Raw genomic sequence first — 72089 nt, 5'->3', positions numbered from 1 at the left:
AAGAGAGTACGCCGGCGAAGTGGGGAGAATCCCATGGAAACAGGTGTCAGAATCCTCTAGCATTTTCATGGTGATCCCCATACTTTTGATTGTGTCGACGAATATCAGGTTTAGTCCGCTTCCACCGTCCATGAAGACTTTACTCATCTTGAACCCCCCTATTTGCGCCTCGACTATTAAGGCAGCGTGTGCTGGTTTTGGTATGGTCATCGGGTGATCTGCTCGGCTGAACGTAATGTTCTGAGACGACCACTCGACATACTCAGGGATGTTTGCCATGATACTTTCTGCCAGATTGACTTCTCGGGTGAGCTTTGATGGCGTGTAACTCACACGTTCGTTGGGAACCCCAAGAGGAAGGTATGATGTGCATAGCAGCAAGTTTTCCCTCAGAAAGAAACCAAGGTTTATCGAACCAGGAGGAGCCAAGAAGCACGTTGAAGGTTGATGGCGGCGGGATGTAGTGCGGCGCAACACCAGAGATTCCGGCGCCAACGTGGAACCTGCACAACACAACCAAAGTACTTTGCCCCAACGAAACAGTGAGGTTGTCAATCTCACCGGCTTGCTGTAACAAAGGATTAACCGTATTGTGTGGAAGATGATTGTTTGCAGAAAACAGTAGAACAAGATTGCAGATGATTGTATTTCAGTAAAGAGAATTGGACCGGGGTCCACAGTTCACTAGAGGTGTCTCTCCCATAAGACAAACAGCATGTTGGGTGAACAAATTACAGTTGGGCAATTGACAAATAAAGAGAGCATGACCATGCACATACATATCATGATGAGTATAGTGAGATTTAATTGGGCATTACGACAAAGTACATAGACCGTCATCCAACTGCATCTATGCCTAAAAAGTCCACCTTCAGGTTATCATCCGAACCCCCTCCAGTATTAAGTTGCTAACAACAGACAATTGCATTAAGTATGGCGCGTAATGTAACTAGTGACTACATCCTTGAACATAGCACTAATGGTTTATCCCTAGTGGCAACAGCACAACACAACCTTAGAACTTTCTGTCACTGTCCCAGGTGTCAATGCAGGCATGAACCCACTATCGAGCATAAGTACTCCCTCTTGGAGTTACAAGCATCTATTGGCCAGAGCATCTACTAGTAACGGAAAGCATGCAAGATCATAAACAACACGTAGATATAACTTTGATAATCAACATAACAAGTATTCTCTATTCATCGGATCCCAACAAACGCAACATATAGAATTACAGATAGATGATCTTGATCATGTTAGGCAGCTCACAAGATCCGACAATGATAGCACAATGGGGAGAAGACAACCATCTAGCTACTGCTATGGACCCATAGTCCAGGGGTAGACTACTCACACATCACTCCGGAGGCGACCATGGCGGTGTAGAGTCCTCCGGGAGATGAATCCCCTCTCCGGCAGGGTGCCGGAGGCGATCTCCTGGATCCCCCGAGATGGGATCGGCGGCGGCGGCGTCTCAGTAAGGTTTTCCGTATCGTGGCTCTCGGTACTGGGGGTTTCGTCACGGGGGCTATTTGTAGGCGGAAGGGTAGGTCAAGAGGCGGCACGGGGGCCCCACACCACAGGGCCGCGCGGCCAAGGGGGGGGCCGCGCCGCCCTATGGTGTGGCCCCTCCGTGGCCCCTCTTCGTCTCTCCTTCGGACTTCTGGAAGCTTCGTGAGAAAATAGGCCCCTGGGCTTTGATTTCGTCCAATTCCGAGAATATTTCGTTACTAGGATTTTTGAAACCAAAAACAGCAGAAAACAGCAACTGGCACTTCGGCATCTTGTTAATAGGTTAGTTCCAGAAAATGCACGAATATGACATAAAGTGTGCATAAAACATGTAGATAACATCAATAATGTGGCATGGAACATAAGAAATTATTGATACGTTGGAGACGTATCAGCATCCCAAGCTTAGTTCTGCTCGTCCCGAGCAGGTAAAACGATAACACAGATAATTTCTGGAGTGACATGCCATCATAATCTTGATCATACTATTTGTAAAGCATATGTAGTGAATGCAGCGATCAAAACAATGTATATGACATGAGTAAACAGGTGAATCATATAGCAAAGACTTTTCATGAATAGCACTTCAAGACAAGCATCAATAAGTCTTGCATAAGAGTTAACTCATAAAAGCAATAGTTCAAAGTAAAGGTATTGAAGCAACGCAAAAGAAGATTAAGTTTCAGCGGTTGCTTTCAACTTGTAACATGTATATCTCATGGATATTGTCAACATAGAGTAATATAATAAGTGCAATAAGCAAGTATGTAGGAATCAATGCACAGTTCACACAAGTGTTTGCTTCTTAAGGTGGAGAGAAATAGGTGAACTGACTCAACATTGAAAGTAATAGAATGGTCCTCATAGAGGAAAAGCATCGATTGCTATATTTGTGCTAGAGCTTTGATTTTGAAAACATGAAACAATTTTGTCAACGGTAGTAATAAAGCATATGCCTCATGTAAATTATTTCTTATAAGTTGCAAGTCTCATGCATAGTATACTAATAGTGTCCGCACCTTGTCCTAATTAGCTTGGACTACCGGATCATCACAATGCATTGTTTTTACCAAGTGTCACAAAGGGGTACCTCTATGCTGCCTGTACAAAGGTCTAAGGAGAAAGCTCGCATTGGATTTCTCGCTATTGATTATTCTTCAACTTAGACATCCATACCGGGACAACATAGACAACAGATAATGGACTCCTCTTTTATGCATAAGCATGTAACAACAATTAATAATTTTCTCATTTGAGATTTGAGGATTGTTTGTCCAAAACTGAAACTTCCACCATGGATCATGGCTTTAGTTAGCGGCCCAATGTTCTTCTCTAACATATGCATGCTCCAACCATAAGGTGGTAGATCGCTCTTACTTCAAACAAGACGGACATGCATAGCAACTCACATGATATTCAACAATGAATAGTTGATGGCGTCCCCAGTAAACATGGTTATCGCACAACCAACAACTTAATAAGAGATAAAGTGCATAATTACATATTCAATACCACAATAGTTTTTAAGCTATTTGTCCCATGAGCTATATATTGCAAAGGTGAAGAATGGAATTTTAAAGGTAGCACTCAAGCAATTTACTTTGGAATGGCGGAAAATACCATGTAGTATAGGTAGGTATGGTGGACACAAATGGCATAGTGGTTGGCTCAAGTATTTTGGATGCATGAGAAGTATTCCCTATCGATACAAGGTTTAGGCTAGCAAGGCTTATTTGAAACAAACACAAGGATGAACCGGTGCAGCAAAACTCACATAAAAGACATATTGAAAACATTATAAGACTCTACACCGTCTTCCTTGTTGTTCAAACTCAATACTAGAAATTATCTAGACCTTAGAGAAACCAAATATGCAAACCAAATTTTAGCATGCTCTATGTATTTCTTCATTAATGGGTGCAAAGCATATGATGCAAGAGCTTAAACATGAGCACAACAATTGCCAAGTATCACATTACCCAAGACATTTATAGCAATTACTACATGTATCATTTTCCAATTCCAACCATATAACAATTTAACGAAGGAGAAACTTCGCCATGAATACTATGAGTAGAAACCAAGGACATACTTGTCCATATGCTACAGCGGAGCGTGTCTCTCTCCCATAAAGTGAATGCTAGGATCCATTTTATTCAAACAAAACAAAAACAAAAACAAACCGACGCTCCAAAAAAAAGCACATAAGATGTGATGGAATAAAAATATAGTTTCAGGGGAGGAACCTGATAATGTTGTCGATGAAGAAGGGGATGCCTTGGGCATCCCCAAGCTTAGACGCTTGAGTCTTCTTGATATATGCAGGGGTGAACCACCGGGGCATCCCCAAGCTTAGAGCTTTCACTCTCCTTGATCATGTTGCATCATACTCCTCTCTTGATCCTTGAAAACTTCCTCCACACCAAACTCGAAACAACTCATTAGAGGGTTAGTGCACAATATAAATTGACATATTCAGAGGTGACACAATCATTTTTAACACTTCTGGACATTGCATAATGCTACTGGACATTAATGGATCAAAGAAATTCATCCAACATAGCGAAAGAGGCAATGCGAAATAAAAGGCAGAATCTGTCAAAACAGAACAGTTCGTATTGACGAATTTTAAAATGGCACCAGACTTGCTCAAATGAAAATGCTCAAATTGAATGAAAGTTGCGTACATATCTGAGGATCACTCACGTAAATTGGCATAATTTTCTGAGTTACCTACAGAGGGATTTTGCCCAGATTCGTGACAGCAAAGAAATCTGGAACTGCGCAGTAATCCAAATCTAGTACTTACTTTTCTATCAACGGCTTAACTTGGCACAACAAAACACAAAACTAAGATAAGGAGAGGTTGCTACAGTAGTAAACAACTTCCAAGACACAAAATAAAAACAAAGTACTGTAGGTAAAAACATGGGTTGTCTCCCATAAGCGCTTTTCTTTAACGCCTTTCAGCTAGGCGCAGAAAGTGTGTATCAAGTATTATCGAGAGACGAAGTGTCAACATCATAATTTGTTCTCATAATAGAATCAAAAGGTAACTTCATTCTCTTTCTAGGGAAGTGTTCCATACCTTTCTTGAGAGGAAATTGATATTTTATATTACCTTCCTTCATATCAATAATAGCACCAACAGTTCGAAGAAAAGGTCTTCCCAATATAATGGGACAAGATGCATTGCATTCAATATCCAAGACAACAAAATCAACGGGAACAAGGTTATTGTTAACAGTAATACGAACATTATCAACTTTACCCAAAGGTTTCTTTGTAGAATGATCAGCAAGATTAACATCCAAATAACAATTTTTCAGTGGTGGCAAGTCAAGCATATTATAAATTTTCTTAGGCATAACAGAAATACTTGCACCAAGATCACATAAAGCATTACAATCAAAATCTTTAACCTTCATCTTAATGATGGGCTCCCAACCATCCTCTAGCTTTTTAGGAATAGAGGCTTCACGCTCTAGTTTCTCTTCTCTAGCTTTTATGAGAGCATTTGTAATATGATGCGTGAAAGCCAAATTTATAGCACTAGCATTAGGACTTTTAGCAAGTTTTTGCAAGAACTTTATAACTTCAGAGATGTGGCAATCATCAAAATTCAAACCGTTATAATCTAAAGCAATGGGATCATCATCCCCAATGTTGGAAAAAATTTCAGCAGCTTTATCACAAAAGTAGTTTCGGCTTTAGCAATTTCAGGCAGTTTTTCGCGCTTTGCATTAGAAGTGGAAACATTGCTAACACCAATTCTTTTATTAGTATGAGTAGGAGGTGCAGCAACATGTGTAGCATTAGCATTACTAGTGGTGGTAATAGTCCAAACTTTAGCTATATTCTTCTCTTTAGCTAGTTTTTCATTTTCTTCTCTATCCCACCTAGCACGCAGTTCAGCCATTAATCTTATATTCTCATTAATTCTAACTTGAATGGCATTTGCTGTAGTAACAATTTTATTATGATGATTCTCATTAGGCAAAACTTTTGATTTCAAAAGATCAACATCAGCAGCAAGACTATCGACTTTAGAAGCAAGTATATCAATTTTCCCAAGCTTTTCTTCAACAGATTTGTTAAAAGCAGTTTGTGTACTAATAAATTCTTTAAGCATGGCTTCAAGTCCAGGGGGTGAATTCCTATTATTTTTGTAAGAATTCCCATAAGAATTACTATAGCCGTTGCCACTATTATAAGGATATGGCCTATAGTTGTTACTAGAATTGTTCCGGTAAGTATTGTTGTTGAAATTATTATTTTTAATGAAGTTTACATCAACATGTTCTTCTTGTGCAACCAATGAAGCTAATGGAACATTATTAGGATCAATATTAGTCCTATCATTCACAAGCATAGACATAATAGCATCGATCTTATCACTCAAGGAAGAGGTTTCTTCGACAGAATTTACCTTCTTACCTTGTGGAGCTCTTTCCGTGTGCCATTCAGAGTAGTTGATCATCATATTATCGAGAAGCTTTGTTGCTTCACCAAGAGTGATGGACATAAAAGTACCTCCAGCAGCTGAATCCAATAAATTTCGTGAAGAAAAATTTAGTCCTGCATAGAAGGTTTGGATGATCATCCAAGTAGTCAGTCCATGGGTTGGGCAATTTTTAACAAGAGATTTCATTCTTTCCCAAGCTTGAGCAACATGTTCAGTATCTAATTGTTTAAAATTCATTATGCTACTCCTCAAAGATATAATTTTAGCAGGGGGATAATATCTACCAATAAAAGCATCCTTGCATTTAGTCCATGAATCAATACTATTTTTAGGCAGAGATAGCAACCAATCTTTAGCTCTTCCTCTTAATGAGAAAGGGAACAATTTTAGTTTAATAATATCACCATCTACTTCTTTATATTTTTGCATTTCACATAGTTCAACAAAATTATTAAGATGGGCAGCAGCATCATCAGAACTAACACCAGAAAATTGCTCTCGCATAACAAGATTCAGTAAAGCAGGTTTAATTTCAAAGAATTCTGCTGTAGTAGCAGGTGGAGCAATAGGTGTGCATAAGAAATCATTATTATTTGTGGTTGTGAAGTCACACAACTTAGTATTTTCAGCGTTGGTCATTTTAGCAACAGTAAATAAAGCAAACTAGATAAAATAAATGCAAGTAAACTAATTTTTTTTGTGTTTTTGATATAGTAAACAAGATGGCAAATAAAGTAAAACTAGCAACTAATTTTTTGTATTTTGATTTGGTGCAGCAAACAAAGTAGTAAATAAAACTAAGCAAGACAAAAACAAAGTAAAGAGATTGAGAAGTGGAGACTCCCCTTGCAGCGTGTCTTGATCTCCCCGGCAACGGCGCCAGAAAAAGTGCTTGATTGCGTGTAACTCACACGTTCGTTGGGAACCCCAAGAGGAAGGTATGATGTGCACAGCAGCAAGTTTTCCCTCAGAAAGAAACCAAGGTTTATCGAACCAGGAGGAGCCAAGAAGCACGTTGAAGGTTGATGGCGGCGGGATGTAGTGCGGCGCAACACCAGAGATTCCGGCGCCAACGTGGAACCTGCACAACACAACCAAAGTACTTTGCCCCAACGAAACAGTGAGGTTGTCAATCTCACCGGCTTGCTGTAACAAAGGATTAACCGTATTGTGTGGAAGATGATTGTTTGCAGAAAACAGTAGAACAGTATTGCAGTAGATTGTATTTCAGTAAAGAGAATTGGACCGGGGTCCACAGTTCACTAGAGGTGTCTCTCCCATAAGACAAACAGCATGTTGGGTGAACAAATTACAGTTGGGCAATTGACAAATAAAGAGAGCATGACCATGCACATACATATCATGATGAGTATAGTGAGATTTAATTGGGCATTACGACAAAGTACATAGACCGTCATCCAACTGCATCTATGCCTAAAAAGTCCACCTTCAGGTTATCATCCGAACCCCCTCCAGTATTAAGTTGCTAACAACAGACAATTGCATTAAGTATGGCGTGTAATGTAACTAGTGACTACATCCTTGAACATAGCACTAATGTTTTATCCCTAGTGGCAACAGCACAACACAACCTTAGAACTTTCTGTCACTGTCCCAGGTGTCAATGCAGGCATGAACCCACTATCGAGCATAAGTACTCCCTCTTGGAGTTACAAGCATCTACTTGGCCAGAGCATCTACTAGTAACGGAAAGCATGCAAGATCATAAACAACACGTAGATATAACTTTGATAATCAACATAACAAGTATTCTCTATTCATCGGATCCCAACAAACGCAACATATAGAATTACAGATAGATGATCTTGATCATGTTAGGCAGCTCACAAGATCCGACAATGATAGCACAATGGGGAGAAGACAACCATCTAGCTACTGCTATGGACCCATAGTCCAGGGGTAGACTACTCACACATCACTCCGGAGGCGACCATGGCGGTGTAGAGTCCTCCGGGAGATGAATCCCCTCTCCGGCAGGGTGCCGGAGGCGATCTCCTGGATCCCCCGAGATGGGATCGGCGGCGGCGGCGTCTCAGTAAGGTTTTCCGTATCGTGGCTCTCGGTACTGGGGGTTTCGTCACGGGGGCTATTTGTAGGCGGAAGGGTAGGTCAAGAGGCGGCACGGGGGCCCCACACCACAGGGCCGCGCGGCCAAGGGGGGGCCGCGCCGCCCTATGGTGTGGCCCCTCCGTGGCCCCTCTTCGTCTCTCCTTCGGACTTCTGGAAGCTTCGTGAGAAAATAGGCCCCTGGGCTTTGATTTCGTCCAATTCCGAGAATATTTCGTTACTAGGATTTCTGAAACCAAAAATAGCGTAAAAACAAAGAATCGGCACTTCGGCATCTTGTTAATAGGTTAGTTCCAGAAAATGCACGAATATGACATAAAGTGTGCATAAAACATGTAGATAACATCAATAATGTGGCATGGAACATAAGAAATTATCGATACGTTGGAGACGTATCAAGCTTCTTCATCTCTCTTCTTGAGACACCCGTTCTGTGGATCATGCTCATCTGCCCACGCGGTGGTGGAAACGCCTCATTGGGTTGATGAGGCTGCGCCTGCTGGACCTGGTGCTGTGGTGGGGGTGGTGGTGGTGGTGGCTGCGGCTGCTGCTGGATGAGTTCCTGCATTTCAATGATCTACCTGCAATCTCTAAGCAGGTGGCTTGACTTCGTTTTATTGTCCTTAGAGTCGATGTACGAGTGCAGGTAGCAAGGAGCGTTTATCTGTTAGGCAAAGGGTAGCTTGGGAGTCCTCTGTGGTCGTGGTTTGTAGTTACCGCGGTTTCCAGAGTTGTTCTGATTGCCGTCCCGCCGATCGTCTCGTTTGTCGTCATACCGATCGTCCTGCCGATCAGAGTATCCTGTGGCTACCAGGTTACTATCGTCGTAACTGCGGTTTTTCCTTTTCTTATGGCGGTCCCTTCGTCCACCCGAGTCGTGCTTTGGCTGGTCGTCGTCTTCGTCGTCACTGCGCTGTCGCGGCTTTCGTACGTTGTCCTCGCCATCAGCCCAGCTGTTGGCGATTTCCATTAACTTGGTTATGGTTTTTGGTTTTTTGCGCCCGAGTTCCTCTATGTAGCTTTCACGTCGGATGCCATCGCTGAAGGCATCGATTGCTCTGTCGATAGAAACATCTTCGGCAGCGTTTAAGAGCTTGGTGAATCTCCCGATGTATGCGCGCATCGATTCCTTCTGCTTTTGCTGGCAATGCCGTAATTCCTCAATCCCGACGGGCCTTTTGTATGTTGCTTGGAAATTGGCAACGAACGCGTCTACTAGGTCGTCCCATGATTTGATGGAACCCTTCGGCAGGCCTCTTAACCAAGCTCGTGCTGAATCCTTCAGGTAAAGCTGCAAGCATTGCATTGCTGCTATCTGATTTCCTTTGTGCAGAATCACAGTCTGCAAATAGTCGTCTATCCAGGACCTCGGCTCCTGCTGTCCATCGTATTTGGCGGCGTCAGTAGGGGTAGGTTTGAACTTTCTGGGTGGCATCGCCTCGCGGATTTTGTAGCTTAAACAATCGGGCCCCCTTAACTCGCCGTCATTTTCCTGGCTCTCATCCGAAGAATCACTGTCATATTCCTCCCTAGTGGCGCGTCGTCGCCTTGCTTTGTCGATTCTGCTCTAGGTGATTTCATCTCGAGCATCTCTCGCATGATGCTTTGAGCCGTTGGCCTGTAACGTGGTCTTTTCCTTCCGCGGGACCAGGTTGTCTCCCAATATTGCGAGGCTTTCTAGGGCACCTCGATGGGCTTGGGCCATAGAACCTTCAGGGCGCTGATTGATGAGGTATGCTGCGAGATTGGCGGTTGCTCCTGCGACGGTTTTTGGCCGTGGCATGCCTGCGGTGTCCGTGGTCATAAAAGACTTTGTCAGATTTGACGTTATTTCTCTAGCGTCATCCTCCGAGAGTCTGGATAACCTTGATCGGTGCTTGCCTACCCCTTGAGTGCTTCGAGAGGGGCTTCCTCGCGAGCCTCTCCGTCGCTCACTAGATTGGTCTGCAGCAGATAGGCGTCTCTCGAGCGTGGCTTGCTCTTTCGATAGGCGCTCCCGGTTTTTCTCCAATATAGAGCGATAAGCGTTGAGGGTTCCAACCGAGGTTCCTGCGGGGAGCGGTGTGTTGTTAAGCACGGCTGCCTTGGCTACTGCCCACTCCTCCTCTGCGATGGTGTAATCGTTGTTGTTGTTACTGGCGCTGTTTCCAAAGCTTGCTCGTCTGCTGGAGCGGGGGGTGTGATCTCCGTCTCCCCTGTTCCTTGTGTTTCCTGTGTTATTGGCGACATAAACCTGGTGGTGTGCCGTTCTTCGGGTGGAACCTTGGACGATGCTGTCGACACTGTCTTCTCCCGATGAGTACTGGGTATTGCAGATGAACGGTGTGTCGCTTGATCCTAGCCCGTGCCTAGTATCGCAGTTCAAGCAGTAGTACGAGGTCATCTCTGAAGATGTGGAATTGTCAGATCCAACCGACATGGGAGACATCGAACGAGGAGTCGATGACGCGGGCGAGTTCGTTGAGTCCGTTAGACCAGCCGAAAGGTCGATTGATGACGACGCGCTTGGACCTGTCGATCTGGAGGCGAGTGGTTCCAGCAGCCGAAGGACTCCTTCCAAGTTGACGTTGTAGTGGACGCTGCCGAGGGTCATCTCCATGTTTCCTTGTAGATCAGAAAAGGTCGAGCAAGACGAGTCGCTGTGTGGGGTGAATTCATAGGAGCCGAATCGAATCGGGCTTCCCAGACTTGGCGATGATGGTGTCGATGAAGCTGCCGATGACATGACTGGATCTGCCGATGACCGATCTTGTGCCGACAGGGTTCCCACAGACGGCGCCAATTGTCGAGGGTACTCCTCGGCAATGCCCTCCGATTGGGGCTTAGGGTTGATGGAATCTTGTAAGCTGACACGAGACATCGGTTCACAGACAAGCGGGGAGAGCGATTTACCCAGGTTCGGGGCCCTCGATGAGGTAAAACCCTTACGTCCTGCCTGTCTGATCTTGATTATGAAAATAATGGGTTACAATGGGGTGCCGAAGTTTTCGGCTGAGATCTTGTCGAGAGGCTAAGTGCTGCCGTGACCTAGCTCTAGGCTTCTGGTGGCTAAAGTTGCTAAGATTGATCGTGTCCCTCGGCAGCCCCTCTCCTGGTCTTTATATAGGTGGCCAGGTCTCAAGAGGTCTAACCGAGTACGACTAGGTTTACAATAGTCCTAGCTCTAAACTTTCCTTGTTCGGCTCCTTCCTTGTCTTCCCCGCCAAGGAATCTTCTACTGCGCCATCCAAGTGGCCCGCCTTGTCATCGAATACCTTCATGGGCCTCCAGTTAGATCGTATAGAGTAGGGCAATGTCGGTTACCCGAAGGGTAATGCCCACGTCATTGGGGCTATCAGGTAAGTCTACCAAAGTCCATACTTGGTTATCATACATGGATCCCATTTTGGATTTCATGGCCTCGTGCCATTTGTTGGAATCTGGGCTCATCATTGCTTCCTCATACGCCGCAGGGTCTTCATCACTGTTATCTACAATTATGACATTTAGACAAGGATCATACCAATCAGGAGTGGTACGAGCCCTTGTCAATCTGCGAGGTTCACTATCTTCTTCGTTCGAAGTTTCATGATCATCATCATTTTCTTCCTCTTTTATCGGTGCAGGCTGCACAGGAACATCTTCCAGCACTCCGCTACTCTGATCTACGAGAGAAGGTTCAATAACCTCGTCGAGTTGTACTTTCGTTCCAGTCACTTCTTTAGTGAGAAACTCCTTCTCAAGAAAGGATCCGCTCTTGGCAACAATGATTTTGCCTTCGGATCTGTGATAGAAAGTGTACCCAATTGTTTCTTTAGGGTATCCTACGAAGACACATTTCTCCGCTTTGGGTTCTAGCTTGTCAGGTTGTAACTTCTTTACATAAGCTTCGCAGCCCCAAACTTTAAGGTACGACAGCTAAGTATGTAGGAATCAATGCACACAGTTGACACAAGTGTTTGCTTCTAAGATAGAAAGAAGTAGGTAAACTGACTCAACATAAAGTAGAAGAAAGGCCCTTTGCAGAGGGAAGCATGGATTACTGTTTTTGTGCTAGAGCTTTTCATTTTGAAAACATAGAAACAATTTTGTCAATGGTAGTAATAATTCATATGTGTTATGCATAAGATATCCTATAAGTTGCAAGCCTCATGCATCGAATACCAATAGTGCTCGCACCTTGTCCTAATTAGCTCGGATTTCCATGGATTATCATTGCATTACACATGTTTCAACCAAGTGTCACAAAGGGGTACCTCTATGTCACCTGTACAAAGGTCCAAGGAGATAGATCGCATTTGATTTCTCGTTTTTGATAATCTCAACTTGAGGACATCCATACCGGGACAACATAGAAAACAGATAATGGACTCCTCGTTAATGCTTAAGCATTCAACAACAGATAATATTCTCATAAGAGATTGAGGATTAATGTCCAAACTGAAACTTCCACCATGATACATGGCTTTGGTTGGCGGCCCAATGCTCTTCTCTAACAATATGCATACTCAAACCATTTAATCATGATAAATCACCCTTACTTCAGACAAGACGAACATGCATAGCAACTCACATGATATTCAACAAAGGTGTAATAGTTGATGGCGTCCCCAGAATCATGGTTACCGCTCAACAAGCAACTTATAAGAAATAAGATACATAAGCAACATATTCAATAACACAAAAGTTTTTAAGGCTATTTTCCCATGAGCTATATATTGCAAAGACAAGGAATGAAATTTTAAAGGTAGCACTCAAGTAATTTACTTTGGAATGGCAGAGAAATACCACATAGTAGGTAGGTATGGTGGACACAAATGGCGTAGGTTTTGGCTCAAGGTTTTGGATGCATGAGAAGTAATCCCTCTCAGTACAAGGCTTTGGCTAGCAAGGTTGTTTGAAGCAAACACAAGTATGAACCGATACAGAAAAACTTACATAACAACATATTGCAAGCATTATAAGACTCTACACTGTCTTCCTTGTTGTTCAAACACTTCACCAGAAAATATCTAGACTTTAGAGAGACCAATCATGCAAACCAAATTTCAACAAGCTCTATGGTAGTTCTTCATTAATAGGTGCAAAGTACATGATGCAAGAGCTTAAACATGATCTATTTGAGCACAACAATTGCCAAGTATCAAATTATTCAAGACAATATACCAATTACCACATGAAGCATTTTCTGTTTCCAACCAAATAATAATGAACGAAGCAGTTTTCAACCTTCGCCATGAACATTAAAAGTAAAGCTAAGAACACCAGTGTTCATATGAACGAGTGGAGCGTGTCTCTCTCCCACACAAAGAATGCTAGGATCCGATTTTATTCAAACAAAAACAAAAACAAAAACATACAGACGCTCCGAGTAAAGCACATAAGATGTGATGGAATAAAAATATAGTTTCACTAGAGGTGACCTGATAAGTTGTCCATGAAGAAGGGGATGCCTTGGGCATCCCCAAGCTTAGACGCTTGAGTCTTCTTGAAATATGCAGGGATGAACCACGGGGGCATCCCCAAGCTTAGACTTTTCACTCTTCTTGATCATATTGTATCATCCTCCTCTCTTGACCCTTGAAAATTTCCTCCACACCAAACTCAAAACAAACTCATTAGAGGGTTAGTGCATAATCAAAAATTCACATATTCAGAGGTGACATAATCATTCTTAACACTTCTGGACATTGCACAAAGCTACTGAAAGTTAATGGAGCAAAGAAATCCATTCAACATAGCAAAAGAGGCAATGCGAAATAAAAGGCAGAATCTGTCAAAACAGAACAGTCCGTAAAGACGGATTTTGCAGGGGCACTTAACTTGCTCAGATGAAAAAGCTCAAATTGAATGAAAGTTGCACATATCTGAGGATCACACACGTAAATTGGCAGATTTTTCTGAGTTACCTACAGACGGGGCTGCTAAATTTCGTGACAGCAAGAAATCTGTTTCTGCGCAGTAATCCAAATCTAGCATTAACCTTACTATCAAAGACTTTACTTGGCACAACAATGCAATAAAATAAAGATAAGGAGAGGTTGCTACAGTAGTATTAACTTCCAAGACTCAAATATAAAATAAAAGTGCAGAAGTAAAATAATGGGTTGTCTCCCAAGAAGTGCTTTCTTTATAGCCATTAAGATGGGCTCAGCAATTTTAATGATGCTCACATAAGGATGAGAGTTTAAGCAAAGAGAGCATCAAAAAGCAAGTATGAAACAAATTTAAGTCTAACCCACTTCCTATGAAAAGGAATCTTGTAAATAAACAAGTCATGTAAGCACAAAGCAACAAGCATAGAAAGGCAACACAAGCACAATTTCAAGATTCTCAACATAAAGAGGGGAAACTTAATATTATTAAGATGCATATAACCATGTTTCCCTCTCTCATAATAACTTTCAGTAGCATCATGAACAAACTCAACAATAAAACTATCACATAAAGCATTCTTATTCACATGCATAAAAGTAATCATTACTCTCCACATAAGAATAATCTTTACTATTAATTGTAGTGGGAGCAAATTCAATAAAATAGCTATCATTATTATTCTCATCACCATAATCATCATATATAGGAGGCATATTGTACTCATAATTAATTTTCTCCTCAACAGTAGGTGGACTGAAAATATGATAGTCATCATTGTAATCATCATATATAGGAGGTAAAATATCATCAAAGTAAATTTTCTCCTCCATGCTTGGGGGACTAAAAATATCATTGTCATCAAAACAAGCTTCCCAAGCTTAGAGCTTTCTATATCGTCATGGGAAGAAATATGGATAGTATTAATACTATGGCAGTTATTAACATCCTCATTTTCAGAATTAGTTTCCCAGAGATTTTCAATATCAAAAGTAGTGTGCTCTTCTAAATCATAATCACTAATATAGGTAAAGGGCATAGGAAGATCATTGTACTCAGATTCATTAGCATAATAATCATTAGGAGCAACATACTTACGGTTACCCATCGTTATCTCATACACGCGGGGATATGTCGTTACCTCTTTCTTTTTATTCCCCCTCTTCTTCTTCTTCTTCTTCTTCTTCTTCTTTCCCTTCTTCTTCTTCTTTTCCTTCTCCTCGTTCCCTTCTTTAGGAGGAAGAGGCTTGAAGGGAGGCTTCTCCACAGAACCTGATTTATTTCCAGAAACAATAGAAGAAACTTGGGAGGATTCCTCCTTTTCATTAATAAGTTTAAAACACACAGCGGTCCTATCATATTTTGGCAAAGTGTCATCTTCTAAAATATTCTGTATGTAAGTATTTGTATGGAAATTATTAATGGAATAAGAAAGACACCCATGCAGGACACTATCAATATCAAGATCACTCATATGTAGCAAAGAAATTTTTCTTAATAACACTTCACACCCCAAAAATAAAGTAAGTTCATCATGCTGATTAGGAAGAATTTCATCATCACAATACAAATTTACAGCACTCATGGGGTTCGAATTATCATTGGAGGAGCATTGAAAATTAAAATGACCCACTCTATGGCAAAGTTCACAAATAAAAGGATAGAAGGCACAAACTTTTTCACCGAGATCATCTAGAGCCCTAGACCACTTTCTAGTTTTTTCATTCCTGTGATGGATACAATATTATTCTTCAATTTTATTCTCTTCACAAGGTCTATGAACTCCACAAAAATTAACATGCTTATAGGAAATAGCATTCTCAGAAGTTTGAGCATGTTCATTGCAATCATTAACAACAATTTCATTTTCCATGCAAGCGTCTTTGAAAGGTTCATGATACTTATCAAAATTCTTCCTAGGCAATTCAAAATGAGAGGCAAAAGCTTTATAAAAATTTGCAACAACTTGAGAGTCAAGACCATAAGTAGCACTCATATTATGAAATTTATCAGTATCCATAAAAGTTTCAATGCATTCATAATCATAATTTATACCTGATTCTTTACCCTTGTCATTCTCCCAATCTTCAGTATTGCTTTGAATTCTTTCAAGAAGATCCCATCTAGCTTCAACTTCCTTGCTTGTGAAAGATCCCTCCAAACATGCATCTAGATAGTCCTTGTGGTGTCCTGAAAGCCTTGCATAAAAATTATTAGTAATAACATTACGGGGGAGCTCATGAATGGGGCATTTGAGCATTAATGACTTCAATCTCCCCCATGCTTGGGAAATACTCTCTCCATCACGAGGATAAAAGTTATAAATGTAATTCCTATCAACATGCACTTCATGAGGAGGATAAAATTTAGAATAAAAGAGAGGTACAATTTCCTCCCAACCAATAGATCGACCATTCTTCAAAGATCTTATACCATTCTACAGCTTTGCCCTTCAGAGATATAGAGAATAGCTTCCTCTTAACTTGGTCCTTTGAAATACCTGCATTCTCGTACAACTCGCATAATCCATGTATAAAGAGTAAATGATCACTAGGATGGACAGTCCCATCTCCAAAATAGCAATTGTTCATAGCAAGTTCAACAATTTTCATAGGTATCTTGAAGGGAATACTTTCAGTAGGTGGATTTAAAATATTAGAAGCATCATTAGAGTTATCGCATATGGGAGATAAAGCATTATCAGAGAAAATTTTCTCCCCTAAATATGGAAAGCTAAAAAGATCATAAAAACTAGCTTCCCCAAGCTTAGACTTCTCCATAGCATTAGCAGTAATTGCGTTCATACTAATAACATTGCTACTATCATGCAAATAAGGTTCCATATGTTTTTTAATTTTCGCATCAAACAATTCATGTCATAACTCAGGAAATAGATTAAAAAGCTCATTGTTGTTTTCCATTATGCCTAAATAGTGAAAAATAAAAACAAGAAACAAAAAGATGCAATTGCAGGATCTAAAGGAAATAGCTTCGAGCACTCACACACCGGCAACAGTGCTAGGAAATAGCTTAGTAGTCGGAGGATGTGAATACCTTTTACCTTACCTCCCCGGCAACGGCGCCAAAAAATAGCTTGATGTATACGCACGCTTCTATTCCTGTAGACAGTGTTGGGCCTCCAAGAGCAGAGGTTTGTAGAACAGCAGCAAGTTTTCCTTAAGTGAATCACCCAAGGTTTATCGAACTCAGGGAGGTAGAGGTCAAAGATATCCCTCTCGAGCAACCCTGCAATTACGATACAAGAAGTCTCTTGTGTCCCCAACACACCTAATACACTTGTCAGATGTATAGGTGCACTAGTTCGGCGAAGAGATAGTGATATGCAAGTGATATGGATGAATATGAGTGGTAATAGCAATCTGAAATAACTATGGCAGCAAGTAAACATGCAATAGAACAGTAAATAAACGGTGATTCGATATTTGGAAACAAGGCCTAGGGATCATACTTTCACTAGTGGACACTCTCAACAATGATCACATAAATAAATAACTTCTCTTCACTTGTGCTACTTTCAAACACTCTTTTGTTGGATAACAAACACCATTCATTGTGTAGGGCTACGAGAGCACCCTCAAGCCGGAGTAAACAAGCTCCACAACGTCATAAAGGAATCACACACGATGCACACACTGTCACCGTCACACCGTGGAGAGTAATTCCGGAGTTCATATTAAAGTAACCTCTAGAGTGCATAGTAATAGTTAACTTCATAATCTACAAGGGATTACAATCATAACCTACGCCAAGTACTACATGATGCACAGACTGTCAACGTTACATCATGAAGGAGGAATAGACTACTTTAATGACATCACTAGAGTAGCACATAGATTAATAGTGATACAAAGCTCATGATCACATAAAGATCACATGGGAGAGAGAGATGAACCACATAGCTACCGGTAGAGCCCTTAGCATCGGGGGAGAACTACTCCCTCCTCATCATGGGAGACAGCAGTGGTGATGGAGATGGCGGTGGTGTCGATGGAGATGACTCCGGGGGCAATTCCCCGTCCCGGCGGCGTGCCGGAACAGAGACTTCTGTCCCCCGAAACGAAGTTTCGCGATGGCGGTGGCGTCCCTGGAGTCTTTCTGGAGTTTCATCAATTGGTATCGAGTTTTTAGGTCACGAGGGGTTAAATAGGCGAAGAGGCGGAGTCGGAGGGGCCAGGGGGCTCCCTCCTCATAGGCTGGCGCGCCCCCCTCCAGGCCGCGCCGCCCTATGGTCTGGGGGCCCTGGGCCTCCTCTCCGGCTCCCCTTCGGTGTCCTGGTCCGTCTTGGTGAAATATGATGTTTGGCCTTTGTTTCGTCGAATTCCGAGAATATTGCCCGAACAGCCTTTCTGGAACCAAAAACAACAGAAAACAGGAACTGGCACTTCGGCATCTTGTTAATATGTTAGTTCCGGAAAATGCAAGAAATCATTATAAAGTGTGAGCAAAACATGTAGGTATTGTCATAAAACTAGCATGGAACATCAGAAATTATAGATACGTTGGAGACGTATCATAGCTCTTCAAGCTCCACTCAAGCCGGAATGTCTCACTTGATCATTGTTGCTTCGTGAAGACTCACAAATGCTCCCCCATACACCATGATGGGAAAGCTCTATTGATGCACATCTTCACATGTCCATTATCACCAAATGGGCGGCAAGCTTCAAGCATATGATCCTCTTGAGATGTTCAACTTGAACTTGCCCAACTCAACCTTGATGACGATCACCACTTGATGTCATCCTCTCATGGACTATATGAGATCTCACTTTTGATGCATGCCCATGGAAAGATACCTAACCCATATAGACAACACAAGGACACATATATGATGGGTTAGATCATGAAGCATAATTGACAAGGTTTACCATACCACATGACTTCACGTGGCACATTCTTCATGCTTTATGTGTTGACCAAACTTGAATCTATTCTTCACTCTTTGTATTGGTTAACCATGTATCTTCTCATGCTCTATTATACTATCTTGAGGTGTACAAAGAATTCTTCATTTGTTTGCATGCTCTAAATCTTAGTCAACCATAGCTCAACTCATGAGACTATCATGACACCGACTTAGAGCCATATCATGAATTCTTCACTTGGAATCAATCACTCAAGATCTTGATCATTCATTACTTATCACATAAGATAGAGCATGGCTAATATTGAGTTCCTCATAAGAACTCCATCTTCATTTCTACTTCTTGATCATATCACATATATATCTTCAAATCGATGATCTTGATGCCAATACTCAAGGCATATCTTTATCTTCATGGCATCCATACTTGAATCCAACACATGGACTACAAGTAGTACCTATGGAATATTCCTTCATATAAACTCAATGAATACATTAGTCCATAGGGGTTGTTACTAATTACCAAAACCACACATAGGGGCAATATAACCTTACAAGTTTTGTTCAAAAGCAAGGGGTATTTTCTAGAGCTCCTATTTTATGTATCCCACATTTGTATGGTTGTTAATTTATAGATCTTTTAAGGCAAGTGAATATGCATAAGTTGATGATGCCATTCTCGTATTCTTTTATCAACCATAAGCTCATTGATACATGATATGATCTATTCGCTTGTTTGCTCGAGGACGAGCAAAGGTGTGCAATTTACATCATCCATATAGTGACTTATATGATTAGTTTTGAATGATATATGCCATGATCAATCATTATTTATGCCATTTTAGTTGATTTATGAGACTTTACTACGAAGTCACTTTCATTGGTATTTAATTTCTGGGAGACAGAAAACTTCCTTTTTCTATTTTGTTGTTTCTAGGAGACTTTACTACCTTATGGACGCCTAAGAATCAAAGGAAAAAATAATTGATCAGTTTTTCATCAAGATGAAGACTGTGGGTGAAAGAAGAGCGAGAGGGAGCCACAATGGCCAAACGAGGCCAGGCAGCGCGCCCCCCTTGGCTAGGAATGCCACCTAGGCCCATTTGGGCCTCGAGCACCGTCTTGACCCCTCCTTTTAACAGAACCTCCATCTCGCCAAAAACCTACGCCATATTTTTCCCAAGATTTACAGAGGCGGCAGCGTAGGTGAAATTCCTCTCCTACTCCGGGAGAGGGCAAATCCTACAGCACCAAAGGCTCTGGTGAGGGGGGAATCGCCACCATCATCATCACCACTGCTCCTTGACGTAGGGGCAGGCCTCTTCATCAACATCTCCATCAGCACCATCATCATCACCTCCTCATGCCCCTCATAGTTTGTGATTGATTGAACCCCGGATATTTTTTTAAGTGCTATTTGCATGATTGTGATTGGCAACCTATTTTTATTAGTGAAGAGATTATATTTTCAGATTGTGTTGTAATCCATATACCTCTGATCCATACCATGTTTGTCAATTGTGAGTAGATCCCCATGTTCCTGAGGGCATAGGATGAATTGGCTATGATTTCCATATAATATGCAATGAGTATTTGGTCAAGTTTTTTATCTTTTATGTGGTTCTATGATGGTTTTATGCAAACGTCGACTGCATATTACTTTACCTATATGGGCTCATTGGGCTGCAATTTGATGTAATTATGAGGGCTGGAAGGGACGGAATGTTAGAAAACTGTGTTCCAATACTTTAGTTGCATTAGACGGATTTATGTCGAGGACCAATGAACTAACTGAAATGGTGGGATATTTATGTCTTAATGATTCCGATACTTTCTCATGAAAATAGCTCTAGGACCCATCATAAGGGGTGTATTTGCTCATTTCTAAGGCTGCACCTAATTTAGGCTGCGCGCTAAGAGAATGAAACCTGACAAGATATTCATCTTGTGTAAAAATCTAAATGATAGTAAATCCATGCCACCCTCGGGAACACTTGTCATACACACTTCAGCTTGTCCTCTTGCTGCATAGATGATTGGGCTTTCTCTAACTGGGAGCATTTATTGTTGCTATTTACTTTCAATACTTTATTTTATTACAATCTATACACCCAAAACACCAAAATCACTACACATTTTTATTGTTTTGCATGTCAAACTTACTAACCCATACTGTTAGCTCCTCGTGGGTACGACAACCTTTCTTATTGAAAAGTAATATAATTAATCTTCTGCACTTGGGAGCCATCAAGGTCCCAGGTGGTAAATGTGCTATCACACCCCTTCTGAGGGACATGCGTTGTTGGTGTCCTTGAGTCCCCGAGGTCTTCTGCTGGCTTGGTGGTGGGAGCCACCCACAAAGGTCTCGGTCTTGACAACCGTGGGGTAGGTCTTGCACGCATCCTCACTCTCCTCGCTCAGATGCCGACATCAATGAAGGGGCTCGCTCTTGTCGGGCTCATAGGTACCCGGTGACAAGGTATCGACTTGTGAATGCCTACAAGTTGTAGACTACGGTTTCGTGGATAGTATAGGGCAAGTAGATCTCGAAGGTTTCAGCCAAAAAAAGTACTCGACTGCTAAAAGCTAGGGTTGTGTTGACAATGAATCGATACTTTCTTTATCCCTCGACTCCCCTTATATAGGAGGCGGAGGTGAGGGTTTCGTGATGTACAAGTTACAAACAGCGAGAGACTCTTTGAGTTCGTCCCGTATAATTACAAGTCTATTCCTAATATATCTCTAACTTCCATATCAACACTTTACTGGGCTTCCGGGCTTTGTAATCTTCGGGTCGTGGGCCTTTAGTAAACCCCGGGTACCATCTTCGGCATGCCCTTTGAGGATACCTATGTCACCCGGTTTCCACGGTCCTGACAATCCGCCACGCAGATTGCCATTATATTTGACACTGGGCTAGATGACGTTGATCATAGGTTTAAACTACTTATTACAATGAGAGCGTTTTCCATTGCTTGGTCGCTTTGTATATATAGATGGCAAGATTTTAAATGATAAAAATTATTTTCTCATATAAGGTATGTACCGTTGTAGCTTTGCTCTATTCACTGGTGGAAAAAGGGGCGCGGTTCGCAACTGCCATTAGTCGCGGTTGCGCAACCGCGACCAAAGTAGCGCGACTAAAGGCCCCCCCCTTTAGTCGCGGTTCCTTACGAACCGCGACTAAAGGCCCGTCCACGTGGGCCGCAGGCGAGCGCCAGGGCGGAGGACCTTTAGTCGCGGTTCTTCTGGCCAACCGCGACTAAAGGCCTCCGCAGGGTTTAGGGTTTAGCCCCCCCTCCCCCTAAATCTGGTTTCTTTTTAATTTGTATTATTTTATTTCTTTTGGGTTTTAATTTTGAAGGAGTTTCACATATTCTACGGTACTACATACATGCATATGAATGTACAATTTCAAACAAATTTGAAATTAGAACCAAAAAGAATTCAAGAGGAATATACAATATATATTCAATATCGGATGACCATATACAATATATATTCAATATCGGATGACCATATACAATTTTGAACAAGTTAGTTACAAATTCTGGTGCATATAAAGTTCTACGTCATCGTAATAGTGTTCTCCTCTAGGATCGATGACTTCCCTCGCCAACCATCCAGCTAGTTCCTCTTGAAGTGGTCGGAAGCGAGCTTCTGGACTAAGCGTGTTCCGGAGGTTATTCCTCAGGATGTTGTTCTCACACTTCTGGTCCGGCTCATTGCAGTATCTCCGGATCCTCTCACAAACATAGTATCCACATAGATTGGTCCCCGGTGGCTGAATCTCCCCAGTCGTCCGCACTGCCATTCTAAAATGTAGCTCTTTTTTGAATTCACCGACCATGGTATCTACGAACCGTCTCCAAACCCTACGAGGCAAAGAAAATTAAATAAACAAGAGAGTTATTAATTAGTTACTTGATATTAGGAAATGATGAACGAAATAGGCCGATCGATATAGAGCGCAAATGAATGAAAATAATTACTTTTGCATCATTTTTCTCATGTCGGCCCAAAGCGCCGGATCCATATTCAGAGAGTCGTGGACGAGAACTGAGGAGGTCTGAACTTGAATTACCATAAGAATCCGAGTGGAACCTGCGGACACGATACATGCACGATCATGCATAACTCATCGATTAGCCACATACCATGCATGGAGTAAACAAAAGAGAATGTGCTCAAGACAAACACTCACCCAAAATGGTAAGGAAATAGAATATCACTTTTCTGTTGCTGTTTTCTAATAAACCGCCACAGGTCATCCTCCACGTCGGCGGGGTGGTGTTCTAACACATGTGAATTAACGATGTGTGGGTCAATGAACCCAACATCATGGATGTTCCTTATTCGCATTTCCCGCTTCTTCATTCTCGCATAATAGCGTACACAACAAGATAGTTAGGACAATATATATATATAGTGCAGGCAATGAACGAGATGGGGTAGAAATTAATAAATCACTTACAGAACGTAGCAACTGATGATAGATTTGTCGAGGTCGCGCAGATTGAACAGCTGGAACAATTCACTCAGATGAATTTGTACCCAGTAATGTTTGAAGTGATGCTCATATCTAACTTCCGCATAGATATAGTCTTTGGGGTTTTTATGTTTTATGTAACCCTTGTACCAAATTAGCAGACCTTTCATTTGTCGAGGTAGATCCTCTTCTGCGCAGGCTCGACGAGAGGGCCATTCTTCACATATGTAAATACTACGTCCTTCATTGGCGCCTCATCAAGGCCTAACGATTGCACGAAGAGTGATACCTAAGTCGGCCGCTTGTTCTCTCGGCACTCGTTACGGTCAATCCCTGTCTTTGCCGCAGCTGCTATGATATCGGGGTCATCCGGACCGGCGGCTTTCACTATAAGCGGGGCAATCGATTGTTTACTTTGTTCCCCGAGCTGGGCAACTTCTTTCCCCCTTTCTAATTTTTTCTCGGCCTCCTCCTCCAAGGCTTTCTTCTCCGCCAACTCTTGGTTCCTCTTGAACGCGAGTGCTTGCCTACGAAGTTCACGTAAATAGTCGTTAGGCAGATTCTTCGCGGCTTGGGACGGTGTGGTCAAAAATGACTTAGCCCACTGCTTTTGCTTGTCAGAATATACTGGCTTGGGCTCGCCCTCTCTTTTCTTCTTGCAGTCCGCCTTCCATTTCTCATATTCAGCAGCCGCGCGTGAGTCGACTTCCTCGGCACTACGTTCCCAAGGCCTTGTGGGGAGAGGCTTCAGTGATGGCTCTGGTATCTTTGTGGTTCTAGGTACATAAGGGTCCGGGTTAATAACCTAGGACTGCCGCTTCTTCGCCGGAGGTGGATTGGGAGGCGGTGTCTGCGATCACCCGCCGGACGAGGACCGGGCGGCGTACGCTACCCGCCGGAGGTGAATTGGGGGGCGGCGTCGGCTGACGTGAACGAGGTGTAGGTGAAGCACCACCACCACCGCCGCCACCGCCACCGTCACCGCCACCGCCACCGCCACCGCCACCACCACCACCGTACGGGGGTGGACTTGTTGGCGCCTCGCCTGGAAACTTGATAAATTTCTTCTGCCATAGAATGAACTGGCGCTTGACATCTCCAAGTCTTTTCACCCCTTCAGGTGTAGCAATGTCAATGTCCAGGTCCTCAAACCCTTGGACTATCTCCTCCACCGTGACACGAGCATAGCCATCTTGAATGGGGTTGTTGTGGTGGAGTGCTCCAGGTGGCAAAGCACTGCCGATGGCTACCTTCATGGACATGTTCCCGATAGGATAATACAGATGACATGCTTTCATCTCCTTTATATCGTCCACGGGGTAGCGAGGAGGCTCCGGTGCAGTAATTTCGACCACCAGAGGCTCCGGTGCAGTAATTTCTATCGTCGGTGCACCAGCCGGTGAGGCCTCCGTGGAAGCCACGCTGCTTCTTCTCCGCTGCTGGCTTCCGAGATCCATTGGATGATCTTCATGCTGCGCCCGAGCTGCATCTCTTTCGGCTACTAGTACACTCACGGTTTTCTTCATCACATCCATTTCCGTTACCAACTTCGCCACAACATCTGCATCCCGATCCATCTTTCTCTTACGGCACGCAACCGTACGGGTCATCGTTCTGGGGGAACCCTACTTTCCACGAAATGGGCCCCATGCCTCGTACACGTCCTCCGTGTTCAGGATTCCCGAGGGCTTTTGTCAGGGCGTCGTTCTCTCTGTTGAACTTGATCCTCCCCTCTTGAGCATCCCTCATTGCCTCAATAAGCTTTGGCGTTGGCGGTGGGCGTGCGGTGGCGGTGGCGAAAGGGGGGCGGCGGGGACGAGCGCGTTGGCGTTGGCGCGTTGACGGCGTTGGCGTTGGCGCGTTGAATAGAGGTAGCGTGTTGACGGCGTTACATTTTTATGAATAGAGGTAGCGTTGGCGCGTTGACGGCGCGTTGGCGTTGGCGCGTGCGCGTTGACGGCATCGCCGTTCAAATATAAAACAAAGTGAAATTTAAGTTCATTTTTTATTAAGTCAAAATTTTAGTTCATTTTTTATTAAGTCAAAATTTTAGTTCATTTTTTATTTAGTCAATATTTATTAAGTCAAAATTTTAGTTCATTTTTTATTTAGTCAATTTTTATTAAGTCAAAATTTTAGTTCATTTTTATTAAGTCAAAATTTTAGTTCATTTTTATTAAGTCAAATTTTTTAAGTTGTAGTTGTATTTTTACTAGTTTTTAATTAAAAAAACTTATAGTTACAAAGTAAAAAACAAAAAAACCAAAAAAAAATGGGCCAGGCGCGCGCGCCCTGGCCTCTCTCCTCTCCCTCTCTGCTTCTCTCGATCTCTCCGACAGCAGCGCACGGCGGGACGGCGGCGGCGACGGATGCAAGGGGCGCCAGCGGCGGGGGCGAAAGCGGCGGCGCGGCGCGCGTGTGGCGGCGGCGGCGACGGCGGTTACAGAGGACGACGCGCGGCGTCTCCGAGACGATGGCGGCGCGCGACGCGCGCGGCGCGGTTCTTACGGGAAGATGATGGCGACGGCGCGCGGCGGCGCTCTCGGCGAGGGCGACGACGTAGAAGACGACGGCGACGGCGGCGCGCGGCGCTCGGGCAGCCTGACGGCGTAGAAGACGAGAGGGCGGCGACGGCGCGGCGCTGCGAAGTCGAGGCGACGGTTCGGCGGAGAAGAAGAAGAAGTGCGCGGCCGTCCGCGCTTGCAAATATTTATAGGGAAGCACTTTTAGTCGCGGTTGGTGAGGCCAACCGCGACTAAAGGGTACCCTTTAGTCGCGGTTGGCCTCACCAACCGCGACTAAAGCCTTTTTTTCGCCCCATTTGCGGTTCCCGCGGGAAATGACCTTTAGTCGCGGTTGGCCAGGCCAACCGCGACTAAAGGCCTTTTTCGAAATTATTTCATTTTCTAAATGTGAAAAATAAAACTAATTCAATTCATAATGTTTCAAATACATATAATATATCAATAAATTCAGAAAATTAAAACTAATTCATTTAAAAATCTTAAAAATACAAATATTATATCAAAAAAATCAGAAAATTAAAACTAATTCATTTCTAAATGTTAAAAATACAAATAATATATGAAAAAATTCAGGAAAATAAAACTAATTCATTTAAAAATCTTAAAAATACAAATAATATATCAAAAAAATCAAAAAAATAAAACTAATTCAATTCAAATTCTTAAAAATACATATAATATATCAAAAAATTCAGAAAAATAAAACTAATTCAATTCAAAATCTTAAAAATACAAATTATCAAAAATTCATAAAAATAAAATTAATTCAATTCAAAAGTTCGTTGGCCCCCTCTTCCCGCCTCTTTCCGCCGACCCCCTCTTCCCTCCTCGTCTTCCCGCCATTTCTTCCCTGTCTTCCCGCCTCTTTCTTCCCGCCAATTGTTTCCCGCCAATTTCTTCCGGCCTCTTTCTTCCCGCCATTTTTTTCCCGCCAATTTCTTTCCGCCACTTTCTCCCCGCCTCTTTCTTCCCGCCTCCTCTCTTCCCGCTCCCATTTTTCCCGCCATTTGTCACTACATATAGGTAGCCCGGCTTGGCCAGCATTATCACATCTCTACAATCTCTCATCACTCTCTCGTGGCTTCCACCGCACCCACTCTAACCTACCAGCAGGTGGAGGAGCTTTGCGCCTCGAACTACCCTTGCCCTCCGGGCTACCGTGTCCCTGCCGGCTGGAGCCTAAGCGCCGGCGGCGTGCCGGTCCCTCCCGTCCCTCAGGGTACTGCGCGTCGGGCGGCCATCACGAACCACTACTATCTCGACCTCACGCCGGAGCAGCGGATGAATCCCCGCTGGCATCCCGATAACCAGCATACTTGGGACGCCTTCTTCATCAATCGGCGTGAGAGGGCGCTCGCCAGGTATGAGGAGGACGGTCTGCCTCCTGGAAACTTCCACGAGGCCGGCCGTCGGCTATGGTGGTACGGCCGGACTCTGCAGAGCGTCATGGACTACATCACGGCCGGCGATATCCCCCGCCTGCGCTACCCTCAGTTCGAGCCACGAGCGCCGCCCGACGAGCAATGACGACAGAGCGGCAACGACGCCGGCAACTTAGAAGGCGACGACTACCAGTACAACGGCGGCGGCTATGAAGACTACGAGTATGCATATTATACGCCTAGGCAGGAGTATGACTAAATCACTCCAAATTTCATGTATGCAGGAGTATGACTTAGTCACTCCAAATTTCCTATATGCAGGAGTATGACTTAGTCACTCCAAATTTCATGTATGCAGGAGTATGACTGAGTCACTCCAAATTTCATGTATCATCAGTGCTATCTCGAGTCAATTGAATCATTCGAAAATGGACACCAAACACATCACGGGTAATATAATTCACATGATTCATTCAACAAAGTTTGGTACAATAAATTATTACACATCATTTCTTCCCTTGTGTCCCTGCTTGCTTACGATTGTGCCGTATCCATGGAGCATCCTCATCATTTAACTTAATGCTTGGGTCGGTGTTCACTTTGAAGGGCGGAATTTCAGCAAACATATTATAATCTTCTGACATGTCTGTCTTGTCCTCCACTCCCACGATGTTTCTTTTCCCTGAAAGAACAATGTGGCGCTTTGGATCATCGCATGATGTACTGATCGTTTTCTTATCTTTCCGTTTCCTCGGTTTGCTACTCATGTCCTTCACATAGAAAACCTGAGCGACATCTTTTGCTAGGACGAATGGTTCGTCAAGGTAACCAAGATTGTTGAAATCCACCATTGTCATTCCGTATTGCTGGTCCACCTTTACCCCACCTCCTGTTAGTTTGAACCATTTGCACCGGAACAAAGGGACCCTAAAGGAGGGTCCATAGTCAAGTTCTCATATCTCCTCTATGTAACCATAATATGTGACCTTTTGCCCATTCTCGGTTGCTGCATCAAAGCGGACACCACTGTTTTGGTTGGTGCTCTTTTTATCTTGGGCGATCGTGTAAAATGTATTCCCATTTATCTCGTACCCTTGGAAAGTCGTTATAGTCGAAGATGGTGTCTTGGCCAACATGTACAGCTAATCTACAACCTTATTGTCACTCATTAAATGTTTTCTCAACCAACTGCCGAAAGTCTCCATGTGGGCCTTCCTAATCCAGGATTCAGGCTTCCCAGGGTTGTCCGAGCGTAAAATATTCTTGTGTTTCTCAAAGTACGGAGCCACCAAGCTGGAATTGGTCGAACCGTGTGGTGTGCTTCGATCGGAGAATGGCCGTCCATACATATCATTGATTTCCTTCCGATCGTGCCTTTTCCACTTAGTCTCCCCTCGTGCCGCGATTGAGGAAGACCAATCGGCTTAAGGTCAGGAACAAAGTCAACACAAAACTCAATTACCTCCTCATTTCCATAGCCCTTGGCGATGCTTCCTTCGGCCTAGCACGGTTACGAACATATTTCTTTAATATTCCCATGAACCTCTCGAAGGGGAACATATTGTGTAGAAATACAGGACCGAGAATGGAAATCTCATCGACTAGGTGAACCAGGAGGTGCGTCATAATATTGAAGAAGGATGGCGGGAACACCAACTCGAAATCGACAAGACATTGGATCACATCGTTACGTAACCGTGGTAGAACTTCTGGATTGATTACCTTCGAGAGATTGCATTGAGGAATGCACATAGCTTCACAATGGCTACTCGAACATTTTCCGGCAGGAGCCCCCTCAAAGCAATCGGAAGCAATTGCGTCATAATCACGTGGCCCGTGAGACTTCAGGTTTTGGAACTTTTTCTCCGCCATGTTGATTATTCCCTTTATATTGGACGAGAATCCTGACGGGACCTTCATACCGCTCGGGCATTCAAAAAAGATGACCTTCTCTTCTTTGGTCGAGCGTAGGCGGCACGACCTTGAAACCGTTCCGGATGCCTGGTCATCGTGGTCTTTCAAACTTTGCTGGTCCGCCGTGCTTCCTTTGTATCATTTGACTTCCCATACACGCCCAAGAAGCTTAGGATGTTCACGCAAATATTCTTCGTAACGTGCATCACGTCGATTGCAGAGCGGACTTCTAGGACTTTCCAATATTCTAGCTCCCGTAATATAGATTTCTTCTTCCACATGGCTACGTGCCCGTCGGCTCCCTTCGGAACTGATTGTCCGCCGGGACCCTTTCCAAAGATGACTTTCAAATCCTTGACCATATCAAATACCTCAGCACCGGTGTGTTCCCGCAGGCTTCGGCCGGTGATCTGCCTTGCCGTTGTAATGCTTGCCTTTCTTTCTTCTTGGATGACCTTTCGGAAGAAATCGACGATGCCCAAGGTACACGTTCTTCTTACAATTTGGCAAATGTACACTTTCGGTCTCATGTAAGCGGTGCGTGCATGCATTGTATCCCTGATTTGACAGTCCCGAAAGGTTACTAAGAGCAGGCCAATCGTTGATGGTTACGAAAAGCAACGCTCGTAGGTCAAATTCCTCTTCTTTGTGCTCATCCCACACACGGACACCAGGTCTGCCCCACAGCTGTAAAAGTTCATCAACTAATGGCCTTAGGTACACATCGATGTCGTTGCCGGGTTGCTTCGGACCTTGGATGAGCACGGCATCATAATGAACTTCCGCTTCATGCACAACCAAGGAGGAAGGTTGTAGATGCATAGAGTCACGGGCCGGAGTACTATGGCTGGAGCTCTGCTCGCCAAAAGGATTCATGCCATCCGTACTTAGACCAAATCTTATGTTCCTTGCGTCAGCTGCAAAATCTTTGAACTCTCTCGTCGATCTTTCTCCATTGCGTTCCATCTGCGGGGTGTCTCAACTCCCCGTCCGACTTACGGTCCTCTTTGTGCCATCGCAACAACTTGGCATGCTCTTTGTTCCTGAACAGACGTTTCAACCGTGGTATTATAGGAGCATACCACATCACCTTGGCGGGAACCCTCTTCCTGGGTTTCTGGCCCTCAACATCGTCGTCACCAGGGTCATCGCCTCGATCTTATAACGCAATGCGGTGCATACCGGGCATTCATTCAAATTCTCGTATTCACCGCGGTAGAGGATGCGATCGTTGATGCATGCATGTATCTTCTAACCTCTAAACCCAGCGGGCCGACAACCTTCTTTGCTACGTACGTAGTGGCGGGCAACTCGTTATTCTTTGGAAACATATTCTTCAACATTTTCAGCAAGTTTTCAAATGCCGAGTCAGCTACACCTGCCTGTGCCTTCCATCTCAGCAAATCCAGTGTGCAGCCCAGCTTTTTCAGACCATCATCGCATCCGGGGTACAGCGCCTTCCCGTGATCCTCTAACATGCGATCCAAATTCTCCCTCTCTTTTTCAGTTTCGCAGCGTCTCCGTGCATCAGCAATGGTCCGACCAAGATCATCAACGGGATCATCACGTGCCTCTTCTTCACCTTCCCCTTCACCTTCCCCTTCACCTTCAGCATCCTCCATGAAAGTATCACCGAAATGAGCAAGATAGCTTTCATCGATGAAATCATCCCCTTCTTCATCTTCTTCCATTATAACCCCTCTTTCTCCATGCTTGGTCCAACAATTATAGCTTGGCATGAAACCGTGCCGAAGCAGGTGCATGTGAACATCTCTTGAGGAAGAGTAACCATTCTGATTCTTACATTTAACACATGGAATGAGATAACAAAACCCCCTGCTTGTTCGCCTTCGCCACTACGAGGAAATCTTTCAAACCCGCACTGAACTCGCCGGAGAGTCGGTTACCGTACATCCATTGTCGATTCATCTGCATTATTATAATATAAAATATATAATTAACCATCATGCATTTGTTAAACTAACTAGCTACAAACAATATAAATTAAACAATGAACTACACACACATGCACATTTTATCAACGACACATCAAAGGTTCAAGTTGCTAACCGCGATCGAGGAGGAAAAAATAAATGAGAAAGCTCAAGTGTGGCTCCAACACTTCATATCATGTTTGTTTCATGCTCTTGGGGCATTTCATCAAACACCTTATGTGCATAAGAGGAACCAAAAGCAAACCTAACACCCACTTGTGAAGCTTGTGAAGAGAATGGCACCAAATGGCTAAGTGTTGGCTGCTGCGTGGGTATATATAGGGGAGGGGCTTTAGTCCCGGTTGGCCTGGCCAACCGCGACTAAAGGCCTTCGGGCACCTTTAGTCGCGGTTGGCCTGGCCAACCGCGACTAAAGACCCCCACGTGCACCGGCTGGCCACCGAGCGCCCTGGGCCCAGGCCTTTGGTCGCGGTTCGCCTCCCGAACCGCGACTAAAGGTACCATTAGTCGCGGTTCCTGCAGCTTCGCGACATATGGGGCTCACCCGAAGCCTGTTTTTCCACCAGTGATTCATGGTCGTTACTACAACTGGTGGAGAACATAGTCCTGTTTATGAACATGTTTAGTACTGATTGGGGGACAAGACGGGGAATATATTTATCTAACATCTTTACAGTTACCGTGCACATTACTTGTATTGCGTTTTGCGTCTTTTTTACTTTTGGTTAGACGTGTATGATAATATTCAGATAAATTATGCAGACACCAAAAACAATCCTTAAACTTTCTAATAATAAATAATGCTGGACCTTAGCTTATCTATCCCGTTTCCGGGCAGGAGAATGGACTTTTCTAACTCGACCTACATGAACATCCTTTTCCAGGAGAATGGACCTTACAGTAAATTCTGAATCTATGAAATTCTAATTTAAATATTTAAAAAATCAGAAAAATATTAGCATGTAAAAATATTGAAAATTACCAGTGCGTATATTTTCAGAAAGAAATCTATATCTCTTATAAAACAAAACCCCACTAGAGGGTCATTTAAGTTGTCTATCTCAACATGCAAGCTATCCACATCATCCAATCTATTAGCCATCCAATTGTCCATGTCATCCCCCACTAACATTCATTAATACTCTACATGCAAGCCACATCATCTATTTTTTATGCCATCCAATTATCCACATCATCAATTTTTAGCCGTCAACTACATAACCATTTCAAGTCAGTTTTTTAAATTAGCCTCTTGACTATTTACGCCAATTGAATCCTGCATGTTCCTATAAATAACATCATATTCCAATCAACTTATATCCTTTTATTTTTTATAAAATAGTGTTGTCAGAGAAATTTCCGCTGCAGCGCGCGGGGTATCCTTCTAGTATATTGTATTTTAGACTCAGCAAAAATAATACTTAGTCTCACCGTTTGTAAGGAGTAATGAACAACACACTAATATCTTTGATTTTGTCAATTTTGTTGAGATTTTGTAAAAAAAATTGAGGACTTAATATAGTGTATTTTGTTCTAAAAATTTACACACCGATAAAATGCACCATTTTCTATGTCTAGATTACTTTTTTAGATTTCTGAAACTTTCAAATAAAAAATTAAAATAAAAAAGAAAATAAAACCAGGCTACACGTAACCCGAGCTACACTTGGACTTCCGGGCAGTGGGTGTCATGTTTACTATCTTAACGGCGTATGATTCGATCTAGATCTGACACCAGTTCCAATTTATACTATCTTAATAGAGTGGATAACAGTACTTAAGCACTTATGACAACTGGCATTTAATGCCGTAGTAGTCAAGTCCTTATGACTAGCATTAGATTATTTCCAACGGCATTCTCAATTTTATACGGTCAAAAGTATCCGTAGTGGGTGTCATGTTTACTATCTTAACAGTGTATGATTCGATCTAGATCTGACACCAGTTCCAATTTATACTATCTTAATAGAGTGGAGTACAGTACTTAAGCACTTATGACAACTGGCATTTAATGCCGTAGTAGTCGAGTCCTTATGACTAGCATTAGATTATTTCCAACGGCATTCTCAATTTTATACGGTCAAAAGTATCTGCAGTCGTTCCCGCAAATGACAGTTGGTGAAATCGTCGGGTCTATCGATTGGAGGATATTACCGTACTGTGTCTTTTTTGGTACGCATCCGTTCCTGGCCACGTTAACCAAAAAGTATGAAATAATAAATTTTGGTGAAAGTTAATTTTTTTATTCGAATTACATTATATACATATTACAAAGTTAAATGAAAATGACTAAATTTAAAATAAAACCTAACCAACTAGTTATCGGACTGTGTGATGGGCTAGCCTTGCCGTCGTTCTCCCCTTGGATGGCTGCGCCTGCTCCTGCGCCTATCTTTCTAACCTTGCTTCACGCATCTAGCAGTGCAGCATCGCCGTAGGTATTAACGGAGCTTCTCTGCGGCACTAGCCCTTCAGCATCGCTAGCCACTAGTGGTGGTCCTTGTTCTGGCCGACCCGCGACACTTCGTAGGTGGCATATAAAGGTGTTGTCGCATTGGATTAGTTCGGATTAGTTCGACGCTCCAGCTCGGGTGCATATAGAAAGGCGCAGGTAGATAGAGTGGATGAGGAGGTGGCCCGGTGTGGCGGGTATTAAAGACACGCTAATTGCAGACAAATGGGACACCTAGCCCATTGGTGGGCCCTCGTCCTATTTGGTGGGTGTATCTGGACACGTTCGGATCCTCGAGCAGGCCACTGATTATTGTGGGGATTTTTTGGAGTTTTGTAGTTGGATTTTTGTCCAAACGGCCAATAAACGGTACGAGAGTCATGGTAGAGAAGTCATCTAAAGAAGACAATAGATGTAAACCATACACTGCATTATCTCTTATTTTCATCCCTATTAATTAATGGTAATTAAATAAATTTTAGTACGTAGTAATAAATTATGTTGCTAAAAGAAGACATACTCGTATGATTCAAACCGGTAAAATGGGCTTCTCTTGTTTTATAAGATTTATTAGCTAAGCGAATACATCTTTCTATTTTATATTTTCTCTTCTTTAACAAAAAAAATGCAAACATAGCATCTTCAAACAAAGGCTGACGTCACTCTGCTGTACAATGCAAAGGGCTCTCGGGGGCGCCGTTGGATATGCTAGCTGTCCGCAGCACTGAGCATACGCCTTGTCAGACTTGCCTCAATTCGCTTATTGCCAAAGAGAGAAGATGTACTATCTCAATTCATAGGTCTTCTCCACATACACACAAGTGAAAGAAAAACCAATGGAGACGACGGTGCTGAGCTTGGCCAAGTCTGTGCTGAATGGAGCCGTGGCTAAGGCGACATCTGTCATCACGGAGGAGGTGGCCTTGCAGCTTGGCGTCCGGAGAGATGTTGCCTTCATCAACGATGAGTTTGAGATGATGCAAACTTTCCTGCTGGCGGCTGACGAGGAGCGGGGCGAGAAGAAGGTTGTTCGGACATGGGTGAAGCAAGTACGAGATCTTGGCTACGACGTGGAGGACTGCCTCCAGGACTTCTCGCTTCATCTAGAGAAACCATCTTGGTGGCGGTTCCCTTGCACCATGCGGAAGCGCCGCAGTATTGCCAATGAGATTATAGATCTGAGAGCCAGAGTGGAGGACGTCAGCCATAGGAATCTCCGTTACCGCCTCATCGAAGATCCCAACTCAAAGCCAACCACAGCTGCTGACAGGTACTTGTCCAGCACTGCTGCAGTATTTGGCATTGACGGAGCAAGACGTGCTGCGAAGCTGGAAAATGACAAGGTGGACCTTGTTGACCTGATCACCAAGGATGATAAAGATCTTAGGGTTATCACGGTGTGGGGAACAGGCAATGATCTTGGAAAGATGTCGACCATCAGGAAGGCTTATGAGGATCCCAAGGTAACCAAAAAGTTCAGATGCCGTGCTTGGGTAAAGCTAGTAAATCCTTTCGATCCAGACGAGTTCCTGCGGAGCCTTGTGAGGCAGTTCTATGGTAATTCTGATTTGATTGGAACTCCAAAACAAGGAAGAACTATGGGGGTTCACATCTCCAAGAGCATGGCAGCAGAATGCGACATGGAGAATGAGTTTGATAGGCATGTCAACGAGAACCAATACATGATTGTCATTGAGGACCTGTCAACCATATCAGAGTGGGACTGGATCAAACTGTACTTGCCCAACACGAACAAGGGGAGTAGAATTTTAGTGTCAACGCAACAAATAGAACTCGCAAGTTTGTGCGTTGGTCAGCCAAATCAAGTATCGGAGCTCAAACAGTTCTCGTCAGATCAGTCCCTTTACATCTTCTTCCACAAGGAGGTAACAGAAATCATCTATTTAACATCTTGTCTTGTTATGGTCTTTTAATCTTCTTGATGGCTGAAATCAGGTCACTGCTTGTTCACCGTTTAAATGGAGCTAAAAATTAATGTCAAGTCAAGGATTTTTAGTAATCTTGTTAACATTGTCTAATCCAATCCAATAAGTAACGAAATCATTCGTTGATCTATTGTTAGCCTAACTAATGTTATGCTCTGTTTCGCAACACTTTTTCATAATGTGGCGCTTTACATTGTGTAAAAGCATCTCTGTAGATGCCCCAAACCGCAAATCTCAAATATGTGTATCCAAGCCACCCCAAACGTGTTTTGCAGGCTAAAAACCGCAGCGTAGCCTAGACGCTCCAAACACGGCCCACAAAACAGCATATTCGGGCCGCGTTTGGCGCGTCTGAGCTACGTGATGGTTTTTCAGCCCGCAAACAAAAACCGGAAACACATGGTTTATGTAAATCATCCGATAATTTTCAGATCTAGCAGCATAATCATGCAAACAGATTGTTCAAAGTACTCAATCATACATGAAACACGACACCAAAAAAGGATCAAACATCACTTCATCTAGGAGGAAATGATCAAGCATCACCGTTGGCTGCCAGTGCATCCACATGGCCGCCACCACTCGTCGTAGCATCATCACCTTGGGTATTCATGGCAGCCATGGCAGCGTGTGCAGCTTCCCTCCTTCGCGTCAATATCTCCATCTTCGCATGATTTCACCACTTAAGATGGAACTCATCCATCTTAGCAGGATTCATCATCATAGTCGCATTCTCTGCCACGATGAGCTCCGCCATGGCCCGATTCTCCTTGGCACGTGCTCTCCTCTCCTCGATGTCGGCCTTGCGCTCTGCATCCTCCCGGAGCATGCTCCATTTTTCCTCCTTCTCCTTGTTCTTCGTCTCCATCATCTCCTTCTTGAAATCCAAAGTTTTCACCACCAACAATTCTTTGAATTTGACCATAACATCGATCTTGAGAGACAATGTTGTGGCCTCTCCTTGTGTCTTGATCTTTTCCTTGGTCATCTTTGTTCCATCCGGCCTCTTCTTGTTCTTCTTGGTCTCAAGCACGTCATCCTCTTCCACATCCTCCAACTCGATAAGCTTATGCCTTGGTGGTGGCGCTTCTTGCTCCCTCAACTTCCAATTTGGATTGTGCTCAAGAAGGGAATAGCAATGACGTAATGTAAATGGCTTGCCCTTCAACCCGGGCATTTCCCTATACCTTGTTTGCGCGATAGCATCCCAATCACCGGCGTTGGTGCCGCTCGGTGGCGAGTTCCTCACGCCCTCAATGCAACCGACCCACCTGCTGCACGTCGTCTTGATGCTATCCCATCGGCCTTGGAGTGAATGGTAGGAGCGTGTTGGAGTAGAAGAGAGAGGTGGCATCAATTGGAAGAACTTGTCCTTGATGCGTTGCCAATACCTCTTGCTGGTTTGATCGGTGCCGGTCATGGCATCCATCGAAACCGCCTTCCAAGCCCTGATTAGGATCACGTCCTAAAATTCGGTGCAGTTGCCGGACCGGATCACTCTTCCCTTCGGCTTGGCCACCGCCCCATCAAACGCCCCATCCTCTAGCTCTTCCAAGTCATCTTCCTCATCGACGCCAACGTCTTCTTCTTCCCCAAACTCATCGCCCTCGAGTCCCTCCTCCAAGCCGTGGTTGTAGTCGTCGTAATCCGCGAGAGACGGCGAATCTATGTCGACGAACATCTCGTTCAGCATGTCAGCGTACGACTCCGGCGCAACATCAACGGCGGGAGTTTCGTCGACCACCTTGTGTGCAACAGCCGATGCCGACAATGCCTTTGCCATTGCCGCCATCAAAGCTGTCAACGACGCCATCTTGGCGGCGGCTGGCTTCTTCACAGTGGGTTTCTTCGGTGTCGGCTTCTTCTGCGCCGGCGGCTTGTTGGTCGGCCTCTTCACCCGCTTGGTCGGTGCTTGAGGGGTGGCGACGAAATGCTGTTCCAGCCGCTTCCGCTTGTTGTTGGGGAGGACAACTTGTTGCGGGGTGTCGACCACGAGCACCTCGGTGGTGGCTGTTGCGCCGCTGCAAGATCCATTTGCGGTGGGTGGAATCGATCCGCGCGGCGCGGCCTGTTCCACGAGCAGGGGCAGGTTGAAGGCTTCCATCTTTGTGCGAGCACTCTGTTGCGGAGGCCGGAGAGGGGTGGAGACGACGGAATAGGGGGCGGTTGGTGGGGCGGAAGCGGGAAAGGGAGGATCTGAATGTTCTTTCGCGCTAACGCAGGGGAGAAGATGGGGTTCGCGCTCTCACAACCCCGCCAACCCGGGAATTTGGGGTTTCTGCGGCGCGAAACTGGATGGCACAGAATTTTCTTTTTTTGATATGGGGTCCGATGAGGTGTCTAGAGTGGCCCTTTTTTTCGTCCAAACCCGAAAAACGGTGGTTATTATGCGGATGGAGGTCCGATGCGGTGTCTGCTAGAGACGCTCTAATTATAACAATGTTGGTATTTAAGAATGTTGAACATTTTGTTTAGTTTTACTATATAGCAGTGTACTTATGTCCAATGTCATAGCTACATATATTCGTTTTCCTGCCTCCTCTGTCTATGTGCATGGTGGGCTTACACTAAATATTGTGAAAAGTAGTGCCAGAACCAATATAGGATGCCATGTAAATTGAAGTTTAAATTGTAAGAAAACAATAAACATTCAAAATAGAATGATTATGACCAAAGATACATTTGGGTAAATATTTAAAAGCATAAATCAAAGTAAAATTCGAAACAATTTACAAAAGGATCCATTTACACATAATACGTTTAATTTGTTACACTAATGCATAGTTGGAACTAGAAACATGAATGAAAATTTATACAAAGTGACAACTTGAATAAATATCATAAACCACGATAACCAATTGTTCAAGAATATGTAACACCGAGGAACAACTTTTGAATTTTGTGCACACAACTACCACTACTGAGGTAACTACTAACTAGTAAAACATAATTGACCTCATTTCTCTCTTACGAAGTGCTTAAGCCCCTTTCAGTTAGTGTTATTCCATATCCCATGTTGAGGTGGAAATGAGCTCCACATGTTAGCATCTTGTTTTTCCTTTCCCTCTCCTACCACCCTTTGCTTACTTGGCGTCCACCTCCATATCCTCAAAATGCCATATCCCCTGTTCAATAATAGGACATTTGTTGTTGCTGGAGCTAGACCTCAAACTACTGTAAACACGAAAATTTATTTATTTAACAAAATATATCAATTATTTACTAACTCTTAGAAAAAAGGTCATCAACAAGCATTGTAAAATCGTAGTGGTAAATAGAACATGAAAACAAGTCTTAGTTCCTAGCTCTCATAATGTGTCAGTGTCCTTTCCATTTAGTGTTAATTATATAGACAAGTTACTTACAATCCTACCTAATACTGACAATAAATGGGAGATCAAAGTCTACATGATTCTCCTCGATTTAGTAGATTAGCAGTATATCACGATCCCATGACATATTGGTCTAACAGCACAATTATGTCGGAATTTCCTATCGTGCATCGAGCTCCTTTTTTGTGGGTGGTGGATAGAGCTCTGTATTGTAATATATAGTGAATTCTAATTTACATAAATAGTTCATGAATATCTGCACTTGCAACGGAGTAGCGGTTGACAGGACTTTTTTTATTAACATGTACTGCATGTAAAAACTGTATAATATGTAGGAATAACTCATAGGCAAGCCATAAAAAAATCCTATTATTTTCTAATTGAAATAAATGAATATAAGTCTTGAGTTAATTTCTGATCAGATGTTTTTTGTGTACGTATGCTTTAGCAATTTATTTATATTTCAATGCATGCTTATCCAGTTGTGTTACATCATTAATTCCTACTTCTCCATTAGTTCAACAAAGTCTTGTGCCCAAATAAAATTTGTGTTCATGGAGCAATATTCCAATGTCAAAGTTGAAGATTTGGAATGAACAAAAATATGAAGGGAAGCAAATCCAAGGATCTGGAGTAAAACAAGTGCTAATCAGTCTTTTTGCAGAACTAAAACCAGCTGGACAGAAATAAAACACAATACAACCAAAATAGACAGATGCAAATTAAAATCCATTAGTACTCCTTTAAAAAACTTAGCTAACATTATTCTGGCGCGACGATGCTGACATCACCGGTGCTGGCATCACCCATTCAGTGCTATAAACAAGTGAAGTATGGAAAATGAATGAATTATCAAAGGGCCTATTTTAGTATTACCTGAACATGCTCTATGCCGAATTTTAGGTGTTTGCCGACCAAAAACATTCCATCAATTTACCTGAAAAACATTCTATTATTTTTCATGCGGAAGTTTAAGATGGAGGAAGCCAAGATAATAAAGTGACCAAAATGGTATATGTACTCGAAGACTAATGTTATGTCTTAACTTCTCTGCAAGGTGATGTATCTTGGTAGTTGTAGTAGTATTAGGTGGCAGCCTGGAATGGTGGGAGGTTCATATCTATATAATAAATGGATAATCACAATGACATTTATCAAAAAAGTTTCAAGATAATTTTTATAACTAGTAAGTGCTTCTGTGTCGATAATGAATGTGTTGTGCTTGGAGCATATGTTAAGCTAAAGGACACAATCCGTATTGCCACCATCATTTCCACTATGCATGTCAAAGACATAAATAGCGACGATGGACAAAACTTACCCTATGTCGACATACTGCTTTCATGAGTTGTGCAGATGCAAATGATAAAGTTGGGGAACAAATATCATTAGATGAATTATAAATTTTGAGTAGATAACATTTCTTAGTAAAAACCAGGGAAACTATGAAGGGGTACCTACACCATAACATGGAACACCTTTATCACACACTGATGGGTAATGAAGTACCCAATGTTCTTCGCTAGCTCAGCAAATAAAAGGCAGTGTTCTACTTCAGGGATGAGGTGAATGTGACGCCTAACAAGCTAAAACACCCAATGGAAAAAAAATAAAATAATTTTAGTTTATTAGTGAGAAATACGAATTGCAGCTTTTAGTTTTATCTGCTAACATAAATCCGATCTTCCTTACACAAGTAAGATTGTTCTTGTAAGATTGAAGAAATTAACAACCATTTGGAAAATCACCTAATAAATGTAAAGCTGTTTCATAAGCTCCAAAAGTTAACATTCATTGAGTACTTCTATCACTGTCCCGAGATATAATAGGCGCCACAAGAGTGGGTGATTGATTAATTTATGCTCCCTAAATCTCCAACACATATTATGGATCGGAGGGAGTACTATACTACAAATATGGAACTAATTATGCACTGGATTTTTTGCAGGGTAATGATCCGACTGAGACGTCACTGGATACCCAACGGGGCCTGAATGTGGCCGCTCATGAAACAATTACGGAACTAATTTCTCAAGACCGTAAGACGCGTGAAGTAATATCCATTTGGGGATCAGATATTACTCAGAGAACGGCCCTCGTGAGAAGCATTTACGAGAACCAAGAGCTTGATGGCAAGTTTCAGAGGTGTGCCTGGATCACTGTCCAGCATCCTATTGATCATGCTGTTCTCCTTAAGAGCTTAATTCTTGAGCTGGATGGAGAAAACCTAGAAGCCGAAGCTGATAAATTGGTTGAAGAGTTAGCCAGTCTTCTGAAAGGACAGATGTACCTAATTGTTCTTGACAATATATCAACCAGCATTGAGTGGGACTCAATAGTATCATATTTTCCGACAGAAGGGTGTAGAAGCAGGATCATAGTCACAACAGCTGATGGAAGTGTTGCCAAGCACTGTTCAGAGAAACACGAGAACACTCACGAGCTCCAAGTTCAAGAAGATGATATAGAGGCTGACTCAAACAAAAAGAAGGTAGCACTGACCCGCACTTTGTGCTCTCCTATATACTCCAAAAAATGTAGTAATTTCAAATAAAGTAAAAAAAATTGAATCCTTTTGGGAATCAAAGATAATCCAGTACTGTACTCGTATAAAATTGTTTGGCCAAGAAATGATTCACATTGACTTCAGGCAAAAAAGAAACAAATCTATGACGAATATAGCATGAATAGTACTTTAATATAGGACCTTCAAGTCTGTTTTTCTCACCCAGGAAACAAGAGAAGTTATTCCATGGTGAATCTTTCGTATACGAGTACAATACATGATCATCTTTGATTCCCAAAAAGATTTGAATTTTTTGACCTTTTTCTAAATTTCTATTTTTTTAATATAGGCTGCGCCTGCTCCTAGGTTCACCAACGTATTTTCGAAGGTAGCACTCCATATAGTCGCGTCTCTCTCGTTTAATTAATAGATAACACCTAGTTAAACTGTCACTAGCATTGAAGTGCTGCTATTCTTATTCGCAAAAAAAAGTGTTGCTATTCTAGCATTGAACTGTGAATCTGCGATGTGCCTGAGAAATTCCATGCATGTCTATTCCATATTTTAAGATGAACTCGAGTATTGGACAAATAATAGATGGACGACTACGACTGGTGCATACGTACTAACTGTCACCATTCATTTTCTCAGGAGTTCAAAGCAATTGGCCTTCATTCCAGTTTCACCGAGTCGGATTTAGAGTCAAACTCAATTCTGGAGAGTGCCAAAGATAACGGGGCAACAATGGAAGAACCTGAGCTTATTGGACGCGAGGAGGAGAAATCTCGCATCGTTAAAATGTTACTTCGTCCAGATGGTGGCAATCAATATTGTGTAACCTCCGTGTGGGGAATGGGTGGGGTCGGGAAAACTACACTTGTCGAAAGCATCTATCATTGCCCCAAGATCATTGAAAAGTTTCCAAGACGTCTTTGGGCCACTTTGTTGCAGCCTTTCAATCCAGATGAGTTCAAGAGCGGACTTGCTTTGCAGTTACAATACCGTAAAATACCCAATATAATTGCCAGTGTGACAAGAGGCAGCATCCAGAGTTACTCCATAGAGGAAACAGAGCAATTACTTGGAAATGTCACAGAGAAGCTCCTTATTGTGGTTGATGGTATATCATCGGAGGGTGAATGGCACATGGTAAAGACATGTCTGCCTGAAAATATGGCCAATGGGAGCCGTATCATAGTCACCACGAGGGAAGCAAGTGTCGCGGCAGATTGTTCAGTGCCACGGGGAAATCACATCGATCTCCAAGGTTTAAAATATGCGGATGCTTTTAAGTTATTCAAAACTAAGGTAAGTTCTTCCTCATCTTGTATCCTCTATTTTGAATTGAAATCGATTGCGTAGTAATACTCGCTCACTCAAGTACTGATAGCAGAGATTGGATAAATCAAGTATGCCCAATGAGCAAATAGCACACATGTACTTGCTACCTCTCTAAAATATTGCTTACCTCAAAATAATGTTTCTAAATTTTTGGTTCATATAGTGCAAAAAACCCACGGTTCTTCAAATTTAGAGCATCCATCTATCTAGGAGAGTGGACTTTCAGAGCAAGTGCTTGGGGCATCCGTATCTGGGCTGTCTATACTGCATCAATATCCATACTAGCTCTTTTTTTCCTCTCAAACAGATTCTCATTTTTATATCTCTCACACCACAGTCTTTGAACTTGAAAATTTGAAGATCACTTGAACATAACAACTAGAATATGGGAAAATAATTTATATTTTTATGTTATTATGTGTGTGTGTGTATATATATATATATCAGGAATTTATTTCGAATTTTGAATAATTAAAAATTAAATTTGCACAAAATAAATTTCCAAACTATTTCTCCCCCATTCTATTTTTTATTTTTGTGTGACTTGCAAAAAAAATATAATTAAAATATAATTTGAGAGATATGAAAAAGGAAAAGTCAAAAAAGGTATGGGTGCGGGGAGTGCACCTGCTCCCTTTCGCTTTCCCATCAAGTTAATAGTGTACGTCCAAATTAACTACGATTAGGATTTTGTATATTTTGACTTTTTTTTAGAACCTGTCAGCGATGACGTTAAGCGTGGGTCAGTGATGAATGGTTTTTTTTTCGCGAAAACGTAAAAACCTTGCGATTTCGATGCATTGATAGATCAAGAAGAGTTTAAGTACAACTTCAAGGACCGACACAACACGCCGTATAACTCGACCCAAGAAAAGGAAAAAAAAAAAAGACTAAACTAGGGGACTCGAAAGTTGGGTGCCTCTGAGCCGGCCCCACAGCTGCACGTATTGCTGCAGTGCCAAGGCACTAGGTGCACCTACTATGTTGGGGATCCGGGTGCGTTCAACCAACGCCTCGCGGACCGTGCGCGCCTTTCGCCGTGGTTCGGCACTAATGCATACACCTCCGGCGCCATCTTCTTGATGGACGTGCCGTCTAACCACCTGTCCTCCCAGAAGAGGGCGGATTCTCCGTTGCCTACCACCATGGAGGTAGAGGCCGCGAAGACGTCCAACTCCGTCTTTGAGAAGTGCATGTCTAGCCCACGCCAAGGTCGCAGGGGTTCAGTGCGCATCCTCCAGATCCACCTCACCCTTAGGCTGATGGCGGTGCGTGCAAGGTCTGGGATTCATAGGGCCCCCAGCCGCAGGAGCCTACAAACCCATGCCCAGTTGACGTGGCAATGCCCACTGTTGGCATCCGTCCTACCAGCCCCGAGGAATCCTCGCAAGATTTTGTTGATCTGCTTTAGTGCTGTTTTGTGGAGGCCCAACACCATCAGCTGGTGCAACGAGATCGCTGCAGGGACTGAGCGTATTAGCGCCAAGCGCCCCGCCCTGGGCATCATCGATGCCCTCCAGGTGGGTAGCTTGTCAGCCGGACGTTCTATCAGGGGCTGGAATGTTGCAGCCGTCAGCTTCCTGATAGCCAAAGGGATGCCGAGGTATCTCACCAGGAAAGGCGCTAGCTGGCACTCCATGAATTCAGCCGTGGCCTCAGCATCCGAACAAGCGATCGGGGATACTGAATATTTAGCGAAGTTGGTGTGCAATCCAGAGGCGTTCCCAAAGAGCTACAGGATACCATGCACAGCACGCAGTTCCGTCTCATCTGGGTGGCAGAAAATAACCACATCGTCCGCGTAGAGTGACACCGATGTCGCTAAATCCCGCCGCGACAAGCGTCTCAGAAACCCTAGCTCCATAGCCTTAGCCAACATCCTGTTTAGCGAGTTCATCACCAGAACAAACAGCGCTGGCGACAGGGGGTCTCCCTATCTCAGGCCCCGCCGATGCCAAATTGGGGGACCTGGCTCGTCATTGAGCAACACCCTAGAACTCCCGGTGGGTAGGAGGATGGACACCAGTTCGCGGAACCTCGGTCCAAACCCTAACTTGCAGAGGATTTCCAACAGGAAACCCCAAGAGACGGAATCGAAAGCGCGAGCAATGTCTAGCTTGAGCATCACTCGCGGCTCCTTCTCCCGATGCAGGAATCTAGCTATCTGCTGGACCAACATGAAGTTGTCATGGATACAACGTTTGCGGATGAACGTACATTGGTTGCGATCCACCAGCGACTCCATCCGAGGAGCTAAACGCATAGCCAGCGCCTTTGCGACTAGCTTGGCAAAGATGTGGATCAGGCTGATCGGCCGGTAGTCGCCAAGCGTAGCCGCATCCAGGCGCTTAGGCAGCAAGATCATCAGAGCCTGGTTAAGACCCTGGAACACGCGCCCACACAGCGTGAAAAGCTTGTTGAAGGCTGCCATGAAGTCATGTTTGACCACTCCCCAACACTTGTGCAGGAATTCAGCCGTGAACCGGGTTCGGGCGCCTTGCCCACCGGCAGTCGCCGAATCAACTCCCAGATCTCATCTTCCGTGAACACCATCTCTAGCTCCGAGAGGTCCTCAGAGTGAGTGTCCAGGAAGTCCAAGTCCAGCGAGTGATGTCTAATCACCGAGGAGCCAAGCTGGCCCTCAAAGTGTGCGAAGGCAGCTTTAGCCATGGCTGCATGGTCAGAGATGACCGCGCCTCCCAACCTGTAGACTATGGATCATGTTCTTTTGGCAACGGTAAGCCGCGTGCTGTTGGAAGAAGGCCGTATTGGTGTCCCCCTCCTTGAACCATGCTATCTTGGCCAGCTGTCTCGCCATGGTACGCTCGAGCGAGGCCAGGCCAAGGTAAGCATGTTTGAGGTGAGCCCTAAGACAGCGTTCATCCGGCGACAGACATCTGGATTCCATAGCCACATACAGCCTGAACACCACCTCCCGCGCTCTCATCAGCTGCAGTTTGACGCATCCCACCTTCTTGTCGCTCCAACTCATGAGGGTGCGCGCTTCAGCTTAGCGGTGAGCCCTCGGAAGGGGTCTGGGTCCCCCTCCACCACATCCCAGGTTCTCCGCACAGCATCCTCAAAGTCGTCCAACTTCAACCAGAAGCGTTCGAACTGGAACTGCTTCCGTCCCGTTGATTTGGTGGTGAAGTCCAGGAGGAGTGGGCAATGGTCAGCCACCACCATCGCCAAGCAGCGCAACATGGAGCTGCTATGCAACTCCTCCGAGGCAACCGTGACGAACACCCGATCCAGCCACACGAGAGTGGGTGTATCCCTCTCGTTAGACTAAGTGTAGCGGCGCCCATGTAGATAGATCTCCTTCCGCTCGTAGTCGTTTAAGAAGCGCCAGAATCTGCCCATCATCCTACGGTTAAGGTTACCGTTGTTCTTGTCCTCATCACGGTAGATCAGATTAAAGTCCCCGCAAAGGGCCCATGGTCCGGGTTGACCCCTGCGAACACCGCGGAGTTCCTCTAGGAAGGCGACCTTGTCAGCCTCAGCCTGTAGACCATAGACACAAGTAAACCACCACACTGAGCCTCCATCCCTGGGGGCTACCCTCGCTGTAACACTGTTTGCCCCGTAGTGGGCGTTGTCGAGCTGCACCACCCGGCTGATCCAGGCCACAATGGTACCCCCCACCCCCGAGTGCCAACCGCCGGCAAGCAGAAGTAAGCATCAAACTCTGCGCCTAACACCTCAATAACGATATCATGGGTTACAACAGATAACTTTGTCTCCTGGAGACATACAATGGACGCACTCGTAGTGCTCACTACACTCCTAACACCCGTACGCCTTGCGCGATCATTGAGGCCTCGCACATTGGCCATGAAAACCTTAGGTTTGTACAACATTGGAACAACGTAGAACACCCGTGGACCACCATCAGGGGCTAGGCCTCGATGAGGCGACCACCCGTCATCCCCAGCAGTGGTGGGGAGCAGCCTCTGATCGACGAAAGTGTCCACCCGTAGAACTGCGATCGCCTCAATCATGTCATCCGTGAGGGGGAGCTCATACATCTTATGGTAGGCTTCCAGGGCAGCCTCCGACGGCGCCTCATCCCCCTCGAGAAGGCCAAGCTTGCGCATCACGTTACGCACCGCCCTCATCTCGGCGCTTAGACCACTAGGTTGTCCCGCGATCCTCGAACTGCGGCGGGGCTGGAAGTTAAGCTCGACCAACCTACGTTGGACAGCCAGGGTCTGGAGGAGTGCATTCGAGCGCGATTTCGCCGCTGTGAAAAACTCTCCAAGAGTCCGGGGTCTCGCCATGCCAGGCTGCGACCGAGGGAGGGGTGCATGCCTTGCCCTCTGGAACACCAACGGTGGCGAGGCAAAGCGGCACACTGTCGGGGTCGGGGCAGGCGATGGAGTAGGGGTCAGAGCTGAGACGTGATCGTCACAGACCGGGGGCGGATCCATGACAATCTCCTCATCCACCCTCTGTTGATCGCCAAAACCCACCGGCGGGCAGCGGCCTGTCAACACGGTAGAGCCGGGAAGAGCCTAGAGCTGCGGCTGGCTGAGACCCCTCCGAGCGACGGCCCGCAATGCTCTTCTGGTCACACGCGGCGATGCGAAGTGCAAGGGCGTGCCACCTGACCTATACCTGGTCAGGAAGGTGATGGGGATGCCTCGCTTAGTTCCTGCATGGCATACACGTAAACATTAAATCAGAGCCTCGATCGGCTCTCAGTTATCTCTGTGAATCGGCTCAAAGAGCCGATCCACCCATGATCCGTACGGGGTGCACGAATACTTGGTGATCCTGCTTGATCAAGATAAAGCTAATGAGATCTACGACGATTTAGGGTTTTCACCGCATAATCGGATCATCCTACTCCAGGTTGGGCCTCGCGGCCACGCACGGTGCTCGTAAGCCGATCCTAAACAAGGCCACACAACCAACGTGACGTTGATCATCGGAACATCCTGTTTAGGACTTGCGAACGCCACCCTACGTTCCGCTGGATCCTCCCCCCCTTCGTAAGGCCTAACTATTGCAGATATTAAACTAATCCTTGCAGAGCAAGGAGCAATCGTAACGGATCAGATCTACTAGATGATGAACAAGCAGGTGCCGCCCCACGCCCGAGATAGGCGTGAGGGAGGCTAGACATGCGAGGGTTGCACTACGTAAACATGTTTATACGAAGAGCTATGCTAACCCTAACACATCTATGATAACTACGTTGCCCTCCATCAAAGACGCTTCAGTACGGGCAACGCATGAACAACGTGGGGCTTGTGCTGCCTAGATCGCAAGATGCGATCTAGGCAGCATGTCGCTTACCTGATTGAAACCCTCGAGACGAAGGAGTTGGCGATGCGCCGAGATTGGTTTGTTTTGGGGTGAACGTTGTGTTGTTGTTTATTCCATAAACCCTAGATACATATTTATAGTCCAAATGACTTTCTAACGTGGGAATATCCCACCGTGCACGATACAAATTCTAAACCTTGATCTAAGATATGACCTACTATAATTAAAGATACACGGGCAAACTAGCCCAAATTCTCCGTGCAAGGCCGCTTCAGAGATCTTCCACGTGTAGTCCTCTAAGCCCATCTCTCTTATGGCCCACCTCTGGATTTGTCCAAAATCTGGTGATAACACATGCCCCCCTGGTTTTGGAAATAATTTTTCCAAAATCATTATATTTTCCTCTCGAAGGGTCATGTCGTGGCAGGACAGAGCCATTTGCAGCTTCCGTCATCATTATGCCCTGTCCTCTCAGCTTCTCTGCAAAATTCGATAGCTCGCGTCATCTCCTTGAAAACCGTAATGACAAGAATTTCCACCAGGCTCCTCATTATTTAATCGTGCCGATCGATTAGCTTTCTTCATCTCCTTCCTCTGTTCCAGCCATCGGCACCCAAAAACCCTCTTCTCCCTCAGCAATGTCTTCCTCTTCCTCCTCCTTTTCAAACCTTTTCCCCCCATTCTCGCCGAAGAAGAATGAGGACAAACCTTCTTCCGAAGTGAACCCCCTCCCCTCCGATGATGAGAAGAAAGAAGGAGAAGCAGCGAAGGCCAAGGCCTTCCCCTCCATCAAGCTCCCGCCGAAGAAACGCTCCCGCATGTGGGCGGACAGCGAGGATGACGACGAAGAAGAAGAAGAGGAGGAAGAAGATGAATCTTCCTCTTCCGCCGGGTACCCGCCAACCAAGCGCTTCCGCTCCTGGGCGGACAGCGAGGACGATGATGATGACGAGGAGGAAGAGGCTCCGGCCACAGGCTGGGGTAGCAGCGACGAAGAGTTCCCCGGGAGCAGCGCCGACGACATCGACGGCGGTGACGACGAGGACAGCGACGATTAGTAGAAATAGGACTAGCAGTAGCAATGCGCTAGGCACTAGATCCCTCTTTTGAGAGCTATCGGCTCTTTCTTGTAAAGCCGCTCCTCTGACTTAATGAAATTGTTCTTTTGATTCGTCTTTCAACTGCCCCAATTTCATTCCTTCCTCCTGCCATGTCAAGACCGATAGCAACGTATCGATTTTTTCCCTCCTTTTGGCCGCCCATGAAGCTGGATTCTTATGTCGATTAGCTCGAAGGCCAAGAACTTCTCAATTTCAGGCTGCGATTTGGTATCTGACCATATTTTTTCGCAATCCCAATCCCTTAGCCGATGACTATTCATCGGCTATTTTGAGAATCCAATCCCTGTGCAGCGATAGGACAGTCCAAAACCTGTACAAGCCGACGGCCTCCCTTCCTGATTCCTCTCCATAGCTTCAGCAATCTTCTTTCGCGAACAGAACTGCTTCCAGAGAGGATCACAACGCAGGATCAATCGATGCAATCTCGATGTAGTCCGTTGCCCCCCGAGTCTTCATCAAGGCGAGGACAGTCGTGAGCTAACCACATGTGTCACCGTCAGCCTCCGAATCGTAATGCCAGCCGATTCCATCAAAATCGGCTCTCTAAAGAACCTCTAGGGCGAGCTGCCCCCCGAGCCTTTATCAAGGCAAGAATACCGGCGAGGATGCATAAATCGTTGATCAGCTTTCTTCTACTGAACATCGACGTCGATGTAAACCCTTGAACACATAGCCAGTAGGTCTTGGTCCCGTGCAACTGTACTAGAGTCGATGGCCGCGCATCGGCTTTGCTTCGTGCGAAAATTTTTTTTTTATTTGGCCGATTTTTCTCCTTAATCGGCCCCCAATGTCCCACTGCACACAAGTCTGCACATGTTTATCTGCACATGCTCATCTGACTACATGCCCCCCGAGCCGAATCTGCCAAATGATTGCAGATATCGGCTTTCTTGGTAAGCCAGGGCACTGCACTTGCACGTCGTCTTTGCAAAGATTCATGCTGACTTCCATCTGCCGACGTGGCCGCTGCCCAGTAGATCGTTGCTGACCATAAACAGAATATGTGCAGAAGATAATTTTGGCCGATTTGCGGGAATCGGCCTCCACATTGCTTGCTCGATGAAGGTTTTGTAATGTTCCTCCATAAAATTTTTGGGGCCGATCACAAGGATCAGCCTCGCACGGTTTGCTCATTGGTTTAATCTTGCTACTCGGTTAGGCTGGATAAAACCAACCCAACCTCTGACTTGATGCGCCTGCTGTCATCCACCTTGAGTGCATCGTATAATCGTGGAGCACTAAGCTCTGTCGGCAAGACGAGCACCATGTTTGTGCCAGCCGATGTTTCATCATCGGCTTTCTTTTGCTTGGGACGCCACTCCATCCTCCGTGGGCGACCCTCTTCATTCAGGGCTCGCTGAACCTTTGCAGCCAGATCAGGCCGTGCCTTCCTTAGCGTATGCAAGTATAACCTTTCGGCTTCCTCCAGGCCGCGCAACCGCTGAACCCTGCGTTTCTGTGAACGGCTGAGTCCGTCAGGGCACCACCTTGGACGGTGGTACCTGTCTTCTTCTTCTTCTAGTCCCTCGTCTTCTGAATCCTCAAGATCTGCCCAACGAGGTGACTCAGCGCGTTTGTTTGGTGGTGGGAGAGGCCCTAAACGCTCAAACACAGACACGTTGGCTGCCTCCTTCTTCTTCTTGTTGCATTCTGGGCAATTGCCGATTGTGGGCAATCGGCTCATTCCTGAATCCCAGCAGTGTCTGAAGAAAGGGCAATCCCAAGAACCGGCGTTGTCATCTTGCTCCCTTGGCCTGTCCGCGGCACGGCGCTCGTGCTCCTCCTCATCGCGATCCTGCCGACGATGTCTTCTGGCTTCTCTAGCCAGAGATCTCCTTCATCATCATAATTGGACCGTCGGCGTTGGTCATACTGACTCACATATTTGTTGAGGAGGTGATCAGAGAGAGGTCGCTGATATCTTATGTTCTTCACTTCTCCCTCTGTGACGTAGCGCTTGCCATCATGATGGAGCCGATCGCGTGGAGCGGCCTCTTCTGTGTCCTTGCTATGAGAGCAGCTGCCCTCATCTCCATCTTTGCCAGAGTGGTTCCCAGGCCCCACCATGTTGATGCTGAACGTGGGACCTGGCTGGCAGCCCTCGGGGTAGATGACTTCTACCATGTTAACGGCGGGGAAGGGCTGGGTGTCTACCTTCATGGCGTATTGGTTGAAAATTAAACGCCCCTTCTCTATCGCCGCTTGGATGTGCTGACGCCACACCCTGCAGTCGTTGGTGGCATGGGAAAGCGAGTTGTGGAATTTGCAGTACGGCTTTCCGTTTAGCTCTTGCGCCGTAGGGAACTTGAGACCTTCAGGAATCGTCAACTATTTCTCCTTAAGCAGGAGGTCGAAGATTTGTTCGGTCTTGGTCACGTCAAAATCAAATCCCCTGGGCGGCCCTGGTGGCTTTACCCATTTGCAGGATACGGGGGTTCCTCCCCGAGTCCACTCAGCCACTGCTATTTCTTGGTCTCCCGCAGGCACTTCACCTTCCTCTCGTATCGACCATGACTATCGCACGCTTGAACTTGTCTTGGTACAGGTCCGGTGGCGCTGTTCATATGCTGATAGTTTCTGAACCATGTGCGCCGCCGAGGGATAATCTGCTTGGGAGGCCATGTCCTTGAGCTGTGTTGCAAGGCCAGCTACCGCCAATTCGATCGCTTCCTTTTCGGTTATACGAACCGAATAACATCGGTTCCTAAGATTCCTGAAGCGCTGGATGTACTCTGTCACCGTTTCTCCGCGCTTCTGACGTAGTTGTGCTAGATCGGCAATGCTAGACTCGGAAGCTTCTGAATGGTATTGCGTATGGAACTGTTCTTCCAATTGCTTCCAAGACTGGATGGAATTTGCTGGCAAAGAGGTATACCATCCAAAAGCCGATCCTGTGAGGGACTGTGAAAAGAGCCTCACGCGTAGCTGATCCGACACTGAAGCCGGTCCTAGTTGCGCCAAATATCGGCCGATGTGCTCGATGGAGCTGGAGCCATCCGATCCACTGAATTTGGAGAAGTCAGGGAGCCGATATTTAGGTGGCAGCGGGATCATCTCGTACTCGTCGGGGTACGGCTTGGAATAGCCGATTGCCCTCCTTTTCGGCATAATGCCGAACTGGTCTCTCAAGCATGGTACTGATCTGATCCACCGTGTCGGGCTGCAGAGATGTATTCTCAAGATTCGCCGGGGTGGCGTACTTAGCCAGCCATGTTTGCTTTTCCAGCTCGAGCCAACCGCAGGAGCTGGGCTCGGGAGTTTCGTCGGGGTGGCGTACTTAGTTAGCCACGTCTCGCTTCTCAAGCTCGTTGCCGACGTTCCCCCGTTTGCGCCGGAGTCCCCGACGTTGTGGCCTGGTTTGAGAGTGGCCAGTTGCCACAATCTGGCACATACGTGCACGCGTATCCTTGAGGGATCTCCTTGGGCGCCTCAGCCAAGAACCGGTAGTCACTAGGGTCACCACCGATCTTGTAAACGACGAATGCCGGTGTAGCCGGCACTTCAGCTGGTGCTGCCAACGCGTATGGCAGCGGTGGACGGGACTGGAGTGGCAACTCTCCTTGGTGCGTCCCGAGAGCTGGTCCTGACGGCGAGTACTGGTGGCTCATGATCTCCTGGATCACGCGCAGAGCGAGACGCTCCAACACGTTGACCAAGTTTTCAGAGTGGCGGTGTAGCGAGTGAGCCACCAAGTAGTTGATCTCCTGCCGAAGGGCCCTGGTGCGTTCCTCCGACGGGGCAGAGATCTATCCCATCGAGTGCACCTTGTGGTGAGAACCCCTTCCATCTGATGCCATGGGTACGGGTTCTCTGAAAAGAGCCGATGAGGTCGGCTTCGAGGGTGGCCTTGATCTCGTCATGTTTCTTCTTGAGCTCAGCAGGCAGCTCCTCGTAGGTGACTGGCGTGCCGTCCGCCGCCATCTCAGATGTAGATGGCGATGTGGTTGATGTAGATGATGGTCCCACCGGGCGTGCCAGAATGTGTTGATCGCCAAAACCCACCGGCGGGCAGCGGCCTGTCAACACGGTAGAGCCGGGAAGAGCCTAGAGCTGCGGCTGGCTGAGACCCTCCGAGCGACGGCCCGCAATGCTCTTCTGGTCACACGCGGCGATGCGAAGTGCAGGGCGTGCCACCTGACCTATACCTGGTCGGGAAGGTGATGGGGATGCCTCGCTTAGTTCCCTGCATGGCATACACGTAAACATTAAATCGAGCCTCGATCGGCTCTCAGTTATCTCGTGAATCGGCTCAAAGAGCCGATCCACCCATGATCCGTACGGGGTGCACGAATACTTGGTGATCCTGCTTGATCAAGATAAAGCTAATGAGATCTACGACGATTTAGGGTTTTCACCGCATAATCGGATCATCCTACTCCAGGTTGGGCCTCGCGGCCACGCACGGTGCTCGTAGTTTCCATCCTAAACAAGGCCACACAACCAACGTGACGTTGATCATCGGAACATCCTGTTTAGGACTTGCGAACGCCACCCTACGTGCCGCTGGATCCTCCCCCCCTTCGTAAGGCCTAACTATTGCAGATATTAAACTAATCCTTGCAGAGCAAGGAGCAATCGTAACGGATCAGATCTACTAGATGATGAACAAGCAGGGTGCCGCCCCCACGCCTGAGATAGGCGTGAGGGCGGCTAGACATGCGAGGGTTGCACTACGTAAACATGTTTATACGAAGAGCTATGCTAACCCTAACACATCTATGATAACTACGTTGCCCGCCATCAAAGACGCTTCAGTACGGGCAACGCATGAACAACGTGGGGCTTGTGCTGCCTAGATCGCAAGATGCGATCTAGGCAGCATGTCGCTTACCTGATTGAAACCCTCGAGACGAAGGAGTTGGCGATGCGCCGAGATTGGTTTGTTTTGGGGTGAACGTTGTGTTGTTGTTTATTCCATAAACCCTAGATACATATTTATAGTCCAGCGGACTTTCTAACGTGGGAATATCCCACCGTGCGCGATACAAATTCTAAACCTTGATCTAAGATATGACCTACTATAATTAAAGATACACGGGCAAACTAGCCCAAATTCTCCGTGCAAGGCCGCTTCAGAGATCTTCCACGTGTAGTCCTCTAAGCCCATCTCTCTTATGGCCCACCTCTGGATTTGTCCAAAATCTGGTGATAACACCCTCTCTTCATTCGCCGCCTCGTCCACGTCAACACCTGTGGCATCAACAACGTTAGCTGGGTCAGCCAGCTGGATCACTGGGCACAAGAACGGGCTGGTATCGGCATCCTCAAAACGCGCCTCCGGAGAGTCAGCAGCAGCACCCTGGTCCACGTGGCTCGAAATTTGAACTTGGAGTAGCTCCCGCGCAGACGAGCCAGCTTGGGCCGAAACCTCCTCACGCATGGCCTCCCCGGCCTGGGGCTTGGACGACAGTGTGGCCAGATGAGGCGCACCTGGGCCTGGGCTGCCAGGGAGGTCCAACATGGCGGCAACGCCCCGTTCGTGCGGCTCCTATCGTCTCCACCGTGTGCAACCGCAAGGAAACCATGCAACTAGGGTTTTGGGCGTCTGGGACTTGGACAGAAGGGAGCTCAGGGCCTGGTCGTGCGGGAGCGGCAGCGGCGGCATGTAGGACCACTACGGACCCCACCCGCAGCTCTGCGCCCATGTGCCCAACACCAACCGGAGCATGCGCCCGCTCATCCTCACGCGCGCATCCCGCCATGGCGCCGTCGTTGTTGACCGGGTCCTGGACCAATGGCTCGATGGCGACAGTGACCAGTTGGGTGGCCTCGTCAGCCTCATCTTGTGCCCCATCCACGGTGCTTTGAGCAGCAGCAACATCCAGCGCTTTTGCTTTTAGCGCTCTGATCTTCCGGCCCCCGCGCTTCTTCTTCCTCCCCTTTTCTCCTTGTCGTGGCTCGGCATGGACAGGGCCCCCGACGACCACACCTGACGACAGCTGCCTCGCGGACCCGCACCTGCTGGGGCCAGCCTGGGCAGACGACGGGGCGCCACCGCTGCCACCGCCACCGCCGGCTCCGGGGAGCACGTCCAGCACACCGTGGGTATACTGGTACTGGCGCCGCGCCGGCCAAGCCGGAGTTGTACCGCTGTCGCCACCATCCGCCACAGTACCACCAGGGACTGGCCGTCGGAAGCCAACCGTCCGCGTGACGTGCACGAGCAGGGGATACACCAGAGTGTTGATGTCGAGGGCCTGCGCAGGCGCCGCCATGTCAGCGAGCGACGGAGGATCATCTGGCTCGACGACGTGGAGGTCGACCTCCCTCGGGACCGTGGCTGGATCGAGACACCACACGATGAGCCGAAGGATGCCCATGTTCGTGCGGCTCCTGGTGAGCGGGTGCAGACGCTCCACCCACGCCGACGGAGCGACCACCGCCTCCGCCGTGGCCAAGCTCCACGCATTGGCCGGCACTCCTTCGGTCTCGATTTCGGTGTGGACGCAGAGGCCGCCCGCCGCCGCATGAGTTCGCCGTGTCCAAGGTCGGAGAAGCAGCCGAAAGTATGGCGAGGCTAGCACGCCGTCACCAAGCACCCTGTCGCGGTCCTCCCGCACCGTGAAGAACAGGAGGAAGTCCTCCGGCTGGTGGCAATGGACGGAGAAGCTCCCTGGCGCCAAACCATGCACGTCCTCCAGCGCCATCGCAACCTCTTCAGTGGTGACCGCCCTGCGCATGCCGACGATAACCGCCAGGAGGGATCTTGACAAAGCCTCCTCGGCCTCGTCCATCTTCGGCGTGCGGGGAAGGACACACACCGCGCTGGCCGGACACCGTGCAAGCTCGCCACCAACTGCCGGTGCGCGCAGGGCCAGGGGAGCCACCTACTCAACCGCGCCCCTGCGTGGCCGCGCCTCGACTGCATGGAGAGCCACCGGCAACAGTGGTGCCATGTCACGGTCGCCACCAGCGTGTGCGACGCGGTCACCGCGCACCGGCGCAGGAGCCATCGCCCGCACGCCCGCCTCATCCTGCGCCTCGCGCCGCGCAAAGGAGGCGTCTTGACGCATCCTTGGCGGCGCCACCTCACGACGAGCCACTGCCCCTGTGGGTGCCGGAGCAACTGCCGCCCGGCGTGCACCCGCGTCGAGTCTGAGCGGCGCCTCCACGCGGTGCGGCTCAACCATCCTTCTCTCGCCTCCAATCGCACGCGCTACAAGCGCCACCTCACGGTGTCGCACTCGCGGCTCGACGGCAGCCTAGCGGGCCTCCGGCGCACGCGCACGGAAGTCACCGGCTCTCGCACCCATGCGACGGCCGCGCCCATCGTCGTTCAGCCTCTTCCTCGCGGGCTCAACACCTCCTGGCAGCGACGGCGGCCTCGGCGGGCATGGCAGCGCGCACTCCCGCGCCATGTGGCCCGTCTCGCCGCACCGCATGCACACCGGCCCCATGGTGCAATCGACGGTGCGGTGCCCTGACAGCGTGCAGAGCAGGCACAGGCCGTCGAAGTCCGCGAAGGCGCCGGCATCACGCGCGGGGCGCGCCGCCCTGGCCACCGCCCTCTTGCCACCATGGCGCCCCCTCGCACGCTTTCGGGTGACGTGTGTGGGTTCCTCCCACGGAGCTTCATCTTCCTCGTCAAGCATGTCGTCGGAGTCGTCAAGCTCATCGATGGCAGAGCTCATCCCCTCCGCCCGCACCATGGACCTCACCTCGCGACGAACCTGTGAATCCTCCTGTCCGTCGACGTGCGCTGCTGCGCTCCCGCCGGCCAGGGCCTCTCTGTAGGACCGTGGAGTCTCCTCCGAGTCAGATCCCCGGCTACCGCGCCAGCGATCCTCGCGGCCGCATGGGCTTGCCGCCGGTGACGGTGTGGGGGATAGGGAAGGGATGGGGGATGGCGAAGCCATGGGCCGGCCCGGGGGTGCCGACGCCGCGGCAGCTCCGTGTCACGACCCAGTACCTCTCTGAAGCTGTCAAGGTAAAGCAGAGGACGGACGAGCGGCAAAGGATACGGGAGGCCCATCAAGCGGCCCAAGCTACAACCCAAGAGTGGACCAACTAGGTTCAGGACAGGAGCAGGTGTTAAGGATGGTCAGGCCAAGAATGATGGGGATCGATTGATGACTTGTATTCTGGACATTGTCCCAGACTCCCTTCTTCCTCCTCCGGCTACGGCCGCGATTCTCCTCCCAGCGTGGCGCTGCGGAATTGTATCCAACCTTGGTGAATTCGTGAGTAATACAGTGAGAGGATCTTACATATGGTATCAGAGCCCACGATTTTCGGATCTGTGGCTCCAAATTCCGCGTAGAAAATATCCACACAAAAAAAGAGAGAGAGAGAGAGAGAGTGAGGCGAGATCCACAAAATTTTGGGAGCGTGTAGCGGCGGTAGATCATTCGGGTGCAGATCTCACGGCGGCGGGCGGTTGCTCACGAATCCTTCGTGAGTGGTAGAATCCCGGCCTGGCGGTGGATCCGTGCATCATCGGAGGCGAGCTTCGACGGCGGCGGCTGACGCTGGTTCCTGGTGCGGTGGTGTGGGAACTGGCGGAGGAGGTGCTGATGGAGAAGGCTCAAGCAGATCTCACGGCGCTGAAGAAACAAGGCGACGAGTTGCAGAGGCAGTGTGCGGATTCTGCGGCTACGCTCAAGTCGATCAACGAGACGCTGAAGGGGCTCAGCACATCGGTTCCCCATGTGGATTCCACGCTGCAGGTGCTGCAGAAATCAGTTGATGCTATGGGTAACAGGGTGACACAGTTGGAAGGTGCACAACGGGAGATCGAGCAGTCTGCTGCGGCAGCATCACCAGGTGCAATGGACGCAGGACAACCATCAGGCACACTCAAGGTAGTGATTCCACACCACACCACTGGCCGTAAGGACTTCCCACATACACCAATTCAATTTGATATAGGAGATCGTTCTGGAGCATTTGATGAGAGTGGGTATAATACATCTCGTGTTGGGAACTACCACAGTCGCCCACCAAAACAGATTTCCCCAGGTTTGATGGAGAGAACCCCAAGTGGTGGAAAACTGTATGTGAGAAATATTTTGCACTCTATGCAGTGGATCACAACACCTGGGCGAGCTTTGCTAGCATGCATTTTGTGGGCAATGCGGCACTATGGTTGCAATCATACAAAGCTGAGCATGATGTAGATGGATGGGAGGAGTTGTGTGTGGCGGTTCACCTCAAGTTTGGTAAAGACAAACAACATCGGCAGCTGGCAGCTTTGGAGCGTTGCAGACAAACTGGAACAATAGAATAGTATTACAAAAAAATTGAAGAGCTTAGACACAAGGTTTTGGTGCACAATAAGCACTATGATGAGGCATACTTTGTAACAAAACTTATGAATGGGCTGCGGAAGGACATTCAGAGAGCAATCAAACTGCATGGTCCGAAAACAGTGGATGCAGCGCTGACTCTAGCTGAAACACAGGAAGAACTAAATGATGAAATCAAACCTCAGTACACGCATCATTACAAGAGTGATTATCGTTCATACAGTAAGACAGGCTTTCCAGGAAAAGGCATAGTTGGAGCAACTCCTGAAGAACATAAGAAACAAGAAGATAAACCTGGGGTAAAACCACCATGGGACGAGAAACTACAGTCATTGAAGGCGCAGAGGCGAGCACGGGGTGAATGCTTTAGGTGTGGTGACAAGTTCCAACCAGGGCACAAGTGCAACAAAACAGTGCCATTGCATATGGTGGAAGAGCTAATCGACCTGCTGCATGTCAACAGTTCTGATAGTGATCAAGAGGAAAACCATTCTAGCAGCTCTGGGGACTCGCTCATGTACATCTGACAGTGTGCCCTCGCGGGCACAACTCACAACAAGAGTATCAAAGTTATGGGGACATTGCAGGGGAAGCAGGTGTTGATACTCATTGACTCAGGAAGCTGTGGCAGCTTCATTAGTGCTGCCACTGTTGCTCATCTGAAACTTGCAACACAAGAAGTAGAGCCAGTAACTGTGCAGGTGGCTGACAGTAGAAAGTCTCAAATCACTACAGCTGTTCGAGAGGCGGCATGGGAATGTCGTGGTGCAAAATTCAAAACAACATTCCGAGTTTTCAATATACCATGCTATGATATCATATTGGGGATGGATTGGTTGAACGAGTGTGGAAAAATGTGGATCGACTGGCCAAACAAAACATTGCGTTTCAGAGTACAAGGCAAGAGAGTGACACTGAAAGGAATCAAAGACAACGTACGCCACTGTGATGCAATATCTGCAGTGGAGATTCAAAAATTGATCAAACAAAACGCAGTTGCACAGGTCATTCATCTGTGTCCAGTTGGCGAAGCATATGAAAATTCCCCATTACCACCAGAAATCGAGCAGCTCCTCCAAGGACATGCAAATTGCTTTGATACTCCAAAGGATTTGCCACCGCATAGATCATTTGATCACGGTATCGAGTTGATGCCAGGTGTACAACCAGTGAATGTCAAACCTTACCTATACTCGCCTCAGAAGGACGAAATCGAGCGGCAGATAAAGGACATGATCCGCCAGGGCATAATCAAACCGAGCCAAAGCCCTTTTGCATCGCCGGTGTTGTTGGTAAGAAAGAAGGACGGCACGTGGCGCTTCTGCGTTGATTACCGCCAACTGAACGCCGTTACCGTCAAAGACCGTTACCACATGCCAATCGTCGATGAACTGCTCGATGAACTGGCGGGTGCCCAATTCTTCACAAAATTGGATCTGCGTTCCGGATATCATCAAATCCGGATGCGCGACGAGGATGAGAGGAAAACCGCGTTCAAGACGCATGAAGGGCACTATGAATTCCGCGTCATGCCTTTCGGATTGACCTCTGCGCCGGCTACCTTCCAAACGGCGATGAACACGATATTTGCTCACGCGATTCGCCGCTTCGTGTTGGTCTTTGTGGATGATGTGCTTATCTACAGCAAGACACTTGCAGACCACAAGCGACATCTTGCAGAGGTATTTCAGATACTGGAACAAAACAAATTGTTCTTGAAAAAGAGCAAGTGCTCATTCGCTCAGAAATCCTTGGAGTATTTGGGGCATATAATCAGTGCCAACGGGGTGGCTACAGACCCAGCAAAAATTTCCGCTGTCCAGCACTGGCCTCAGCCACGAGACGTGAAGCAAGTGCGGGGGTTCTTGGGCCTCGCCGGATACTATCGGAAATTCATCCGCCACTTCGGGATAATTTGCAGACCGCTAACAAACCTGCTGAAGAAGAACGTGCCGTTTGTATGGTCTCCAGTCGTGGATGATGCATTCCAAACACTCAAGCGGGCGCTCGTACAAGCCCCAGTGCTAGCGCTACCAGACTTTCAGCAAGAATTTGTGATCGAGATGGACGCCTGTGCAACTGGGATTGGCGCGGTACTGATGCAACATGGACATCCGCTAACATTCTTGAGCAGAGCTCTTGGTCCCAAGAACCAGGCCTTGTCCATATATGACAAGGAGTGCCTAGCGATTCTTCTGGCAATTGAAAAATGGAAGTCATATCTTCAACATGCTCCATTTGTGATTCACACGGACCAGCGAAGTCTGATCCACCTTGGTGAGCACAAATTTAACACGAAGATACAGCAGAAAGCCTTCTTCCGACTCCTTGGGCTACAGTACAAGATAATTTACAAGAAAGGCAAAGCAAATGTGGCAGCGGACGCCTTGTCACGTCGACCAATGGCTCTCTGTGCTGTTTCAATGGCAAGACCACGGTGGATGGAAATAGTGATTGAAGGATACACAAAAGATGAAAAATCGAAGCAGCTGTACACAGAACTTAGCTTGCAGGGGTCCAATGAGCAAGGTTTTTCTCTTGTGGATGGAGTAATAAGACACCAGGGAAGAATTTGGCTGGGTACACACACTGAAGCGAAACAGGCAGTGCTCATTGCATTGCACAGCAGCGGTCTGGGTGGCCACTCAGGTCCTTTAGTGACATACCACAAGATCAAACAGATGTTCTCCTGGCCAAATATGAAGCAAGAAGTGTTCAGCTATGTACATCAATGCATAGTGTGTCAACAAGCCAAAAGTGAACACACCAAACTCCCTGGGAAACTGCAACCATTGCCCATTCCTCCGGAAGCCTGGCATTCAGTAGGCCTGGATTTCATTGAAGGATTGCCAGTATCAGGAAGATTTGACACCATCCTAGTGGTGGTGGACAAATTCACAAAATTTGGCCATTTTATTCCACTGAAACACCCTTTCACAGCAGCCTCAGTGGCCCAACTGTTTGTGGACAAAGTGTACTGCTTCCACAGCATGCTCAAAGTGATCATTTCTGACAGAGACAAGGTGTTCATCAGTAGTTTCTGGCAACATCTCTTCAAATTAGCTGAAACGACACTGAATATGAGCTCTTCTTATCACCCTCGGACTGACGGGCAAACTGAGAGACTCAATCAGTGCCTTGAGACATATTTGAGATGCCTAGTCAATTCAAACCCAAAAAACTGGTCAAAGTGGCTACCACTGGCAGCTTATTGGTACAATACCTCATTTCATTCAGCCCTGGGCAGGTCCCCTTTTGAGGTACTCTATGGCCGTAAACCTCGTCACTTTGGATTCCAGCAAGCCGAAGCAACTGGGCATACAGAGTTAGATGTGTGGCTCAAGGAGCGTGCTGACCTGTTGCCACTAATTCGTCATCACCTCGAGCGAGCTCAACGGCGCATGAAGGCGCAAGCAGACAAGAAGCGGCTAGAAAGATCATTCCAAGTGGGCGAATGGGTGTACCTGAAGTTACAGCCATATGTGCAAGTGTCAGTGGCGCAACGAGCCTCACAGAAACTGGGATTTAAATTCTTTGGACCATATGAGATCCTCAGCAAGGTCGGCAACGTCTCTTACAAGCTGAAGCTGCCCGAGTCTTCCCGCATCCATCCCGTCATCCATGTTTCCCAACTCAAAAAAGCCATTCGTCCCCAAGACACTGTAAGTACTGACCTACCATTGACATTTGTTGATGCATGTTTTGCTGTCCAGCCGCTATCTGTCACCGATGAGCGCATCATTAGAAGGGGGAGCAAGCAAGTACCCCAGGTACGTATCCAGTGGTCAGGGTTACCGCCAGAGTGCCAATCCTGGGAGCCCGTGTTCGCGATCGTCAATGCTTTCCCGCAAGCACTAGCTTGGGGGCAAGCTGGTTCTCCAGGGAGGGGTATTGTCACGACCCAGTACCTCTCTGAAGCTGTCAAGGTAAAGCAGAGGACGGACGAGCGACAAAGGATACGGGAGGCCCATCAAGCGGCCCAAGCTACAACCCAAGAGTGGACCAACTAGGTTCAGGACAGGAGCAGGTGTTAAGGATGGTCAGGCCAAGAATGATGGGGATCGATTGATGACTTGTATTCTGGACATTGTCCCAGACTCCCTTCTTCCTCCTCCGGCTACGGCCGCGATTCTCCTCCCAGCGTGACGCTGCGGAATTGTATCCAACCTTGGTGAATTCGTGAGTAATACAGTGAGAGGATCTTACACTCCGGGACGGAAGGGGATGGCCTCGCCCTCGCTCGCTGCGCTCCTCTCGCTCTGATGAATGGTTTTGTATTCAAGTGATTCTGCACAACCCCGCAAAAAAAAAGTGATTCTGCACACAACAGGGATGTGTGTAGTATTCGTATCTGATAATAAAGTGATATATTAAATGCATATTACTAGAAATAACCAGGTAGTATGTCCATGGGTAATAAATTTAGTATCGATTGCAGTCGTGTCCTTGTTATTCAATCATATTTTTTTTGATCGTATCAAGGAGCATCAATCCTAATTTCATTAATCATAAAACAAATAAAACAGTTCAGAGGTTCATCTACTTATTACAAGCACCAGACAATCTCGACCTAGCTACTGCCTCCACTACCTACCAACATCCCAACAGCTAATGGGGAGCAAAACAATTGCAGAAACCTGATATCCAGAAGAAAAAATCTCACACACAATTGATAGAGAACTGAAAACTTTGATGGAAAAAAGTCGCTATTACAACTTCAGGAAGTACATCTAGTCCTCCTCTTTTCACTTCAACAGCTCTCAACCTGTAATCCGAAGAATCAGTTGCGCCCATCCTTTCTTCCTACTGAATATATCAGCTGCTACTTGCAGCAGCAGGAGTTTGCTCTTCTGGGTTAAAAGAAGCTGGTCGACCTCGTACCCGTAACGTAACCCATGTACTTTTTTTTTTGCGAGAAATCCACCGATCTATTAATAATCATCAACAGTAGTACAAATAAGCCAAAAAGTAAAAAAAATTACAAATTGGTACTCGGACCACCTAGCGACGACTACAAACACTAGCACGAGCCGAAGGCGCGCCGCTGTCCTCGCCCCTCCATCGCCGGAGTCGGGCAAAGCTTGTCGTAGTAGAGCTTGTTGTAGTAGACAGACGGGAAGTCGTCGTGCTAAGGTCCCAAAGGACCAGCGCACAAGAGCAGCAACCATCGCCAATGATGACAACCGTAGATCGGAAGAGACTATCATGAAACCACACCAATAAACACAAAAACCGACCGGATCCCAGGAGATCCGATGGGCACACAACTCCACGCGCCCTCCGTCAGCGCTAGATGCACCATCAGAGCGATGATAGGGCGGGGAGGACCTTATTCTGACATCAGGATGTAGCCGACGCCTCACCATCCTAAAAGAGAGACTGAAAAGCAAACTAAATTAAGAACGGAAACTCCCCGCCGGCGAGGGACCGTGGTCCGCCACACCTCCAAGGCCCCAAGGCCACCGGAGGCGGAGCGAACCGACGGTATCGCCGGCGAGGAGGACGGAACCCTAGATGGGTTTTGTGGCTTCTTTCCGCCGCCTCCTGGGCTCCTTCGCACGCGTACCGGTTCGTGATCTCTAACAACAACCCATGTACTTAACCAGTGAGCAGATTGAGCAATTCTACCAGTCGGATCATATGGAATTTTTATCTTAAAGCAAGCTTCATTTCTAGTCTTCCACAAAGACCACAACACGGCCGCAGACCCTACTGCAAATAGTAGTCCTCTAACTTCTGCATTAAATTCAAACACCCAGCTACTAATATCTTGTGCTGCGTTCAAATCAATTTTGATGCCTAACTCAAACTGAACCACACCCCAGGCAGCAGGTAAAAACAAAGACTTGCAAAAACTAGTTCCATAACGTAAAATGTTTTCATCCCCTTGAATAAGGAAAATGCTATCCAATCATTGAGAAATACATCCGCTAAAACGTTAGGTGGTAACGAAAATAGGAGATATAGTAGGTGGGCGAGCGGGGAAGAAATTCATCTATCATATGACTACATCTATATATAAATTGATCAAGGTTATTTTATATATGCCCAATGGACAATTTTAGTTTAGTGTGAAGTGTGCAGCAAGCGTTGTTGTATACATTAGTATTTTAAGTTATCTAGGGTGACAAAAACGAACTGTTAGATTTGTGGTTCGTTCAGAAGCACTAACTTATATCGTACTGTAGATATCAAAGCTTGCAGAGGATTTTGAATCAGATCCCGAAATGATGGAGCAAGCAGAGCGTATTATAATAAAATGTGGTCATCTTCCCCTTGCCATTGTCACTATATGTGGCTTCCTGGCCAGCAGGCCTGCAAGTACAATGGAGTGGAGAAAGTTGAATGAGCATATTGGTGTGGAGTTAGAGATCAATTCCAGTCTTGAGAGAATTAACAAAATGGTTATCTCCAGCTACAATGGTTTACCCTTTCACCTCAAGGCATGCTTTCTATATTTGTCTATATTCCCTGAGGGCCACAACCTTCGTCGAAGGCGCTTAGTGCGGAGGTGGATTGCAGAGGGTTACTCAAGTAAAATGCTCAGCTTGGCAGCAGAAGAAGTTGGGGAAAAACACTTCAGAGATCTTCTCAATCGTAGTATGATTCAAACATCAAAAGAGACTGCCAGTAACGGTGAGAAAGTTAACCTCTACCAAGTCAATAATCTCATGCGTGCAATTAGCATCTCCAAGACAACAGAAGAAAAACTTGTTTGTACATTGGACGACTCGAACACCAATCCGAACTCCAGAGATAAAATTCGGCATCTTGTAGTAAGCAGCAGATGTAGTAGAGACAAGAACAATGCATTGGTAAGAATGATGGACTTATCCCGCATCAGATCACTGACAGTGTTTGGAGAATGGCGAAAACACCTGGTCTCAAGTAAGATGAGGTTACTCCGAGTATTGGATTTAGAGGACACAACAGGTCTAAGGGACAAGGATCTTATACCAATTGGGAAGCTTCGTCATCTCAAGTTCCTGTCTCTACGAGGATCCCAAGGAATCTTTCATCTTCCAAGATCATTTAGTAAGCTACTGAACCTTGAGACACTGGATATCAGAGGTACTTTAGTGACCACACTTCCAGGAGCAATTGTGAAGCTTCAAAAGCTAAGCTACCTTCGTGCTGGCTACATACCAAGTGATGAGGGTGATCAGTCAATAAATTTTGCGGAATTTCGTGTAACCATATTGGAACTCTTATCACAACTCTGCGGAAGCTACAGAACCAAGAGATCTGTTGATAAAGAGCAGATGGGAGTTTTAAACAACTTTGGTCCCACCATAGGCTTCATAAGAAGTGTTTTATTGAAAGGTCTGGATCCGCATGGAGTAAAAGTCCCAAAAAGGATCGGAAAAATGAAGATCCTGCACACACTGGGTGTTGTTAATGTTGCAAGGGGGAAGACTGTAATCAAAGAGCTCAAGACACTTACAAAATTGCGTAAGTTAGGCGTGACAGGTATCAACAAAAAAAATGGTGAGGATTTCTGTTCTGCTGTCCAGGCTCTCAGCCACTTGGAATCATTGTCAGTGCGCTCAGAGGGCAAGACTGGTTTAGAGGGTTGTTTGGATAACTTATCCTCACCCCCAAAAAATCTCCAGAGTGTGAAACTTTATGGCCATATTGCCAAATTACCGACATGGATAAACCCTGAGAAACTGAGGAATCTATCCAAGTTGAGTTTGCGGAGCACCCATCTGGAACAAGATGGTGCATTGCGAGACCTTGCAAAGTTACCGAAGTTAGCCATCCTTTGCCTGTGGAGGGATTCATTTAAAAAATGCAAAGGCGCCACAGGAGAAGAAGACCCTCTGAGTTTGAAATTTGGTCCAGGTACTTTCCCGCAACTCAACAGGCTGCAGATCACTGACTTAGATCAACTTCAGTGGGTAGTATTTGAAAACACAGCAATGGCGGAGCTTGAAATACTACAGGTTGATAAGTGCGCTCGCTTAGACGAAGGTGGGTTTTCTGGAACAGAGTTTCTCCCTAAGCTCAAGGAAGTTCGGGTCAGGGGTAAGTACAAGGACGCATTCAAGAAAACACTGCAAGAGCAAGTTACCAAAACTACTTTAATAACAACTAGGAAGTAAGCGGCGTGCTGGACTTTATCGCATGAAGAGGAAGGCTGATATATGAGAGACAAAGCATAGATAAGTTCAAGAAAGAAGAGACTGCTGCTTGCGGTAGATTTATTTATATCATAGAGGAATTGGTTTGTTTACATATGGTTCCTGTTCGAGGCGAAGTTACACGTAGGAGCAAGTACAATAAAGGGTGATACATGAGAAGATACATAGGTTACAGTGATAAGCTTTTACACGGGAGGGTAAAAAAGTGACTGGAGGATGGCTCTGTTGGCCCTGTGGTGTTGACCATTCAGATGGCATCAAGAGCTTCCTATGACTTCGGCGACAACAACACATGTTTTGCCTACTGTATTGGTAATTGTAGAAGGGACGAAGTCGGCTCACCCTTTGGTGGTTTCCACAAGCAGAATTGCATCTTTGCTTGTGAAAGAAATCATGTTGTCACCCAGGAACATGAGTGGGCCAAACACTGTCTTGTTCCCATTGTTCAATTCAACGTGACTGAAAGGCTGTACCTGCATGGACAGTTCATATTTGTATGAATATATGCAACATGAATAGAACATGTGTTTATCTATGTGATACTTCTGTTTTTGAACAGCTAGGACATCTATTGGTATTTCCATCTGAAATTGTCTCTTCCAACAACGCTTACATGAACAAAACCACCAATCGTGTGGATTGTTTACCTCTCTGACCTCTATTTTCAGTTTCTGTTGTTGCCCCCTGTAGGTCATAGTTGTGTTGATTTTACGTAGGCATTAATACAGGAGGGTAGCCTAGTAATTTCATTTTGTACACCATAATAACTATATTGAAGTACTTACCACAAGAGTCTCTATGGGCTCTATGGCCAGAGCATAAAGAGTTGTTTCAATTGGTTCCTTCTTTGTACTACCCGGGCATTGCCACATAATGATGCGGAGACTAAAACAAATCGAAGTATGCAAATTATATCAGAGTTTGCAGATTAAATAGGCTGTATGCTATACTTGCAGAGATTGAGATGCAAATTTTATTTGGGAACAACTAAGCTGTAATATATAATATATTCTTTACCTCTCAAGTAGAATGTCCATCTCAGGAATTGGTATGTTGACGCCCCAACATGTTACAGAAGTGCTTTTGAAAGCGAAGATTCTTGTGATACTATAAGTGCCAACATGTTACAGGAGTGCTTTTGAAAGCCAAGATTCATGTGATACTATAAGTGGCGAAATGATACATAAATAGCAAGACCAATTAATATAAGTTGTGTTTGTAACCATTTGAAATTCAGATACCTCAAAACTGGGCAACAGTCATTCCTACAAATAGGACAATCACGTTGTTTTCACTTGTAACCGCACACATGTAAGCCATGGGCGATTGCAGCCAAAGGAAGAAAACAACAGTCATGCAAGCACAATTTAGGAAAGAAAGATAGTGTCCACTCACCCAAATTCATGTGCAACGTACATAGCTCCCTGATGCTGATTTCATCGTGGGGGTAATCTTGCAAACCAACTGTATGACCATCAGTTTGTTAGCACTGTATCCTTACTAAATTTGGTTGTGATTGTATTGACGATAGGAACTGCCAAGTTACACCCACACAGGAGACTAATATCTGCAAGGTAAGAGAGACCACACAAAAAATAAGGAGCTGGAAGGTTGGAAAGTTTTCCCATGCACGAAGAAAATGATAACTTAAGAAGAACCGCTAGAAGCTAGATTTTAGAAGAAAAATCAAGGAGAATTTGGTGCACTTGACTGAAACATGAGATGCCATCAATGCTATGAATACTGAATTTGACATGATAAAAGCTAGATTTTCAGAATGGAAAAAAAAAAACAGCAGGAGAATTCGGTACTTGATTGAAACATGTGACATATGACCTACAATCATGCAAAACAAAATTAAGCTCATGTTTCTATGGGTTCCAATGTACTACACCAGGATAGAGAACTGAGTTCTAGCTCAGTGGCAAGGCAAGCGAGTGCGCAGCCAGCCCACCCGGGTTCGAATCCCCATCCGCGGTAATTTCGCAGGAGGGGCGAATAAACAGGGTTATCATCCATCCGCGTTCATCTGCGGGGAGAGTCTCATCCTACCTATCAACGTATAGATCATTCCCCCGTTGGTCAACGTTTTTACTACACCAGGATAAAGGCACGTGAGTATCATGTTAAATCATTGCGCATTTCAAGCACGACTACTGGTATGGACATTAATAATGAAAATAATGTTAAGCTAAGGGATTGACATAGCACCAAACTTTGCAAGAATTTGCTTAATCAACCAAGATTTGGGATGAACATTTACAGAACCAAAGGCGCAATTGGTTTCCTAGAGTAACTCTTGTGCAATCAGTGCTGGCATACAAAAGAGCAAACAAACTGAGACTTATTCTTGTGTAGATTGACCATACCATGGTGCAATTAAATTAAGGAGCAAGTACTTCTAGGAAAATTTAAAATGTACAAAGGCAATGCTAATGAAATCTGGTTACGGAAATCAGAAACATAAAATCGCTTAGTAAGACTGGCAATTCTTTATTTGCATACGAAGCAGTTACTTATTTTGGTTCTCTATTTAACCACGAGTCAAATAATATAACATGAGGCATGTACCACCAGAATACCAACAGCAACAGACGGCTTCATGAGAAGAAGGAACAATAAAACGAATCAAAACAAACAGCAGGAAATAGTGCAGCCTTATAATATGCATATATGCATCCATCTAAATTTGAGAGATGGGAATCGGGCCAGGCAATACGTCCCCTTCTCACGCTGACCCATTAAACACATCCAACCTGCATACAGAAACAATTTTGTCAGGGACCAAATGTAATCTGAGGCGGAGGAGTGGGGTGGGCGTTCGCTTACTTGAGCAGGCCGTATGTGAGCAGAGAGAGACCGACTTCCTTCAGCCAGGTCACCGCCGATGGGTACGGGAGCACCTCCCTGGCCGGCAGACTGTGCGCTGTGAACTGCCGGCGAGAGGCAACTCCCTCTCGTCCTGCACGCCGTGTTCGCCACCGCGTCTCGGAGAGAGAGAGAGAGAGAGCGAGGGATCGCCAGGGAGCTAGGGTAAATACATCTGGGCGCGTCAGATCCGTCGGTAGCCATACCGCCCGGTAGGGAAAGGGGGATGTCGAGCTCCTCCACCGCATCGCCGACCACCTCGAGAGGGAGAAGAGGGCACAGAGCTCGCCCACGTCACCAGGCACCTCATGAAGGAGATGAGGTGGCCAATTTCTCCTCCATGCCGCTAGCTGCCCAAGGAGGAAGATGAGCCAGGGAGAGAGGAGGGCGCCGAACCCCAGGGAAGGATGTGGGCGGCGGCGATGCAGCCCAAGGGTACGTCGGTCGGCAGTGTTGGGAGGAGAGTAGTCGGCTCCTCCTTTTCATCTAGTCGCGAATTGGCGATAGAGGCCTGGAGTTCTCTGGTTGCTGATGGTGGGACACCACCGCTTGGACGTGTCACGCTAGGAACTGATGAAACCGGAAGACCGGCGATGGAAGGGACACGGGACGGGAGAGAAGAGAACTTGTATAAATCCAGTAAGTATTACCGGACACGATAACTGGAGACAACCGGGATGCGCCGGTACTCAAGAAATTTACACGCAAGAGGAAAAGAAAGCCACCAGTCAATCCACCGTAGTAGGATGCTATCTACAGTAAAATATGATGACGTGTTGAGTTTTAATTGGAGGAAAAGGTAGCACCAACAGTACCAAATGACCTAAATGGCTAAAAAAAAATTAGCAAAAGGGGTCAGCTTTGATATAGTTGTATGTATGTTTCAATGCTAATTTGTGGTCCTTCTGAATGACATACAGTACAATTATTTATTTTCTTTACCCGTAGGCACTTTGCGTTTTAAATCTGTAACATGCTCCTCACTTTGGTAGGACACCTCTAAGGCAGCTTTTCGAACATTACACACTTTGCCATTCCGAACCTACGGTACCTTTGTGAGGGTGTGCACACTTCTCTTTTTTTTAACCTATAATGCTGATATTCCAAACGACGAAAAAAATTAAGGCAAGAAGATATGTTATCATTCATGTTATTAAATATAGTGACTAATATGTTTGCCATAATTATTGAGCAAAGCTTGCTGGTTAAATTGAAGGGGTAGTGCTGCATCTCGTGGATGACGGATTATCTGTTCTTCAATAGAATAAAATAGGTACCCGTCCCCCTCCTCTCCCGCCCCCCTCCCGGGCAGCGGCGGAGGCTCCTCCTCCCCCCGCGCCCCACAGCCGCCCGCCGCCAGTCGCTCCTCAGGCGCTGCCGGCCGCAGCCCCGGCTCCCGTGCCCCGGCCCCGACCCTGCTCTGGCGGTGGTGGCTGCATCCTCTCCGTCGAATCGACAAGGGGGAGAAGAGGGTTTCCGCGGCGGCGTTTTTTTAACAGCTTTACAAACTGCAAGTTTCTTGAATGTTCCTTAATCTGATAACTTAGTTTTTCCTGACAAGCAGGCGTGTCTCGCTCAGTTTACAATACGACCTTGACGAGGAAGCGTAAGATCCTGAGTGGTAGTTCATCAGGTAGTGGGTCGGACACAGTTGTTTACCAGCCTAGGGATGCGGGTATGAATATTTCTAGATTGAATTCCTTATCTGTCTTGTATGTTAACTGACCTGAAAGCCTGACGCACATTTCTGAAACAGTGGTTGCGCCGGTAGAACTGAATCTGTTGTCGGGTTTTGCTGATTGCACGATGAAGAAAATTGTTGATCCACAGGGAGTTGGGAGCGGCGTGTCGCCGTGCTCACAGCAAATGATGTATGCATTCCCTTTGCCGGAAGATGCCGAGCAGGGTTTCAGAAACATGGACAATTGCTTCCAGGACGTGCACTCAAAGTATGCAGATTGCTTTGATTATGATGTGGTCTATTTGTTTGGGCCTCACTTGATTATTCTCATATTTAACATTTCCAATTCAGGGACTAGGTCGACCATACTGGCCAAACAAGGGTGAAAATGAATGGTTATGCAATTTACAGTCAGTTGGTGGCCTGAGCTAGCCAATAGGGGGCTTGATGCAAAAGGAGGCACTCTGGTATCCTGAAGGCCACCGTAGCAGGTTTAGGCACCCTCTGCATTCATATTTCGCGGTGAGTTTGGTTTATTTGCACAAAGTTCACTGAATTTATTGTTATACGCTTTCCTTTTTTGTGGCTCACGCTCTTTCATTATTGTTATCGTAGTCAACTGTTCTTCGGGCGACGATGGTTTCTTGCACAACAAGCATATCCGAGACATGTTTGTTGGGAACTGTAGCGACCTCACCCGGTAGGGTGCCGATCTCTGTGCGTATCTGTGCTAGTCCCTGGATCAATCGCTAGCACACACAGTACAAGATGTAATATCACGAAACAAAGGTCTTTATTACATCGTATGATCCAAAATTTACATAAAAATTTACAAATTGCATATCACAAGGCTAGCTATGATCAGAGTTTTACAACGAACAAACTTAGACAGCATGGAGTCCTTCGTCTTCATGTGCCACAGGCGAGCATGTTGAGGATAGACTCGTAACCCCTAACATTTCCTTACACATCATCTGGAAAACCTGCAACATGATACGTTGCAGCCACGAAATGGTCAATACATTTGAATTGTATTGGCAAGGGGACACTAAAGCTGATAAATTCCCAGTGAGTCAATTGACAACTAAGGTGGTCACACTGCTCCTACAACAAT

At 46.2% G+C, this 72089-nt stretch overlaps 2 protein-coding genes across 4 annotated transcripts; one reads left to right on the top strand and one right to left on the bottom strand.

Annotated features, from left to right (window-relative positions):
- Positions 1–34356: 34356 nt before the first annotated feature.
- LOC127322791 (disease resistance protein Pik-2-like) lies at positions 34357–35454 on the top strand. The gene has a single exon (XM_051351198.2). It carries the CDS (start codon positions 34357–34359, stop codon positions 35452–35454), a length of 1098 nt encoding a protein of 365 aa, XP_051207158.2.
- Positions 35455–66458: 31004 nt separating this feature from the next.
- LOC127322798 (uncharacterized) lies at positions 66459–69878 on the bottom strand. 3 transcript variants are annotated; one of them, XM_051351205.2, is made up of 6 exons: positions 69256–69878; positions 67822–69182; positions 67444–67533; positions 67212–67311; positions 67040–67110; positions 66459–66899 (listed from the first exon to the last, which is right to left on the bottom strand). In XM_051351205.2, exons 2-6 carry the CDS (start codon positions 67842–67844, stop codon positions 66872–66874), a joined length of 312 nt encoding a protein of 103 aa, XP_051207165.1. In that variant the 5' UTR covers positions 67845–69182; positions 69256–69878; the 3' UTR covers positions 66459–66871. The 3 variants fall into 3 exon arrangements, with proteins under 3 accessions (XP_051207165.1, XP_051207166.1, XP_051207164.1); XM_051351206.2 differs by having other exon boundaries at positions 67074–67110; XM_051351204.2 differs by lacking the exon at positions 67040–67110 and having other exon boundaries at positions 69256–69852.
- Positions 69879–72089: the final 2211 nt, after the last annotated feature.

Source organism: Lolium perenne, chromosome 2, assembly GCF_019359855.2.
Source record: "Lolium perenne isolate Kyuss_39 chromosome 2, Kyuss_2.0, whole genome shotgun sequence".
Classification (NCBI taxonomy): Eukaryota; Viridiplantae; Streptophyta; class Magnoliopsida; order Poales; family Poaceae; genus Lolium; species Lolium perenne.
The sequence above is the reverse complement of the archived record's forward strand: the minus strand, read 5'-3'. Positions and strand labels throughout refer to the sequence as shown.

Bases quoted from the DNA above. Each gene is read 5' to 3' on its own strand.
- LOC127322791 (XM_051351198.2), top strand. From the start codon at position 34,357: ATGGAGACGACGGTGCTGAGCTTGGCCAAGTCTGTGCTGAATGGAGCC.
- LOC127322798 (XM_051351204.2), bottom strand. From the start codon at position 67,844: ATGTACGTTGCACATGAATTTGG. The intron at 67,534-67,821 runs GTGAGTGGACAC...TGGCACTTATAG, and splicing joins TACGTTGCACATGAATTTGG to TATCACAAGAATCTTCGCTT. The intron at 66,900-67,211 runs GTAAGTACTTCA...CTGTCCATGCAG, and splicing joins AGCCCATAGAGACTCTTGTG to GTACAGCCTTTCAGTCACGT.